This window comes from Molossus molossus, unplaced genomic scaffold (genome assembly GCF_014108415.1).
Source record: "Molossus molossus isolate mMolMol1 unplaced genomic scaffold, mMolMol1.p scaffold_m16_p_13, whole genome shotgun sequence".
Lineage (NCBI taxonomy): Eukaryota > Metazoa > Chordata > Mammalia > Chiroptera > Molossidae > Molossus > Molossus molossus.
In genome coordinates, this window is record NW_023425348.1 from 15,494,143 (window position 1) to 15,561,179 (window position 67,037).

The 67,037-nt window shown below is 38.3% G+C and overlaps 1 protein-coding gene and 1 pseudogene across 1 annotated transcript; one reads left to right on the forward strand and one right to left on the reverse strand.

Moving 5' to 3' along the window:
• The first annotated feature begins 10,387 nt into the window (after window positions 1-10,387).
• Window positions 10,388-11,402, forward strand: LOC118628222 (L-lactate dehydrogenase B chain-like). Its single transcript, XM_036259043.1, has one exon. The coding sequence runs from the start codon at window positions 10,398-10,400 to the stop codon at window positions 11,400-11,402; it is 1,005 nt and encodes a 334-aa protein (XP_036114936.1). The 5' UTR covers window positions 10,388-10,397.
• An 8,268-nt stretch (window positions 11,403-19,670) lies between these two features.
• On the reverse strand, window positions 19,671-25,753 carry LOC118627804 (annotated as a pseudogene).
• Between the last annotated feature and the right edge of the window lie 41,284 nt (window positions 25,754-67,037).

Sequence of the window (67,037 nt, forward strand, 5' to 3'; positions counted from 1 at the left end):
AGTCAAAATACATGAATCATAGAATTTCATGCCCTCATCATCCCCCAATTAAATGATTTATTCCTCCATTTACTCTGAGAAGGAGCAAGTAAGGATCAGGTAGAGAGGCTGGGAAGTTACTCTAGTCATGGAAGTCCCTGCATAGAGTAGTGAGGAATGTTAGTTCCCTCAAATTATGTTCATTATATAAAAATGTAAGAATATAGAAAAGAGAAAAAAAGGACCAATTGTCTATAATCTAACCACTATTTAACAATATTTTTTATTTATATCCTTATATATTCTCCTTTTCATATATATAACATATTATTAAATAGTCTTCTGTAACATTCCTTTACATGGCCACATGAATCTCCCTGGGATAATGACACTTCAAGTAATAGAAACACTCTACAAGATTTATAAGGATGTCTGAAGTGTTTAAACAGATCACTGAGCCCATCTGAAACCCAAAGTATCATATAAAGCAAGAACACCAGACACTTCTGTTCTTTCATGTCAGAATTCAATACATGTGAGGTCTAAATATCAAAATCTACCTGACAAAACCCCCAAACCCTGACTAAATCAAAGAACTGAGCAATGCATACTTATTACTCATCCCACTTTCAAACATTCAGTTCTGTCTCACCTCACCTCCTCAGCACAAGGGGCTTTCAGTGTTCCTACTGCACCTGAAGGATGAAAGAGGAAGGCGGTGGACTCTGAGGTTTGTACAAACACCCAAGACTCGGCTCCGAAGCTCAAAAGAAGTACACATTTCCTAGAGCATTATATGAAAGCAACACCTGGAAAATCTAGGTCAATAAACAAAAACTAAAACCATAAAACAGAATGCAGGTCTCCTTATGACTATAGATATAGGGAAAAAATCCTAAGAAAAAGGATACTAAATCAAAGATAGAAATATATTAAATGACTAAGTGAAATTTATTCTAGAAATGCAGAAATATTATATTAATGTAGTTTACATTAGTATTTCAAAGAAAGAATGCTGTATGATCAAAAGTTTTTGAATACAATTCAATGTCACGTTTTTTTAAAATAATTAAATTAAACTAGATTTAACACCTTAATTCTTAGGATTAGAAGGATTCTTTCCTTCATGTAGTAAGCAGTGTTTGTCCCAGACAGTACCAGTGCCATAATTAATAATTAATGAAATAAATACAAATCAAAGATACCTGGTATTACCTGTATTATTTAACAAGAAAGAAAAAGTAATGACTGTAACTCTCAGAAAAGAAAGAATTGACTATAGATGATGACTGTCTACTTAGACAAAATCCCAAGTAAATCCATTTAAAAACTAATAGAATTAAAAAGAGAATATATATAAGTGATGAGTATTTTGATTCATTTAACAATTAATTATGGAATGTCTAGAAAGTGTTAGGAAATATTCTAGACACTGTATGTACAGTGTTAACATAAAGATGTTCCTACCCTCAGAAATATTACATTGAATAGGCCAAGGAAAAAACACAATAAACAAATCAACAGAAATTTAGATGTGATAAGTGAATAAAAATAACAGAGTGGTAGATGGGAGGGGTGGAGGGTGGCATGGCTCCCATGAGATGATCAGGAAAGGCTCTGGTGAGGTGCCATTGGAGCTGAAACCTGAAAGCTAAGAAGTCAGACATGAAGAACTGGGAAAATAAATGTACAGATAACCTCAAAGTGGCTTAAATTTGAATAAAGTGTGGATAAAAAAATTGATTAATATGCTATTTATAAAATCTTTTGTATTTACATTATATCTTTATACAAGAAATAATCCACTGGGTTCCCTGTCCCAGCTAATGTGGCTCAGTGATTAAGGGTACTTAGTGTTTGTTCAACCTGCTATGTGTCAGGCCCTGGGCCAGGTGCTGGAAACACAGAGATACAAAGACAAACAAGGTCTCCGTCCTCATGAAGCTTGCGTTCCTGAGGGAAGAGGCAGACAATAACTAAGCAGATACATAAATAAAAGATTAACTAAGCATAATAAGTACTATGAAGAAAATTAATAGGGTGATGTGACAGAGAGCGATTTTGGAGAATAGAAGACAACTTTACATGGAGTGGGCAAGAGGACCACCCTAAAATGGGTCTCTACATTAAGTAGAGAGCCGAAGGGTGATGACTCAGCCTTGGTAAGAGCCAAGAAAAGGGCTTTCCAAGCAGAGACCAGTACAAACATGGCAGAGAAGACATTAACATACTCTGGGCTGATGTCTCTGGACCATGGTAAATATGGGGACTTGAAAGGGGGAGGAGGGACATAAAAGGAGATTGGAGAGATAGACCTGAGCCTGACAACATGTGGCAATTAGGTTAAGGCAAAGGAGTTTAGATTGCATCCTAAGGACATGGGCTTAGGAGTCAGGAGTCCTTGGTTCAAGCTCTGGCTGTACAATTTAGTAAATGTGTGACCTTGGATGGTTATATCACTTCCTTATCTGTGAAATAGGAGTTATAATAGTACTCACCTCATAAAGTTGTAGAATTAAATGTCATAATGTATGTGAAGTGCTTAGTACATAGTAAGTTCTAATGAAAATAATGTAGAAGTGAGAGAGAAAAAGGGGAGAGAGTAGAGAGGGAAAGGGAAAGAGAAACATACACACACAAAGAGAGAGAGAGAGAGAGAAACATCATTTGAGAGAGACACATTGATTGTTTGCCTCCCACACGAACCTAACCAGGACCAGGGATCAAACCTGCAACCCAGGTATGTGCCCTTGACCAGAATCAAACCCTCGACCCTCCGGTCTGAGGGCCGATGCTCTAACCACTGAGTGAAACAGGCCAAGGGGGAAAATAAATCTTTTTTGTTCATTGTTGGGGAATCTTCTCATCAATAAGAAAAAGCAGGATAAGTGAGAACACCTATAATGATGATGGGACTTTGATTACTACTGCCCACCTGAGAGACAGAATGTCATCACTGCTCTCAGTAGATTTAAAAAATTTTTCAATACCTCACTTCTTTAAAATCAAAGGCTTATATTTGTTTCCTCCCATAAAACTTGATTTTACTCTTTGAGTCCAGGAGACTGCTGTCTGGGTAACTTGGAAAGTACAAGAGAGGAGAGAAGAAACACTTCCGTATACATTTCCTATTATATTGCTTGGACCAGAGAGAAGAATGGAACAGAAAGAGTAAAGGAAAATTCTAATATGAAGACTGATCTTAGCTGCTTCCAAGCTTTGAAGAAATGTCCACTCTGAATGAAATGAGAAAGATTGAAAGCTACATTTTCCTTTCTCCAGCCATGGGTGCATAGGCCTTTGCAATCTGTAACTAAACCAGTATGGCTAATTAGCATATCATTTACATCAAATCAAATGATGGCTCAGGCTAAACTGGAAGGTTTATTTTCCTCTGTGTATTTAAAGAGAGTATATGAATATATTTGGACTTTTTTTCTCTTTTTGATGACAAAAAAAAACACAACTATTTTAAACTAGCAAAGTTGTCTCTTTAGGTGGGACTAGCACAGTATCAAGATTATACAGTTCTTCAAAACTTGTATTGTGAATTAAGCAGGCAAATTTTCGCTAAATAGAATTTGATAATTTTGTTTCTTATTTCTGAATTCATTACCAGGACCATTTGGTTGGAAGACTTTATTTTTTGTATCCTCACTGGAGGACTTTTTTTTTTTTTTTTTTTTGCATTTATCTTCAGATAGAGCAGGGGTTGGGGAGGAGAGAGAAACATTGATGTGAAAGAGACACATCGACTGGTTGCCACCCATACAACCCCAACTGGGGCCAAGGATAAACTGTAACCAAGGTACGTGCCCTTAGCCGAACCAAACCTGGGCCTCTCTAACCACTAAGCAAAACCGGCCAGGAATGGTTGGAAGACTTTAAAGCAGATCTAACTACTAATTATAGTGTCTTTAACTTTCATAATTATTTTGGATATATTCTAAGTAATTTTTGGTCCTTTATTGCCTTTACTAGTCATTTGTTCTGAGATGTGGGGCATGCATGGAATGGTACTTAAATCACACGCATTTCAGGATTTGAGCCATCACCTTTGCTATGATACCTGATTGTTTTCTCTGATTCTATTTGTTGTTTCACATAGTTAGAGGTTTACTGTTGCCATAGACAGAATGTTTGTGACCCTCTTGCACCCCCATCCCAATTCATATGTTGAAACAGCCCCCAGTGTGATGGTGTTAGGGTTAGGGTCTTGAGGATGGAGCCCTCATCAACAGGATTAGAGAAACAGAGAGCTCCTAGGTGTCTCTTCCTTGTGAGAACACAGAGGGAAGACCACAGTCTAGGATTCAGGAAGTGGCCCTCACCAGACACGGAATTTCCTGTCACCTTGATCTTGGACTTCCCAGCTTCCAGAACTGGGAGAAAAAAAATTCTATTGTTATCAGCCACCTAGTCTATAATATTTTGTTATAGCAGCCCAAAGCAGCTAAGACAATTGCTAAGTGACTAGTTGGATGAAAAGTACAATGTTATCAAGTGCCTTCAAACAGGATAAAGATACATAAGTTTCTAAATATGAGCAATTGAAAGAACTCAGAAAGTTGTTGCTGTGCATTGAGAAGCTAAATCCTCTAGCTAAGCCTGTGGATGAGAAAGAATTGTCTGCAATAGAGGGGCTCCTTTCGGTTAATAGAATAATCCTGCTGAAGGTAAAAATATGCATGTATACTTGTTGTCCCTGAGTTTAAATCTAATTTGAGTGTAATCAAACAAAAATAAACACTCTCTTGGAACAGAGTAATTTCTAAATCTTGCTAAATCCTATTGAATTAATTATTAAATAGATAAAAATATGCCAGTGCTTTAATTAACTATATTATAATACCAATAATCGCATGATGGTATGTATCATATTAGACATCCTTCTAGTCAAGGGGTTTACTAGATAGACAATTTTTTAAAAGTTAATAGCATACTTCCACTAATAGTCATATGGGAGAAAATGCACTTAACATATAAAAAAATGCAAACCAGAAATAGTATCCCCAAGACTGACTGAGAGTCATATAAATTTATGACTACATGAGGAGCAATCCAAGCTTATAAATAATTTATATAATAACAGATACCCTTCTACATGTAAGCCTTTTTTAAAAAAAAACTTAAAGTGCTCAAATTCAATCAATATTTATTCCTGAAAGATGCTTTCTCTAGGTATAAAACGTTTCTGTAATTTCAAATCTTTAATTATGATAAACAGCAAAGCTACAGAGACTTTGATACTTTTTGCCTTAAGTGTAAGTATTTGAATACAAAATAATAGACTCTTTACATCTCTTTCCTATTTGTTTTTAAGGCTGGTCCTACTGCAATGACATAGTAAACATTAATGTGCTTCCTCTCCTGGTTTATCAAATTGCTCATTGAAACACTACTACTTGCCCTGGACGGTTTTGCTCAGTGGTTACAGCATCAGCCTGTGGTCAAGAGAGACCCTGGTTCAGTTCCTGCTAAGGGAACCTACCTCAGTTGCAGTTTGTCCCTGGCCCTGGTTGGGTCGTGTGGGTGGCAACCACTTGATGTGTCCCTTTCACGTTGATGTTTCTCTCTTTCTCTCTCTCTTCCTCCCACTCTATCTGAACAAAATATCGAAAAATGTCCTCGGGTGAGGATAAAAAAAAAAAAAAAGAAAGAAAAGAAACACTACTCCTTGCATGCTAGATCCGTTTTCAATACATACATGCATCCAACCATCCACCCATTTACCTATTCTGGGTTATTTCATTTAGGGTTATTTTGTTCATTAATTTACTCAACAAACATTTTTTGAATACCTGCCAAGTGCCAACCACTGTTCTGTACCCCTCTATTTTAGTTCTTCTTTTTAGTCTAATTTCCTCCAAGTTCCTACCTTGGTCATTTCAAGCAATTATTTGCCTCCATCTCCTGCACCTCTCTTTTTGAAGAGTGTATTCTATATAGATCCATGTTACTTCTCAACTTTCCAGAAAGACCGGTTAGCTGGGCTAGGAGGTGTTTATTCTGTGGAACCCAATGATCATGGCCCTTGGACCCCCGCTTTACCATAACTGTCTGTAACACAAAGTGAGCTATAAGGGATCAGTAAAATATGAAAGCAAATAGAAACCCAATGCCCACTACAAATATTGTATAAATTGCATATAATTTCCCAGGCTGGTTTAAAAATTGTATTTCAATGGGTATGATTTCCTTTTGGGATACTAAAATATTTTGGAATTAGATAGAGGTGGTAGTTGTACAACACTGGAGGCATACTAAATGCCACTGGATTTTTCTAATTAAAATGATTAATTTTATGTTATGTAAATTTCAGTCCAATAAAATTTTTAGAAAATTATATTTCATTGCTTTTGTCTATGTTAATAAAATTGTAAACCTCCCCATCTTCACCCCAGTAGTCTAGAAAATAGTCTGTATTGGCATTGTTAACTCAAACTTCTTAAAATGTAAAGCTTAAGTTTAGTCCAGCAGGACAGCATTAGGTTAAAGAAGTTGCAAACATATAGCCACTCCACTCTCATTTATAGCCTGTTTGCTCCACACAATTCTGAATCTTGCAACAAATATGTTCTCTACCTGTGGATGGAGAGAGCAGTTCCTAATAACACCTAAATTCCATAAGGAGCAAGTCTTCCTTATGACTGACCTCGAGGAAAGAGAAGCTGTTTCTAAAAGAAGCAAGTTCAGATTTCAGAAATTCAAGGAAAAAAATGGCTGGAATTCTGGAATGATGTTGGGGAAGTGTAATGAGGCTATTATCCATAAGTAAATATACATTGGAGATGTATCTAGTGATCCAGGGAAGAACAGAAGAGGTTCTGATGTTACTTGATCTGCTTTAGGCTAATTTTTAGAGGTAGGGAGTTATTTTGGCTGTATTTAATTAGGGAAAGGCTGAAAGTCTTTGCTGATTAAAAATAACTTATTTTCCTTTCTTTCTTTTTTTTTTTTTTTGTGGTATGTGCCCCTAGCAGGAACCGAACCCAGGACTCTCTGGTCCTCAGACTGACGCTCAACCGCTGAGCCAAACTGGCCAGGGCTCCCTTTCTTTCAATTCATCTTTTCCTCATTACTCCCTCATCCATAGTGATTTTCATATTTATTATATAAATATTATTATTGAAAATTAGAACTCAAAAGAAATATTTTTTTACTGAGGAGGTCTGGACCTCAATGCCTTTTGTATAAGCAAGTGTCCTGCATCATAGATGATAAGATGGAACAGCAAAAGGAATGTCAAGATGATTTTTAAAGAAGAGGATACTGAAGGATGGTGGCCAGAAAACTGGGCTGGAAGTGAATGTGGAGGTCAAAGAGAATGCCAATAGCTGAGGGCCTGAGACCCTACGGTCAAAGGGGGGAAGGCAACACAGGAAGTGGCCACCACCTCTGTTCAAGGAGGAAATCCGGGACATGAGAACAAAATCAGTTTTTGGTTAAAGGAGGAAGAAATACTTAAAGTTTATAAATGTATAGAAAATGTTGTTCAAGTTAATAAGGGTTTCAGAGATAAAATAGTAAACCAATCAAAGAAATAAAGCTGAGTTGCATGGAGCTGAGCTGGACGACTAACTGGGAAGGGACTGGGAGTAAAGAAGAGGTCAATGGACAAGAAGGACATTCTCCAAGAGCTAGATGACAAGGATTGACATGGCGTTTCAGGCAGTAGAAAAAAAAATTCTGGGAGAAGAGCATCAAACCAATTATCCCCAAAGTTCCTGATGGAGCTAAAGTGTGACTGGGAAGCTCCTTAAAAAGGTGCTTCAAGGTAGAGAACCTTTCACTGCTAGTGAATTGTAGCTATTATTTCCCAAATAAATTGATCAAAAAAGTGACTCTGCTGCTTGGATCTTTCTCATCCTTCAAAGACTCAGTGTCTGAGCAGCACTAGCCCAAGGTTTCCAGTGAAAGTAATGGAAAACATCGGCCTTAGTAAATATAGAGGAGATGTTATTCTCCTAAAAATTCAAATGCATGATATATTACAGCAGTGGTTCACAACTGAGGCTGATTTCACCGCCTCTGGAGAACATTTGGCAAAGACAGTAGCCCTGGACTTCCGGTCAAGATGGCGGCGTAGGGAAACGCAGTATCGCGTTCTCCCACAACCACATCCAAGTTACAACAAAACTACAGAACAACCATCATCCAAAACCGCCTGAAATCAAGCTGAATGGAAGTCCTACAACTACGGAATTAAAAAAAAAAGCAGCTACATCCAGACCGGTAGGAGGGGCGGCGGCGAGGGGTGGCAGTGGCGGCGCAGCGGTGCGACGGGCTGGTCCCACACCCAAGTGTGGCGGATAAAAGTCAGGAGGCTCCCGCGGCTGGGAAGGTCCTTCCTGAGGACTGAGGGGTCCCCGTCCCACACCAAGTGCCCCGCTCAGGGTTCCAGTGCCAGGAAGAGAAGTCCCCATAACTTCTGGCTGGAAAAACCAGCGGAAACTGAGGCTCAGGGAAGCTGACCTGGCTGGAGCCACAGGCAGCTCCCTAAAGGGCCCACGCACGGACTTATCGGACTCTCTCCCTCTAAGCTTGGAGGGGAGACAGCTGGAGGGGGCACCAGAGACACACAGGGAAGAACTGAGCTGTTTGGCACTGGAGCGAGGGCTGGAGAGGGGGCTTCCTCGGGGACAAACGTGCTGTCAGAGGCCTTTGTTCCTTTGGTGAGCCCTTCCCTGGGGCGGCAGACAGTCGCCATATCTGGGACTCCAGCAACCTGGCTCACACTGGTAGCCCCGCCCTGCTGACTCCCTGAGGCCCCGCCCTGCCCCACCCAACTTTCAGGCCCACCCAAGCTGTTGCCACTTGCTTAACCATAGGATTGGCCTGTCTTGGATCCTGCTTCAGGTTTTTCCTAAATTCTTTCAAACGAGCAGCATCGGGTCTCAGCGAGCCCTATACCTCTCATTAAGTAATACACAGAAACAAACACAGGGAGGCAGCCAAAATGAGGATACAAAGAAACAGGTCCCAAATGAAAGAACAGAACAAAACCCCAAGAAAAGAACTAAGCGAAATGGAGCTAAGCAACCTAACAGATACTGAGTTCAAAATACTGCTTATAAGGATGCTCAATGAACTCAGTGAGGGCCTCAAGAGCATAAAAAAGGACCAGTCAGAAATGATCGCTGCACAGTTAGAAACGAAGGCGGCTTTAACTGAAATAAAGAATAATTTACATAGCTTCAATAATAGAGTACGTAAATCCAAGGAGCAAACCATCGATCTGGAATCTAAGGAAGCAAAAAACACCCAATCAGAACAGCAAAAAGAAAAAAGAATCCAAAAAAATGAGGATAGTGTAAGGAGCCTCTGGGACAACTTCAAGCGTGCCAACATTCGCATCTTGGGGGTGCCGGAAGGAGAAGAGAGAGAACAAGAAATCGAAAACCTATTTGAAACAATAATGGCAGAAAACTTTCCTAACTTGGTGAAGGAAACAGACATACAAGTCCAGGAAGCACAGAGAGTCCCAAACAAGATGAACCCCAAGAGGCCCACACCAAGACACATCATCATCAAAATGAAAAGGTTCAAGTCAAAGAGAGAATCTTAAAAGCAGCAAGAGAAAGGCAGCTAGTTACCTACAAGGGAGTTCCCATAAGGCTGTCAGTTGATTTCTCAAAAGAAACTTTGCAGGCCAGAAGGGAGTGGCAAGAAATATTCAGAGTGATGAAAACCAAGAACCTACAACCAAAATTACTCTATCCTGCAAAGCTGTCATTTAGAATCTATGGACATATAAAAACTTTCCCAGACAAGAAAAAGTTAAAGGAGTTCATCACTACCAAACCGTTATTATATGAAATGATGAAGGGTCTTTTTGAAGAAAAAGATAAAATGTATGAACAAACAAAATGACAATGAATACATATCTATCAACAATGGAATCTACAAACAAAATGAACCGGAAGAACAGGAACATTCTCATAGATACAGAGAACATTTTGTTGGTTGCCAGTTGGGAAGGGGGTTGGGGGAATGGGTGAAAAAGGTGAAGGGATTAAGAAGCACAAATTCATTGCTAGACTGACAAACCTCAAAGGGAAAGGGGTTGGGAAGAGATAAACCAAAGAACTTATATGCATAACCAATGGACACGGACAATAGTTTGGGAAAAGGTGGGAGGGGGGCGGGAGTGGGGAGGAGGGGGTCAATGGGGGAAAAATGTGGAACATCTGTAATACATTTTACATCCAACAATAAAGATGTGGAAAAATAAATAAATAAAAAATAAAGATGTTTTCCACAAAAAAAAAAAAAAAAAAGACAGTAGCCCTGTAAGAGAGAAGTCTTTGAAATCTCTGCTTAAGCACTTTCTTCTATGGTCAAAGATAAGTAGCAGACATTGTCTTCTTGGCACCACTCTTACTACACTCCGGAAAGCCTTCTCTCGCCTGTGCACAATGGCAACTCTTAAGGAAAAACTGACTGCACCGGTTGCAGAAGAAAAGGCAGGAATCCCAAACAACAAGATTACTGTCGTGGGTGTTGGACAAGTTGGCATGGCATGTGCCATCAGCATTCTGGGAAAGTCTCTGGCTGATGAGCTTGCTCTTGTGGAAATTTTGGAAGATAAACTCAAAGGAAAAATGATGGATCTGCAGCATGGGAGCTTATTTCTTCAGACACTTAAAATTGTGGCCGATAAAGATTACTCTGTGACCGCCAACTCTAAGATTGTGGTGGTAACTGCAGGAGTTCGCCAGCAAGAGGGGGAAAGTTTTCTCAACCTGGTGCAGAGGAATGTTAATGTCTTCAAATTCATTATTCCTCAGTTCATCAAGTACAGTCCTGATTGCATCATAATTATGGTTTCTAACCCAGTGGATATTCCCACGTATGTTACTTGGAAATTAAGTGGATTACCCAAGCACTGTGTAATTGGAAGTGGATGTAATCTGGATTCTGCTAGATTTTGCTATTTTATGTATGAAAAACTTGGTATTCATCCTAGCAGCTGCCATGGATGGATTTTGAGAGAACATGGCGATTCAAGTGTGACCGTGTGGAGTGGCGTGAATGTGGCCGGCGTTTCTCTGCAGGAACCGAATCCAGAAATGGGGATGGACAATGACAGTGAGAACTGGAAAGAAGTGCACAAGATGGTGGTTGAAAGTGCCTATGAAGTCATCAAGCTAAAAGGATACACCAACTGGGCTATTGGATTAAGTGTGGCTGATCTCATTGCATCCATGTTGAAAGATCTATCCAGGATTCATCCAGTGTCAACAATGGTGAAGGAGATGTATGGCATTGAGAATGAAGTCTTCCTGAGCCTTCCACGTATCTTGAATGCTCGGGGATTAACCAGTGTTATCAACCAGAAACTGAAGGATGATGAGGTTGCTCAACTCGAGAAGTGTGCAGATACCCTGTGGAACATCCAGAAGGACCTCAAAGACCTGTGACTTCAGGCTCCCAGGCGGTAGAGATTCAGAAACTACAGTGTGATTAACTACAAGCCTTTAGTTCCTACCCATGTACATGGGTCACAGTTTGCTTCTCTCAACCTAAATATGTGAATCTGGGCTCACAGAATCAAAACCCATGCTGGGGTTAATGCTTGCAGTATGAGTACTTGAACAAATAAAATTAACTATCGTAGTGTGGGGAAAAAAAAAAAATGTAGTAGCCCAGTTCTCAAAGCTGCTGGCAAGAAGCTGCAGAAAATCACAAGAGACTCCTTCCTTCTGCATTCAGCAAATGTTCTCATTCTTCATTGTCAAAACTGGGGAGAGGGGATGCTCCTGCCATCTAGTGTAGAGGCCAGAGATGCTGCTGAATATCCTACAATGCATAGGCCAGCCCCTTACAACAAAGAATTGTCTGGTCCCAAATGTCAATAGTGTTGAGGTTGAGAAACCTTGTATAGGAGTGATTTGCATTCAGAGAACCTTTGTTCTGAGACATGCTCCACTCAATGCTAATCCTGTATCCTCTGAAAAGCTTTCAAAGTTTCTCTGATGGATTAGAATAGACAAAGTTGCTTGCCATGACCATTGGGTGGTGGACATATGTGAAAATGAATTATCTTGAAAAGTGTAAAAAGAAATGCAAATATAATAATTTGCCATTGGAGGCAGTGACTGACAGTGACTAGCAGTACCTTCCCAGCCAATTCTGTGCAGTTGCCCCTTTGAAGACCCACCACACCTTCCTCCAGGAGTGCCGCAGCAGCCTTTGTGCTGGCCCCCGGCCTCCTGCACTCCAGGCTCTTTATTGTTCATTTTCAAAATGAAAACTGGACTTGCTTTCCTAAAATATTGATTCTAGTAAAGACTTCCCTGACCAGGAATCTGTAAGATATTGATAACACCTTCTACACAAATCCCCAAACTGCCTGCCCCATCATAATGTCCCATCTTCATCTGACCCTGTTGTCCCTCCAGATCACTCTAGTCAGTTGGTTTCCTTGAGGTCCAGGTCTCTGTTTAGACTCTTTCTCTGCTTTGTGCTCTCCCATCTCCTCCACTGTACTTATCTATGACTTGCCCATCCTAAAGCTTGGCTCAACTTCATTTGCTTTATAAAGTGCCTGCTCCAACCCACCTGCCCTACTTTTCTGAAAGTCTTTCACCTATTAATTAGTTCCACACAACTTAATACTAAATGATTCACTGTTTATTTATATATTTTTATTCATAGAGTTTATTCATATATTTTTAATTTGGACTCTCTAATGATGTTGTAAACATCTTGATATTAAGCCTTTTAAAGATAGAGTTTCATAATAAAACTTAGCTCAATACTCACTTTGCATAGGAAGACTTTCCCCACCTCTCCCCATATGATTCATCCCTGCCTGCTGACACCCTCCCTCAAGCCTCGGTCTGCACACACAGACCTTTATCATAGCACCTAGAATTAATACTTTACTGTACTTTTTGTTTACATACCTCTCTCCCCTTGCTAGATGGTAAAGTCTGTGAAGCAAGAGTCATATATTAATTATTTTTATTTTAAACTCGCACATTTGGCTCTAGATTCTATTTTTTTATACCACGTATTGATTCTTTTTTTTTTTTTATCCTCACCCGAGGACATTTTTCCATATTTTGTTCAGATAGAGGGAGAGGGGGAGAGAGAGAGAGAGAAACATCGATGTGAAAGCGACACATCGAGTGGTTGCCACCCACACGACCCAACCAGGGCTGGGGACAAACTGCAACCAAGGTACGTGCCCTTAGCGGGAACCGAACCCGGGTCTCTCCAGACCGCAGGCCGACGCTCTAACCGCTGAGCCAAACCGGCCAGGGCACGTATTGATTCTTAAATCTATAAACCATTGGGGGTATTTCCATTTACCCTCACAGACTACAAAAATCTTAAATGATGGGTTTTTCACTGTGGTCCTCTAAGAGTCATCAAATTGAGGCTCAAGAGAAATAGGAGAGATTAGGAGGTCTGAAAATAGAGATTCTCTGGAAATACTTTGAAATATGAATCTGAGAATGAACAGGCACTGTTCCAAACAATAGACTGGATACAACATAAATACAAAATATAATAATGAGATCATTACCATCCAACATAAGATTTTAGAAAAAGGGAGGAAGAGCCTCATTTCTGTTTGTTCCCTTTACCATCTGCTTATCACTCACATGCTGGAAGAGCTGGGAAAAACTGGAAAACTTCTAATTCTAGAATGCCCATTCAACATTAACATTGAGAATAAGAATTATTTTAAAAACTTGCTTAGACCTATATTTATTCAATGTCATGTGGTTTTTAGTGTGGGGAGAATATGAAGTCAAGTGGAAAAGATTCCATCATAATTTTTCCTCACTTAGTGTACAAAATACCCTCCAAACAAAACATTTTGCTCTATACATATCTAACAGAGTATCAAACAATTGGAAACCATGTCGTTGCTGGTACTTACATCTGGGCAGCTGGAAATGATGGTACGACTGGCATGGTGGCTCTCGAATGTGCTAATAATGGTCTGTTTTGTTTGGCTCTTCTAGTTTGCATATGTAATTGCCTAAATGCCAAGCAATTACCCACTTTCCTCACACTGTGATTTACACATGTGAGGAATCCCTCCCCTTCACTAATCTTTCATGCCTCCACCCACGGCAAGGTCACATGTATCTGCTAATTACCTTCTCTTAGATCAAATCTAGGGACATTTCTTTAGCCCTGGGACTCTGTCCTATTATTTTCCAGAGCTCTTCCCATGAACCAATATTTAAAATCTTGTCTTCATTAAAGAAAATTGTATCTGGCATTTCTAGCAAACCATATATTTCTAGCTTACTTCAGTACATCCTTATATTTTATCTCCTTTATAAACTAGTATTTCTGAAAGGATTATGTACAGATAAGAACAAACTGGGTTGCTTGTTTAAAATGCAAATTTCTGGCCCTTGCTGGTTGCTCAGTGGTTAGAGTGTCGGCCCTCAAACTGAAGGATCGCAGGTTCGACTCCCACTCAAGTGCACTTACCTGGGTTTCAGGTTCAACCCCCAGCCGCCATGTGGGAGGCAACCAATCTATGTGTCTCTCTTATATCAATGTTTCTCTTTCTCTTTCTGTCCCCCTTCCACTCTATCCAAAAAGCAATGAGAAAAAATATCCTCAGGTAAGGATTAACAACAACAACAACAAAAAATAAAGTAAATTTCTGGGTCCATTTAGACCAACTGAATCAGAATCACTGGTAGTAATCAAGTAAATGCATTTTTTATTTAGTATTTTTAAATTTAGTTTTAGTTGTAGTGAAATAAGTTTAACATAAAATTTATCATTGTAACCATTTTAAGCATACAGTCATTGGCATTAGTATATTCACATCTTTGCACAACCATTGCCATCATCTGTTTCCAGGACTCTTTAAAAAAAATTTTTTTTAAATTGATTTTAGAGAGAAAGGAAGGGAGAGGGAGAAAGAGATAGAAACATCAATGAAAGAGAACATTGATTGGCTGCCTCTTGCATGCCCCCCTCTGGGGATTTGGCCCACAACCTGGGCCTGTGCCCTGACCAGGAATTGAACCAGCCACTTCTTGGTGCATAGACTGATACTCAACCAGTGAGCCACACGGGCTGGGCTCCAGGACTCTTTCATTCTTCAAATCTGAAACCATATTCATTAAATAGTAACTCCTCTCTTCCCCTGCCACACTAACCTCAGCCCTGACAACCACCATTTTACTTTTTGTCTCTATGAATTTGACTACTCCATGTACCCCTTATAAGTGGAATCACATAGTATATGTTTTGTGGCAGGCTTATTTCACTAGCAGAATATCTTCAAAGTTTTTCCATGTTGTAGCATGTGTCAGAATTTCCTTCTTTTTAACGGCTGAATAATATTCCACTGAATGTGTTTAAAGAATCTGCATTTTAATAAGCACTGTAAGGTAATACTTATACACAATAAGGTTTGTAACCATAACCAGGTTTTTTTGTGTTCAAATTGTACTTTCCTAAAGTAAAGATTTGGAAGGCTCTGCTTGTCACCTTATAACACCATAGTGCAAAAGAAAGGTGCTTTTGTGATTATCAAATTCTCAAAATGGACATCAGGATAAGCTAATAAAACTCTGGGAATGGAATCTTCAAATACATCACCATTAAACTTGGCTCTTCTTAAATGTCCCTTTGCACATTGGTGGAGTTACATTTGCTGAGTCCATAAGGAGGAGTCCTCTATGCTTTTCTGCAGCTCCTTCCCAGCAGCTAGGAGAACTGGGCTGCTACCTATCTTTGATGGTTGAGGAAAGTTCTCAAGAAGAGATTGCAAAGACTTTTGTCTTAGAGGGCTGCTCTCTGTGGGCCAGTGTCATCCTTGATGTGTGTGTTTGAGAGAGAGAGAGAGAGAACCCAGATGAAGGCTGAAACATATAACCCCTGTCTCTGAGAATTAATCCTTCTTGAATTAGTCTTCCACACGCAGATTCCTTTTGGGCTCTTGGTATCTCACAACACTCCATGATTTTTTATTTGTTAACATTATTCTATGTAAGTGGTTCTTAACCAAGAATAGTTTTGCCTCCCAAGGGACAGTGCAGTGTCTAAAGACATTTTTGATCATCACAATGCAGGGGTGGGGATGGGGGATAAACGGGGTGCTTCTGGTATCTAGTGGGAACCAGTGATGCTGTTAAATATCCTTCAACACACAGGAGAGACACTCAAAGAAAGAATTATTCAGTCCAAAATGTCAGTAGCACAGGATTGAAAAACTTTGTCCTGTTTGATGTTGTCCGGCCTGATGTGAGCCTGGTCATTCCTCCTTGGCCCACCCCATACCCCACTAAGCTTTGCCGATTTTCCCTTAACATTTTCATCCCAAGCAGGTTTTTGAATTGACTAATTTGCTCTGGTCCAGCTTTATTGTGGGACCTGCCTGAACAATTAGGACAAGTTATAGAGCTTACAAGAGAGCATGAGGTTTCCTGAGCAGTTAGGGGGTAGAGGCTAAACCTTGCACTGTTGCTTTAATCCTCTGCAGAGAAGTCAGAGACATTTCTCTCCCTTTTCTTTCTGTTTTAGATTTACCTGATTTCAGACCTCTCATTGAAGAACTGAATAAAAGAACGAAGCTCAAACTGTCATCACAGCGTTGTTGGCTTTTGTTTTCTAAAAATCCCAGGTAATTCTTATGGCTATTTTTCATTTGTCCTTGAAGAAAATTTGGATATTTTCATTGATACACTCTTTGCCCTTTGCCTGAAGTGGCTTTATAAATGAAAACTGGAAATGGATCTTCAGGGCAAATGGTGGTGGTGGTGGATGAGAGATACCCAGGAGAACAGAGGAGTTGAAGAACAAAAGAGAAAAAGAGGGTGGTACTCTGGTGATTTTGCCATGATTTTATGAGACCACAAGATTTTTTGCTGTTTTGTTCTTTTCTTTGGAGGGAAGGAGTAAGAGACTGGAATGAATCTCTTATTTGGCAATACTTGCTTTAGACTTGTGAAGTCCATCAAGTGCAAAATGCCAGTTCTCAAATAAGACTACAATGCATAAGGATTTGAATAAGCTAATTCAGTATTATTGAGCATCCCAGGATCATGGTGAGAAGCCACAGATCAACAATGTTGCATTTTCTCATTTCTCTGTAATATAGTAGCTACCATTTGTTTATGTTACTACCTTATTAACCCTTTTCATGTATTTTTAAAAAATTAATCCTCACAGTAGTTCCATGAAGAGTATTATCCAAATCTCATAATTCTAAGATGCTCATTTTTTCACACTTAGCATCTTTGAAATGAGGATATATAGGATGGTGCACGATGTGTAGCTACTGTCAGAAAGACAGCAGTCATGACGACAATTGTCATTGCCTACTTGTAAGCAAACTTGGTTGTTACTCTGGTGCCAGGAAAGTGGCAGCATCAAGGCATAACTTGGGAAAGAATCCTAGAAGTGGAGGCATGTTTTAAGAAATAAGCATTACTAATGCTCTTGATGGCATAGAGATCAATATTGTGTAGAAAAATGGGGACATCAATGACTCTGAGTCAAGCAAGGGCTGGGGGGGGGGCGAAGGTGGGGAAAATGGGGAATATCTGTAATACCCCCTTTTTTTCCCCACAGGCATGCATCTCCTGAACTCTAAGGAACCCCAGGAGGCTTGCAACAATGCAGCAATGGGCAGCTGCAGCTTATCCCAGGCAAACCCTCTGAACCTGTCCCCAAGACTCCCTTTTCTCTGATTTGTTAGTGAGCCAAAGCAGACCAGCCAAGGCGTGTGTGTGTGTGTGTGTGTGTGTGTGTGTGTGTAATTTAGAGGGGGTCTCTCTATGTAAAATTTGAGAGATACATTAAGTAATTTGTTTTGCTAAGTTTTTCTTATCTATGCATCAGGGTGATATGATTATGATATGATTAAAATCTATCTAAATATATTTAAAGGAGCTCTTTAAGTAAGTATGAAATAAAAATTCTACATTATAAGAAAGCATAGTGTCAATTTAGGGGTGTCTTATATGTTAAAGAAAGATGAGTCCTACAATTTACAGAATATTAGGTTCAGTGAAATATGATATTCTTCTTTTCCTGGCAATAAAGAAAATGAGCCTTAAAGATATTGTTTCTTGCCTCAGGTCACACAACTAACAAAGGAACTAGGATGTGACCCTAGTTGTCTCTAATTCCAAAACATTTTCTTATTTCCCACTGCACTGTATTGCTCCTTTACTGAGTCTTTCTTATAAACCATAGGTTTATTGCCCAGCTGGTGTGGCTCAGTGGTTGAGCGTGACCCATGCACCAAAAGGTTACCGGTTCAATTCCCAATCATGTCATATACCCAGGTTGTGGGCCTCATCCCCAGTGGAGGGCATGCAGGAGGTGGCCAATCAATGTTTTTTCTCATCAATGTTTCTATCTCTCTCTCCTTTTCCCTTTCTTTCTCTCTAAAAATCAATAAAGAAACAAACAAACACCCCTGGCCGATTTGGCTCAGCGGTTAGAGCGTCAGCCTGCGTTCTGGAGAGACCCGGGTTCGGTTCCCGCTAAGGGCACGTGCCTTGGTTGCAGTTTGTCCCCAGCCCTGGTTGGGTTTTGTGGGTGGCAGCCACTCGATGTGTGTCCCTTTCACATTGATGTTTCTCTCTCTCTCTCCCTCCCACTCTATCTGAACAAAAATTGGAAAAATGTCCTTGGGTGAGGATAAAAAAACAAACAAACAAACAAACAAACAAACAAACAAACAAAATCATAGGCTTGTTTGTTTGTTTTAACTAACATTTCACAGGTCTAGAACCAGAACATTTACTTCTTTTTTATCTTTCTAAGATCTTTTACGATGTGATGCATGAACTCAGTGAATTTAATAATGACTTCTGACTTTGCAGAACCAAAAACTGACTTTTTGTTTCTATTTTTACAAGAGCTTGTCAAACATTTTTAAATTTAACAGAAGAATGAACATTTATTGAGCTCTAGTTGCACTAGGCATTGTGTTTGTGAAGTAGGTTTTATTATCTTCACTGTAAAGATGAGGAAACTGAGTATCACAGAAGTTAAGGAACTCATCTAAGGATGTACCAGGGACACATTGACATTGAAGTGGCAAAGCTGGTGGGACTTTGAGTTCTATTGACTATGAGTGTGGATATCTCTTCCCCCTATACAAAAAGCAATAAAATGTATAACTTTTCATTATTAGGTAGTATTGAAACAAAGTGACATTTTCCTGGAGAAGAATTAAATAATACAAACTTATTCCTTACATAAAATTCCTTTATATGGTAGTGTTTAGTATTAAATAGAAGTGCTGCTTCTTCTCAGGCCACCTCAGCCAGATGTAAAGTTATTCCAGCTACTAACTCCTTAGGTAATATGTATATATTAACGTTGCATTAGGTTCCTCAGCATCCCTGCTTCCATTGGCAACCACATAATTTCTCCTTGTTCTCCAATTAGATGCATTAGAGATGCCCAGAACAAGGAACTCTTAAAGGAACATGTTTAGAAATTCCGAATCACTGGTAATCCTTCAAAACTGTCATTCTCTGACGCTGACCGAGAAACAGGGTCAGTCAATCAAAACTCCACCTTCATCTTTTCCCAGGTTTCATATATTTATTCAGAAGGTGATTCAACAATAGAATGAAGTATTTTTAGCATTATGAAAGACAATGTTTTGAAATATTTCCCCCTGCAATTGTTTATTATTATTTTTATAATCCTAAAGAGATTGTCCCATCTAAAATTTTTCAAGCATTTAGGTATTTTGCATGATCAGTAATGAAGGCTGCGATAGAGTAGTAGCTATGATTAATAATCCTCTTGTAATCTAAAATCAACAGGGATTTTCTTTTCTTTACAGGCAGCTATGAGGTTGTCAGGTAGTAACTGTCCATCTGAAAGAAATTGGTCATCTTTTCCTTGATTAATTAGTTTGTCCAGCTGAGAACCTAGATAGGACTTTACAAGATGGGTAGCATCATAAGCCTTCCATTTACTTTGATCGGTTCTCAAATGTCCACTAAAGGCTTTTTTTTTTTTTTTTTTTTTGCCCCAAGGACAGAGCACTGAATTGCAAATTGGAGCAAATGCTGACTTGTTTTTATATTTTCCAGGATACTTTAAAGCAGAAATCGAGCTCCATGGCTTCCCACAGAGTGGACAAAAATAAACGTCCTTTGGGGGTCTACTAAAAAATTGTCATTTATGAATTGGGAAAACTCCTCCGTTACGTAAGAATACATTCTGTGCTTAGTTTTCCAAGGATCTTCATTGGCATTCACATAAAACCCAGCCCCAGTGGCAAAGTCCCATTTCTCACCTGCTCCTTTAATATTGCAGCCATGAGGGCTGGTATCTGGAGCAATGACAATAGGCCATGTTCTGAGGCATCCATGTTTCTGGGGATGTGTATACAATTGTTGTTTATTTGACAGCTGTTAAAGTCAACAGGTGGCATGAAGACAAGCAGCTCTGAATAAAGTGTGGACAATAGCATCAAAACAGTTTAAGAAATTTATATGAAGGACCTACCATAAGCCCAGCAAGTCAAAGTTGAGAAATGCATTAATTCATTCACCTCGTCATTTATACAGTGTATATACTGGACAACATTGTGTAGGAGACACTTTTCAGGAAGTCAAAATTGCTGAGGACGCTTGACTGGTAGAGAAAGTTTAGTCATGCCAAGGGCTGCATAAAGAGGTTAAAAAGGCTTAGGAAAGAGAAGTGGCCTTTTTGTTTCTTACCAAAAACCAGGAGAAAAGCTTTCTCAGTCATAGTGGCTTATTAATAAGGTTCTAAGATTTTTTTTATTTTCGCTACTAAGCGTCTCTTTTAATATTTTGATGATGCTTTATCGGTTATATTGCTTAAGAGATAAGAGATTTCATGGTCTCACAAGAGCAACTGTTATGCCAGTAATGTTAGAAAAGGCTTTCCTGTGGGAAAAAAGTGCATTCTCCAGTCCTCACTTCAAATAGCTATTCAAAATAACTTAGGATGTATTATTTGAGTGAGTATTTAACTTGGAAAAAATACAACTCCTAGGAATGCAAACAAAGACTTATGATATTGAAGAAAATGTATGTGATTCATTTTATTTCCTCCATAGTCATAAAAACTAGAATATATTTGTGCATAAAGTGTATTTAAATGAAAAACTAAAACAATCTGGGCCTTTTGTTTCTGTCTGTGTGTAAGGTGTGCTACCTATTATTTAACAGTGGAGTAAAACAACCTGGATATTCAAACTTAGAACATGACTCTTATGACTCATAATTGCTGCTTGACTTTAAATCCTATTGTCTAATGATTGCCTCGCTGGGGTTGTATGAATCATCACCTTGCCTTCTGCATGTTGATTGGAAGGAGACCTCCTGGTTTCTCCAAAGATTGTTTCCTTTTGGCTGTGGTCAACATCACTGTGACACTTGAATAGACTGATTCCATTCCAGGGCACTGAATTAGGGATAACATGATTCCATCCTATCCCTTAAATATTCCATGAGCTCTATGCAATGTAATGATAATTATCTTAGTCCCTGACCTTTATGACCTTTCAGCCTAGCAGAGGAATAGAAAATGTTCGAGTACAGCTGAGTAAGATGGGCAGGGTAGGGGGTTCATAAAATGCAGCTTCAATTGCTTCAATGTCAATCCTCTTAAGTTGACGTGAAGACTAACCTATACTAAAATATTCTCCCATTTTGGAATAGGAAATCATAAGATAGCTTCCAAGGCTTCTGTCTTTTCTTTAACATCAAAATTAATGTGTAAGGTAAGAAGAAGAATCATGAGGCTATTACCAAGAGCTATTATGGATTTTTGAACTCTAGGATCCAGTCTACAACCACCCACCCCCAAATGTTCTTGATCCCCAGTATTCTATTTCATAGGCAAGGCTTAGTGTGCTAACAGATTCTACTAAAACCATTACATGAGATAAGCCCTTCCTCTCCTTACCCAGTGTCCTCCCTCTAGACTCTCTGAGGGTATTGTTTGTTAATGGTGCATCATGTTTGAGGACAAAAGGAGCTAGAATGAAGAGGAAAGAAGGGGAAGGGAAGGAAGATGACTAAGTTCTAGTCCATGGATAACTTCAGTGGTTCATAAAAAGGTAGCAGCTTTCCCTGCTTACTGTGGCCTTGTTAGCTTAGGAGATGCACATCCTGTTTATGGATGTGAAAAGCTGAGTCACCTTGCAAAGGTGCAGATGAAGCAAGGCTTTTCTTCTGTATCCTTTCTGTGTTTTCTGTTAGCACCAGAGACATTCTAGATAGGTTAAAAGTGTCTTGGGATTGTATTTGATTAGTGAATAGTTAATAAATTTATGGCATAATTTTGGGAAATTTGGCAAAGAAGGAAAGTCAGTTGAAGCAAAAGCTATCTAAACCACTTAAGCAGGATTGCATGGATTGACCAGACAGAGACTCCTACAAACTCTACCTACCCCTTCTCTTTCCTCACCTCTGTACACTCCTGTGGCACAAGAAGGGTTTAACTTTTGCTCTTAGCCTGGCTGGTGTGGCTCAGTGGATTAGTGTTGTCCCAGGGAGTGAGAAGTGTCAATTCAGTTCCTGATCAGGCACATGCTTAGGTTGTGGGCTTGATTCCCCAGTGAGGGGTGTGCAGGAGGCAGTCGATTGACGTTTCTCTCTCATATTAATGTTTCTATCTCTCTTACTCTTCCTCTCTCTCTAAAAAATCAATAAAATATATTTTAAAAAATTGTTTTGCTTTTAGTCTACATAAATGTTAGAGTTGTACATAAAATATAAACTCACAAGAGAATAATTCTTAAAAATTCAGATGTGTTTGAATAGACAAAATAAGATGAGGGGAAGTGGTGTGTGTGTCTACATGATCATATTAGAATTTGTGATCGGTTTTTGAGGGGGAACTCTTGAAAATGTCTATGTGCAAAGATAGAATTTATGTAACACATCTGTTCATGTATGACAACATGCCTTTAAAGTATTTGCTGTTGATGATTCAGTTCAGTTCTTCCACCACTTCTCTCCATTCACACTGCTTGTAAACTTCACTCATTTACACAAGCCCTCACTTGATCTGAACCCATAATTCATGTATTACATTTGCTTCTTGTGTTTTTTTTTTTTGTTGTTGTTGTTATTGGTAATATAACCCAAGGATATTTTTCCATTGCCTTTTTAGAGAGAGTGGAACAGGGGGAGGAAGAAAGGGGGGCAGGGAAAAAGAGAGAGAGAGAGAGAGAGAGAGAAACATTGATGTGAAAGAAACACATCAATTTGTTGCCTCCCACTTAATACCCAAAAAGGGCTGGGTATAAAGCCTGCAACCCGGGTTTGTGCCCTTGACTGGTAATTGAACCCGAGATCCATCAGTGTACAAGCTGATGCTTTAACCACTGAACAACTGGCCAAGTCATGCTTCTTGGTTTTTTCCCCCCTCTCATTGGCCTACGACAATCACAGTAGTTCATGACTCCACTGCATCATATCATTTTCATACAACAAAATAAAATTCTCGATGGATCAACTTTTCTATGAAACCGAATTCTTTTTCTATGAAATGACCCTTAATTTTGGATTATCCCTTCAAGAACAATTTTTACTTTGGTAAAATATTTAAACATGAGTACTACTTTGTTTTGTTTTGTTTATCCTCACCAGAGGACATTTTTGCATTTATCTTCAGATAGAGCAAGAGGGACAGAGGGAGAAAGAGAGAGAAACATCGACATGAGAGAGACACATTGAGTGGCTGCCACCCACACGACCCCAACCAGGGCCAGGGACAAACTGCCACCGAGGCACGTGCCCTTAGCGGGAACTGAACCCGGGTCTCTCTGGACCGCAGGCCGATGCTCTAACCACTGAGCCAAACTGGCCAGGGCAAAATATGAGTACTACTTTGAACACACAACTCACCAGGCAGTGACCATGGGGGTAGAGATAATTTTCAGACTTAGAAATTAACTCTAATATTTAGGGACATGGATTTTATGCAGGGATACTGAAAGGAATGTGCCTTTGAAAGGACTAAAAAAAACTCCCCACTGTCCCAGGGAAATTCAAAGGAAACTTGTCAGTGTCTAAGAAATTAAAACCCCAAGTTTACTTCAGATATGGATTTGGAGTCTGAAAATACCAAGTTTATTCCATGTATGGGTTTGAAACTTCTGCGTGTTCCAGAAAAACTTGTCCTGTGACCACACCCTACTCCACATAAAAAAGTTCATGTAAAAGCTTGTCCCCATTGGTGGTACCACTCAGCAGCCTAGCTAAAGCAAAAAAAAAAAAAAAAAATTAAATAAACAAAGAAGCTATTTTTGAGAATACTTTTAAATTCAAGTCTGTATAGAAAGAAACACCCACTGAGATAAACCCAAATTCTAAAAATTATAAAACAAAGGAGAAAATTTACCATCAGTGAAAGTTATTGGATTCAATAAACAGCAGATTTATACATTCTCCAAACTTTCCTTCCCAAACTTTAGCTTATAGCACAGTAATACACACACACACACACACACACACACACACACACACACACATTTTTATTTAATAAAAGTAATTTAAGAGATAAGAACGACTACTAAGTCCTGGCTGGTTTGGCTCAGTGGTTAGAGCTTTAGCCTGTGGTCCCAAGAGAATAGGGTTCGGTTCCGGCTAAGGGCATGTATCTCGGTTGCAGTTTGTTCTCTGCCCTGGTTGGGTCGTGCGGGTGACAACCACTCGATGTGTCCCTTTTACGTCTATGTTTCTCTCTCTCTCTCTTCCTCTTTCTCCCTCCCACTCTATCTGAACAAAAAAATGAAAAAATATCCTCGGGTGAGGATAAAAAAAAAAAGAAAGACTACTAAGCATAGGAAAATGAGATACTATAAAAAGCAAGGTTAAAAATAGAACTTCTCAAAAGAAAAATTGAAAAATAAAATTGTAACTTAAAAACTTAATTTCCTGCTCTGGCAGGTGTGGCTCAGTTGGTTAAACATCATCCCATGCACCGAAAGTTTGCTTGTTCCATTCCTGGTCAGGGCACATACCCAAGTTTCAGGTTTAGTTCCTGGTTGGGGTGCATACAATCAATGTTTCTTTCTCTTCACCTTCTCCCTTCCTCTCTCTCTAAAATAAATAAATAAATAAATAAAACATATTTTGTTACAAAAAAACAAACAACAAAAATCTTAGTTTCCTAAATAGAGAATTCATGACCTGAAATATAGAACTAAAGAAACATACACTGAATATAAATCTCAAAGCATTTAAGAAATGGAAAAAATGGAAGAGAGTTTAAGAGACATGAAAGAAAAAAGGGAGATGCCCAGTGTGTCTATCAATAGGAGTTTTCAAAGGAGAGAATGGAGAGAGAAAGAAAGGCAGTATTTCAAAAGATAATGACTGAGAATTTTCTTGAATTAATGAAAGACATGAATGTTCAGGATCAATAGTTATATAACACCTAAAATAAAAATAAAATATTAAAGCAACAAGATATTTAAATTTTTTTCACTAAAAGAAAATATTAGTTAAAACAACAATGGATTTGAAAAGGACTTGTCAAATTCAGAATCAATGGAATAGAAATTTCAAAACTGCAGCTTAGAATTCTATCACTAACTAAATGATCATTCAACTGAAATGGTAAAATAAGGCAAAATAAATATATTTTAAGACATATCTGAGGAAATTTACCACTCACAGATTCTTAGTAAAAGAGCCACTAAAGGATTTACTCTAGGAAGAAGCAATTTGAATGGAGAAGAAAAAAACAAGGAGGAGAGAGGGTTGGGAAACCAATGAGAAGGAAGACACTGGTTTCTGATCTCTTGCCCCATTACCTCCATCTTCCTTCCATTCCAGAGGGTTTCTGCTTCCTTTCCTAGTCTTGAAAAAAGTCACCCTTTATCATATCTTTCTTATTTAATGGAATTTTCTTCTAGTTTGTACCTTTTTCCCTGGGGCACTATCCAGTTTAGCATAAATGGCAGGGTATTGGGAAACATGGTTAATAAGAAAAATAAAAAATAACTTGTTTAATATTTTCAAAATATTATTCCTATAGTGTTTATATTGTATTGTGGTTTTTTTTTTAATCATTGAAATGAAAATATAAAATTTTCAAACCTTGTATCCAAGGTCCCCAAGGGTTCCAGGCCATCAACTTGAAAGATCTGCTTGATAGATTTGCCTCCCCCCTTTTCCTATTTTGTTAATCCTTACCTGAGGATATTTTTCCATTGATTTTTTTTTTTTTTTTTTTAGATGGAGTAGAAGGGAGAAAGAGAGAGAGAGAGAGAGAGAGAGAGAGAAACATCAATGTGAAAGATGACACATCAATTAGTTGCTTCCCACACGACCCCAACCAGGGTCAGGGATCAAACCTGAAACCCAAGTATGTGCCTTTGACCGGGAGTCAAACCAGAGACCCTTTGGTCTGCAGGCTGAGGCTCTAACCACTGAGAAAACTTGTCAGAGCAATTTGCCCTCTTAACTCACTGTTGTTCTAGTTTTTTCTTAGGAACAGATTCATTTTCATTGCTCGTCCCAAGCAAACATGCCAATATATGTTAATTGTCTTGTCAAAATGTTGCATTTGAAATGGGGCTTGTGTATTAGACATATTCCCATAGCGTAATTGGCATTATTGTGAAAGGCCAAGAATCAACATGACTGTGTCTAGCATGTTTTCTGAGTGCAGGGTTTATATTGGCATGTAAATCTATGGAAAGCTCAGTTTCCAGGTCCTCCCTGTTCAATCATATTATAAACATAAATGTTCAAAGAGTAGTAAAGTTATCTAATGGCAAAATAGCAACTTTCACCCTTTAAGATTTGAACAGGTCTCATTTGACTGGTTCTTTCAGATTCATTTGAAATGTTTGAAAAGATCTCACCTGCTGAATCTCTGTTTTCATTAAGCAGGAAAGGACATAGATTGAAACTTAAATGACATTTAAGATTCTGTGGTTTCACAGTCTATGCTCTGTCCAATTCCTTCTTCTTTTAAGTTGCTTTTGTTTTGATACAGTGGGTGGGGAATTGACAATTCAACTTACCTACAGTGAGTAATGAAATACTTATGTCAGCACCCAGAACTGGAAACACTGCTCATCCAGATAAGCCTTAGAAGGTGAGCTACCTAATTGACAATACTTGAGTGTTCTGTAGAAGCTCCTCTCTAAGGCCCCATTTCACAATGCAGCCTAGATTTCTTGGCCTGATCTGATAAAACACATTTAACAAGATAAATGTCAGGGTTCTTATCTTGCAAAAAATGAAAACTATTAGGCACAGAGAAATTGGAGGCAGCAATAGCATCGATAGAGTAAATCATCATTTATTTTATAGGTCATCCGAAAGATCTTGACCTTTCTCCAGTTGCCCCGCTTAGTCAGTAGAATGAGGTCATGTACAGAAAGGACCAATTCACAAGGGTCTCCTGTGACATGCTGAGAAATTTGACCTTAACCCCTGAGATGGTTACAGGAATACATTAAGGGCTCTTCTTTCTTTTTAACTAAATAACTTGGTCTCTATAAAACAAAACATCTTGTCTTCATAAAAGTGACATAACTTACTATTTAAAATATTCAGCAATAGAATTTTTATTGAAAAGTAGGTTGAATACACTTCTTTATCTTTACTCTCTGCTAAAATGCCATCAAAATTATAGTAGAGATTTAACATGGCCGAAAATCCACAAAGACAAAGAAAACAGAAAAAAAAAAAAGATTGGGAAAGAAACTTCAGAGGCTAAAAAGCAAATGGACTAGTGTTTATTGACTTAGCAGAATCAAGAAAGCCAAAACCATAAAATGGGGGAGAGGGAGGCAAAAAACAAATTGCTTCACACTGCAGAACTGCAGAAAGGCTGGAATCGGAGGTACCAGGTACCCTAAAATCAGGATATAGGTGAGGTTAAAATAAGATAGTTGAAAGTATATGTAAGAAATAAATGAGACAATTATTAACTTTAGGAAAAAGAGCAAGTTATACCTGGAAGGTAATACTCATGGCTTAGCTGTGAATCATATTTACATGGACATTAATAATGCAAACATATAATATTAACCTAGGAAAGTTATTTGCATAGTTAAAAGGGTAGCAGCTTAAAAGATGTAAAGAACTCATACTACTCAACAACAACAAAACAAACAATCCAATTAAAAAATGGGCAGAGAACCTGAACAGATACTTCTCAAAAAAGAACATACACATGGCCAAGAGACATATAAAAAGATGCTCAACATCACTGCTTGTCAGAGAAATGTGAATTAAAACTAAAATCAGATATCACCTCATGCCTATTAGAAGAACTACTGTCAATAAATCCACAAATAACAAGTGTTGGCGAGGATGTGGAGAAAGGGAACCTTCAAGCACTGTTGGTGGGAATGCAGACTGGTGCCACCACTATGGAAAACAGTAAAAATTTCTTCAAAAAATAAAAAATGGAAATGCCTTCTGATCCAGTGATTTCAATTCTCAGGATTTATCCAAAGAAACTCAAAACACTAATTGGAAAGAATATATGCACTCCTATATTCAGTGCAACATTATTTACAATAGCCAAACTATGGAAGCAACCCAAGTGCCCATCAATAGACAAATGGATAAAAAAGCTGTGGAATATTACTCAGCCATGAAAAAGAATAAAATTTTACTATTTGCAACAGCATAAATGGACCTAGAATATTATGTTCAATTAAAGAAGTCAGTCTAAAACAAATACCATATGATTTCACTTATATATGGAATATAAAGAACAAAATAAACAAAATTGAAACAGAGAGAGAACTGGTGGTTGCCAGAGAGAAAGAGGAGTTGGGGGATTGGGTGAAAGGTGAAGAGACTAAGAAGCACAAATTGGTAGTTACAAAATAGTCATGGGGAAGTAAGTAAAGTATAGGAACTATAGTCAATAATATTGTGATAACTATATGTATGCAGTCAGTTGAGGTATTAGGAATATCGAGGAGAATATTATGTAAAGTATGTGATTGTCTAGCCACTAATCTGTACACCAAAACCAATACAAATAAAATGGAAAAAAACTTTTTAAAAGAATAAGGTATGACCTACTCACCTTTTAAATATTAAATTCTTTTTCATTAAATAGCTTAACACCTAAAAAGACAAGGTATGAGATTATACTTCCAGGAAGTTCTACCTCTTAATAAGTGCTCAATACATGCTAGTTATTTCTGGTATTATTGATATGAAATAATTTTAAATGTTAAACAATAAAGAAAAGTACAAAGAAACAGCAATGAACTAAAAATCCCAATATTGGGTGACCATTATTTTAAGCATCTTTCCAATTTTATATACAAATAGAGAGGTGCATTAAAGTATAGGTAAAGAGATAAAAATAATTTTATAAGAATATGATCATAATGTGCATATAGTTTATTTTATTTTATCTTTGTTGTTGAATGTATTACAGATGTTCCTCATTTTTCCCCCATTGACCCCCTCCTCCCCACTCCTGCACCTCTCCTGCCTTTTCCCACACTGTTGTCTGTGTCCATTGGTTATGCATATATGCATATAAGTTCTTTGGCTTATTTCTTCCCACCCCCCACACCCCCCTTCTTTTTGAGGTTTGTCAGTCTAGCAACCAATTTGATCTTCTTAATCCCTTCACCTTTTTCACCCATTCCTCCAACCCCACTTCCATCTGGCAACCAACAAAATGTTCTCTGTGTCTATGAGAATGTTTCTGTTCTGCCTGTTCATTTTGTTTATAGATTCCATTGTTGGAAGATATGTATTCATTGCCATTTTTTTTTGTTCATATATTTTATCTTTTTCTTCAAAAAGACCCTTCAACATTTCATATAATAACGGTTTGGTGATAACGAACTCCGTTAACTTTTTCTTGTCTGGGAAAGTCTTTATATGGCCATCGATTCTAAATGACAGCTTTGCAGGATAGAGTAATCTTGGTTGTAGGTTCTTGCTTTTCATCATTTTGAATATTTCTTGCCACTCCCTTCTGGCCTGCAAAGTTTCCTTTGAGAAATCAGCTGACAGTCTTATGGGAACTCCCTTGTTGGTAACTAACTGCTTTTCTCTTGCTGCTTTTAAGATTCTCCTTGTCTTGAACCTTTTGCATTTTAATGATGATGTGTCTTGGTGTGGGCCTCTTGGGGTTCATCTTGTTTGGGACTCTCTGTGCTTCCTGGACTTGTATGTCTGTTTCCTTTACCAAGTTAAGGAATTTTTCTGCCATTATTGTTTCTAATTGGTTTTCAATTTCTTTTTCTCTCTCTTCTCCTTCTGGCACCCCCAAGATGCGAATGTTGGCACGCTTGAAGTTGTCCCAGAGGCTCCTTACACTGTCCCATTTTTTTAAATTCTTTTTTCTTGCTGCTGTTTTGAGTGGGTGTTTTTGCTTTCTTAAATTCCAAATTGATGGCTTGCTTCTTTTTTTTTTTTTTTTATCCTCACCCGAGGACATTTTTTGATATTTTGATCAGACAAGAGTGGGAGGGAGAGAGAGAGAGAGAAACATCGACGTGAAAGGGACACATCGAGTGGTCGCCACCCACACTACCCAACCAGGGCCGGGGACAAATGGCAACCGAAGTACATGCCCTTAGCGGGAACCGAACCCGGGTCTCTCTGGACCGCAGGCCGACACTCTAACCGCTGAGCCAAACCGGCCAGGGCGATGTCTTGCTTCTCGGCTTTACCTACTCTACAATTGAATCTGTGTAAATTATTCTTTATTTCAGTTAGTGCCTCCTTCATTTCTGACTGGTCCTTTTTTATGCTCTTGAGGCTCTCACTAAGTTCACTGAGGTTCTCACTAAGTTCATTGAGTATCCTTATAAGCAGTATTTTGAACTCAGCATCTGTTAGGTTGTTTATCTCCATTTCACTTAGTTCTTTTCCTGGAGATTTTTTCTGTTCTTTCATTTGGGACCTGTTTATTTGTCTCCTCATTTTGGCTTCCTCCCTGTGTTTGTTTCTATGTATTACTTAATGGGAGGTATGGGGCTAGCTGAGATTCATTTGAAAGAATTTAGGAAAACCTGAAGCAGGATCCAAGATGGGCCAATTCTGTGGTTAAGGAACAGGCAACAGCTTGGGTGGGCCTGAAAGTTGGGTGGGGTGGGGTGGGGCCTCAGGGAATCACCAGGGCGGGGCAACCAGTATCAGCCAGGTTGCTGGAGTCCCAGATGTGGCGGCTAAGGAACAAAGGCCTCTGACAGCATGTTTGTCCTGGAGAAAGCCCCCTCTCCAGCCCTCTCTCCAATGCCAAACAGCTCAGTTCTTCCCTGTATGTCTCTGGTGCCCCTCGAGCTGCCTCCCCGCCAAGCTTAGAGGGAGTGAGTTCAGTATGTTAATGCATGGGCCCTTTAAGAGGAGGGGCTGAGGCTCCAGCCGCCTCAGCCTCCCTGAGCCTCAGTTCCTGCTGGTTTTTCAAGCCAGAAGTTATGGGGATTGTCTTCCTGGCACTGCAATCCTGAGCGGGGCACCTGGTGTGGGGCGGGGACCTCTCAGTCCACAGGGAAGACCTTCCTAGCCGAGGTGTCCTCCTGATTTTTATCCACCACACGTGGGTGTGGGAAGAGCCCGTCCGCCTCCGCCCCTCCTACCAGTCTCAATGTGGGTGCTGCTTTAATTCCGTAGTTGTAGGACTTCCACTCAGCTTGATTTCAGGTGGTTTTGAATGATGGTTGTTCTGTAGCTTAGTTGTAACTTTGTGGTGGTTGTGGGAGAGAGTGACATTTTGTTTACCTACGCCACCATCTTGACCAGAAGTCCATGCATATAATTTTTTAAACCATTTTAAAAAAACATACATTTTAGATTTTTAGAAAAGTTGCAAAGATAGGTCAGAGTTCCTGTATATCCCTTTTAATCAGGTTTTCCTCAAGTTAACATTTTACATGATCATGCTATATTTATTAAAACTAATAAGTTAATACTTGTATAACACTATTAATTAAACTCTGGCTTTATCAGGATTGCCCAGTTTTTCCACTGATGTGTTTTTTTCTGTCCAGGATCCCACACTGCATTCAATCACCATGTCTCCATAGCCTTCTTTAGTGACAGTTTCTTAATCTTTCTTTGTTTTTTATGTCTTTGACATTCAAAAGATCTCAGATATTTTGTAGAACATCCTCAATTTGATTTGTCTAATTTTTACTCATGATTAGACCAGAAAATATAAATTTGGGGGGAAGAATAGTACAGTGGTGAAGGGTTCTCCTTACTGCATCATAACAAGGTACATGTTACCAAAATGATGTACTATACCTGGGCCTCCAACCTTGATCACTTGGTAAAAGATGATGTTTTACAAATTATATGTTACTTTTCAAACAAAATGTATAAAACTTAATTTTATAAATTCAACAGAAGAAAATAAACAATGTCAAGACACCATTTAATTTCAGATGAGTTTTTTTTTTTTTTTTTTTTCATAGAGATAGTAACTTTAAAAGTTCATTAAAAAATTAAGAAAAGAGCCCTGGCCAGTTTTCTCAGTGGTTGGAGGGTCGGCCTGCAAACCAGAGAGTCCTGGTTTGGTTCTCACTAAGGTCACATACCTCAGTTGCAGTTTGTCCCCGGCTCCAGTTGGGGTCGTATGGGTGGCAAACACTCGATGTGTTTCACTCATGTCAGTGTTTCTCTTTCTCTCTCTTCCCCCCTTCTCTTCTACTCTATCTGGAGATAAATGCAAAAATGTCCTCAGGTAAGGATTTTTAAAAAGTTAAGAAAAGAGCTTGGCTGGTGTGGCTCAGTCGTTGAGCATTGACCCATGCACCAGGAAGTTGCTGGTTCAATTCCTATTCAGGCACATGCTCAGGTTGGGGGCATGCAGGAGGCTGGCCATTCGACGTTCTCTCTCATTGATGTTTCTATCTCGTTCTCCCTCTTCCTTCCTCTGTCTCATAAAAAAAAAAATTAAAACAGTTAAAAAATGATAAAATTCATAAATAATTTAGAGCAATTATTTTAAAAACTTCTATGAATATTTATTGAGGCTCTACTACGTTCCAAGCACCACTGTTAGCAATGAACAAAACAGACTAAGATTCCTACCCTCATGGAGTTTGAATTCTAGTTGTTGAGAAGGGGTCCAGTCAAAAATAAACAATAAACATAATAAATAAGTACATCATTTAGTGTGTTGCAAAGTGAAAAAGTAAGAAACACAATGGGAAAGTTGGAGTAGGTTATCAGATTCCTATTGTTAACGTTTATCTTAATCTTAGAATCTTGGAATTTTTAAAATCTACCTGTGTTATTATAGAAGGATGAAAATTAATCTTATGAGGCAAAATCAAACAACAAATAAATTGATATATTTGTTTGTTTTTATTTCATTTATTTGGGTGACATTGGTAAATAAAATTATAGTTTCAGGTGTACAATTCTATAATACATCATCTGCATTTGTATTGTGTGTTCACACCTCAAGTCCTTTATCCCCCCTTTACTGTTTTCTACCTTTCTCCACACTCCTTTCCTCCTGGTAATCACCATACTGTTGTCTGTGACTATGAGTTGGGTTTTTTTTTTTTTTGCTTAATCCCTTCACATTTTTTACCCAGTCCTCTAACTCCTCTGTTCTCTGACAGCTGTCAGTTTGTTCTCTATATCTATGAGTCTGTTTTTATTTTGTTTGTTAGTTAATTTTGTTCATTAGATTTCACATATAAGTGAAATCATATGATCCTTGTATTTCTCTGACTGGCTTATTTCACTTACCATAATACTCTCCAGGTCTATCTATAATGTCACAAAAGGTAAGATTTACTTCTTTTTTATGGCCAAGTAGTATTGCATTGTGTAAATGTAACATGGCCTTTTTATCCACTCATCTACTGATGGGCATGTGGGCTGCTTTCAAATCTTGGCTATTGTAAATAATGCTGCAATAAACATAGGGGTGCATGTTTTCTTTCGAATTAGTGTTTTGGGTTTCTTTGGATATATTCTCAGAAGTGGAATCTCTGGGTCATAGGCAGTTTTATTTTTAATTTTTTAGGGTAACTCCTTACTGCTTTCCACAGTGGCTGCATCAATCTGCATTCCCACCAGCAGTGTACAGGGTTCCCTTTTCTTCATGTCTTTGCCAGCACTTGCTTGTTGATTTATCGATAATGGCCATTCTGACAGATGTGAAGTGATATCTCATTGTGTGTTTTTTTTTTTTTTTTAACTAATCTTTATTGTTGAATGTATTACAGATGTCCCCCCTCTTTTTCCCCATTGACCCCCTCTTCCCCAACCACGACCCCCTCCAGCCTTCCCCACACTATTGTTGGTGTCCATTGGTTATGCATATATGCATAGAAGTTCTTTGGTGTATCTCATCCTGCCCTCCTTCCCCTCTTTCCCTTTGAGGTTTATCAGTCTAACAACCAATTTGTACTTCTTAATTCCTTCATCTTTTTCACACATCTCCCTAGCCCCCACTCATCTGGCAAGCGACAAAAACTTATCTGTACCTATAAGTCTGTTCCTTTTCTGCTTGCTCATTTTGTTTGTAGATTCAATTGTTGATAGATATGTATTAATTGCCACAAATTTTTGTTCTCCTTCAAGAAGACTCTTCAGCATTTCATATAATACTGGTTTGGTGGTGATAAATTTCTTTAGTTTTTTCTTGTCTGGGAACCTCTTGACATGTCTATCAATTCTAAATGATAACTTTGCAGGATAGAGTAATCTTGGTTGTAGGTCGTTGCTTTTCATCACCTTGAATATCTCTTGCCACTCCTTTCTGGCCTGCAAAGTTTCTTTTGAGAAATCAGCTGACAGTCTTATGGGAACTGCTTTGTAGGTAATTAACTATGATGTGATTGTTGGCAACTTGATGTTCTCCCAGAGGCTCCTTACACTATCCTCAATTTTTAAGATTCTTTTTTCTTTTTGCTGTTCTAATTGGGGTTTTTTTGCTTTCTTATATTCCAAATCAATGGTTTGCTTCTTGGCTTTACCTACTCTACTACTGATTCCCTGTAAATTATTTTTTATTTCAGTTAGTACATTCTTAATTTCTGACTGGTCCTTTTTGATGTGGTTGATGTTCTCACTGAGTTCCTTGGAGGTCTCCTTAAGTTCCTTGAAGGTCTCACTAAGTTCCTTGAGCAACCGTATAATCAGTGTTTTGAACTCTGCATCTGATTGATTGTTTATTTCCATTTTGTTTAATTCTTTTCCTGGAGTTTTGTTCTTTTCATTTGGGACACATTTCTTTGTCTCCTCATTTTGACTGCTTCCCTGTGATTGTTTCTATGTATTAGGTAGAGCTACTATGTCTCCTAGGCTTTGTAGGGTGACCTATTGTTGTAGGTGTCCTGTAGGATACAGTGGCACAGCCTCCCTGATCACCCCAGATGGGCCCTCGAGGTACAGCCCTAGTGTGAACTCTACACCCTTCTGTTGTAATTGAGTCTTGATTGCTGTTGGCACTACAATGGGAGGAATTTATTTAGGCTGATCAGCAGCAAGGATTGACTGTGCCCACTGACCACTGGGCCTCTGACTACCTTGGAGGATCAGCTGTGTAGGGGCCCACCACACAGAGCAAGACTTACTTCATCAGGGCTCTGGTACCCACTGAGTCCGCTTGTGGGGGTGGTTGGGTGGTGGTGTTTCTGTAAGGTAGCCAGGTGCCGCCGGTGGGAGGTGGGAAGAAACCAGAGAGCCAAACAGCCGAATAAGCAGAAATCAGGCTTTACTGGGTACACCCCGGGCGGGTTCACAGACTCGGGGGGTCGAGTCCGAGAAGCCGCGCCCGATGCTGGGGTTTGTGATTTTTATATCTGCGCCTGTGGCAGAGGGAACTTGTTGTTAGGTTAGGTCCTGAGGGGCTACGCATGGGGGCCCCTGGAATGTGAGTCTATTGTCCCGGAGCGAACAGTTCCTGGACTAGGACAGGAGAATGGGACAGGAGTTGATCTATGAGTTTGGGGCAAACAGTTCCTGAAACAGGGAGGGAGTTTAGGTTGGGTAAGCGAGGTAACGGCTGAGCAGTTTGCCTGGTGCCAGTTCCCAGGCTCTCGGACAGTTTCGATGTGGTCTGAAGCTGTCCACTGGGTGTGCTGGCTCTGGGGCAAGGTCAGCCTCTGTGTTCTTTCTGGGGCCACTGGCATAAGCTACAAAGTGATCTGCAGATAGCAGCTTCTTGTGCTGGGCTTGGAGGTGCCCAGGAAAAGCCAAGTTGTGAACCAAGACTGGCTGCTTCTAGTGCCAGGTCCAGGGCCACTTAATGAGAGGTATGGGGCTTGCTGAGACCAGATACTGTTTGTTTGAGAGATTTTAGGAAACTCTAAAGAAGGATCTAAGACAGGCAAATCCTAGGGTAAAGCCTTTGGAAACAGCTTGGGTGGGATGGGGCCTCAGGGAATCATTAGGGTGGGGCAAACAGTGTGAGCCAGGTTGCTAGAGTCTTAGATATAGCAGCCATCTGCCGCCCCAGGGAAGAGCTCACCAAAGGAACATCAGCCTCCACTAGCACATCCGTCCAGGAGAAAGCCGCCTCTCCAACCCTCATCCTGAGGCCAAACAGCTCAGTTTTTCCTTGTATGTCTCTGGCACTCCTCAAGCTGCCTCCCTCTGAGCTCAGAAGGAGCAAGTCCAAGTAACTTAGTGCGTGGGCCCTTTAAGAGGAACTGCCTAGGGTTCCCTCAGCCACAGCCTCCCTCAGCCTCAGTTTCTGCTGGTTTTTCCAGCCAGTAGTTATGGGGACTTCTCTTCCTGGCACTGGAGCCCTGAGCTAGGCACCTGGTGTGAAACAGGGACCCCTCACTCCTCAGAAAGGACCTTCCCAGCCAAGGCATCCTCCTGATTTTTATCCGCCACATGTGGGTGTGGGACCAGCCCAGCCCGTATGCCCCTCTGCCCCTCCTACCAGTCTCATTGTGGCTGTTTCTTTAATTTCATAGTTGTAGGACTTCCATTCAGCTCGATTTAAGGTGGTTCTGAATGATGGTTCTGCTGTAGTTTAGTTGTAACTTTGATGTGGTTGTAGAAGGAGGTGAAACCGCATTTACCTACACCGCCATCTTGACCGGAAGTCCCCTTTTTGTGGTTTTAATTTGTATTTCTCTGATGATTAGTGACATTAAGCATCTTTTCATATGTCTGTTGGCCATCTGTATGTCCCCTTTGGAGAAGTGTCTATTCAACTTCTCTTCCCTATTATTATTATTTTAATCCTCACCCAATAATATTTTTTTATTGATTTTTTTAGAGACAGAGGAAGGGAGAGGGAGAGAGAAAGAAATATTGATGTGAGAGAGAAACATCTATCAGTGGTCTCCTGTATACACCCTGATCAGGGATCAAACCCTCAACCTGGGAAAGTGCCCTGACCAAGAATAGAACCTGTGACCTTTTGGTATATGGGACAATGCTCCAACCAACTGAGCCACACCTGCCAAGGCCTCTGCCCATTTTTAAATTGGATTGTTAGTTTTTCTGGTGTTGAGTCGTATAAGTTTTTTATAAATTTTGGATATTAACCCTTTATCAGATATATCATTGGCAAATATGTTGTCCCATTCGGTGGTTTTTTTCATTTTGTTGGTGGCTTCCTTTGCTGGCAAAAAAATATTTCAGTTTGATGTAGTCCCATTTATTTATTTATTTTTCATTTGTTTCCCTTGCCTGAAAAAACTTATCAGAAAAAAATATTGCTATAAGAAATGACTGAGATTTTACTGCCTATGTTTTCTTCTAGGATTATTATGGTTTTGAGTCTAACAGTTGTCTTTAATCTATTTTGAGTTTACTCTTGTGTATGATGTAATAAGGCAGTCTAGTTTTTTTACACATATCTGTCCAATTTTCCTAACACTATTTATTGAATAGACTATCTTTACCCCATTTTATGTTCTTGCCTCCTTTGTCAAATATTAATTGACCATAAAGACGTGGGTTGATTTCTGGGCTCTCTTCTGTTCCATTGATCTATATAGGTCTGATTTTATACCAGCACCATGCTGTTTTGATTACTATGGCCTTTAGTATAGTTTGATATCGGGTAGCAAGACTCCTCCAACTTTGTTCTTCTTTCTCAAGATTGCTGTGGCTATTTGGTTCTTTTGTGGTTCCATATCAATTTTTGGAATATTTGTTCTAGTTCTGTGAAATACCCCATTGGCATCTTGATAAGAATGGTGTTAAATCAATACATTGCTTTGGGTAGAATGGTCATTTTAAGAATGTTAATTCTTTCTATCCATGAACACAGTATAGGCTTCCACTGAGTCATAACTTCAGTTTCTTTCTTCAGTGTCATAATTTTCTGAGTGCAGGTCTTTTACATCCTTGGTTAATTTTATTTCTAGGTTTTTTTTCTTTAAAAAAAATCTTTTTAAATTCTCTTTATTGATTTTTAGAGAGAGGAAGGAAGAGGAAGAGAGAGATAGAAATGCCAGTGAGAGTGAATATTGGCCGCCTCCCGCATGCCCCCCACTGGAAATTTGGCTCACAACCTGGGCATGTGCCCTGACCAGGAATTGAACCAGTGACCTCTTGGTACATGGGGTTGATGCTCACCACTGAGCCACACCAGCCAGGCTAGGTTTTCTTTTCTTTACTTTTTTTTTTTTATCCTCACCTGAGGACATTGTTCCATTTTTTGTTCAGATAGAGTAGGAAAGAGAGAGAGAGAAACATCAACGTGAAAGGAACACATCAAGTGGCTGCCACCCACACGACCAACCAGGGCCGGGGACAAACTGCAACCGAGGTACATGCCCTTAGTGGCCCGAACCTGGGTCTCTCTGAACCGCAGGCTGATGCTCTATCCTCTGAGCCAACCGGGCAATTGTAAATGGTAACATTTTCTTTTTTTCTTTTTCTTTTTTAAATGTGTATTTATTTATTTTTGTTACAGATGTTTCTCCTTTTCCCCCCATTGACACCCTCTTCCCAATCCCATCCACCCCCAACCTCCAACATTATTGTCTATGTCCTTGTTTACGCATACATGCATATAAGTTCGGTAGTTTATGTCTTCCCTCTCTCTGCTCCACCTCTTCTGAGGTGAAGTCTGCACCCCACATCCATGTCTTTGAGTCTATATTTTTTTTCAATTTATATTAATTTATTTTTGTTACAAATGTTACTCCTTTTTTCTCCTAGACACACTCCTCTGCATCCCACCCCCGACCCACAACCCCCCAGCATTGTTGTTTATGTCCATTGGTTATGCATACATGCATATATTGTTCTTCAGTTTATCTCATCCATCCCACCTGCGCCCCCCTTCTGAGGTTTGTCAGTCTGAACCATATTCCATTCTATGTCTCTGGGTCTATTTCGTTCATCAGCTCACCTTGTTCATTATATTCCACAAATAAGTGAGATCATGTGGTATTTGTCTTTCTCTGATTGTCTTATTTCTATCAGCATAATACTCTTGAAGGCACTCCATATCTTCTAAAAGGATAAGAGATCTTTCTTTCTTACAGCTGCATAGTATACTATTGTATATATGTTTTTTTATCCACTCTTCTATTGATGGACACTTGGGCTGTTTTCAGATCTTAGCAATTGTAATAGTACTGCTATGAACTTGGGGTACATATATTCTTTCTGTTTGGTGTTTCAAGCTTCTTAGGATATATTCCTAGAAGTGGGATCACTGGGTCAAATGGCAGATCAATTTTTAATTTTTTGAGGAAACACCATATTGTTTTACACAATGGCATTCCCACCAGCAGTGTACTAGAGTCCCCTTTTCTCTATACCCTCGCCAGCACTTAGTGTTTGATGATATTGACAGCAGCCATTCTGGCAGGTGTGAGGTGATACCTCATAGTCGTTTTAATTTGCATCTCTCTGGTGATTAGGGATGTTGAGCATTTTTTGTATGTCTCTTGGCCATTTGTGTGTCCTGTTTGGAGAGGTGTCTATTTAGGTCCTCTGCCCATTTTGTGATTGGGTTCTTTGTCTTTCTTTTGTTGAGTTGTATGAGCACTTTATATATTTTGGAAATTAGCTCCTTATCTGATGTATCATTGGCAATTATGGTCTCCCATACAGTGGGTTCCCTTTCCATTTTGATGGTTGTTTCTTTTGCTGTGCAGAAACTTTTTAGTTTGGTGTAGTCCCATGTGTTCACTTTCCCCCTTTGTTTCTTTTGCCTTAGGTGACGTATCAGTGAAAATTCTGCTGTGTAAGATGTCTGAAATTTTCTGCCTACATTTTTGTCTAGGATTTTTATGGATTCAAGAGTCATATTTAAGTCTTTTATCCATTTTGAGTTTATTCTTGTGTATGGTGTAAGTTGTCAGTCTAGTTTCATTTTTTTGCATGTCACTGTCCAATTTTCACAACACCATTTATCGAAGAGGCTATCTTTATTCCATTGTATGCTCTTGCCACCTTTATCAAATATTAATTGAGCATAATGTCTTGGGTCAATTTCTGGGTTCTCTGTTCTGTTCCATTAATCTATGTGCCTGTTCTTGGGCCAGTACCAAGCTGTTTTGATTACAGTGGCTTTGTAATATTACCTGATATCTGGTATTGTGATCCCACCTACTTTGTCCTTCTTTATCAAGATCTCATTGGGTATTTGAGACCTTTTTTGGTTCTATATTAACTTTTCAAGCATTTGTTCTAGTTCTGTGAAATATGCCATTGGTATTTTGATCAGGATTGCATTGAATCTATAGACTGCTTTGGGTAGTATGGACATTTTAATGATGTTAATTCTTCCAACCCACGAACAAGGTATGTGCTTCCACTTTTTTGTGTTTTCCTCTATTTCTTTTTTCAATGTCTTGTAGTTTTCTGCAAATAAGTCTTTTACTTCTTCCGTTAAGTTTATTCTTACATATCTTAATTTTTTTGCCACAATGGTAAATTGAATTGTTTTTTAGTTTCTCTTTCTGTGAGTTCATTATTGGTATATATGAATGCCGTCAATTTCTTGATGTTAATTTTGTATCCTGCTACCTTGCCAAATTTGTTTATTAAACCTAGTAGATTTTTGATAGAGTCTTTAGGATTTTCTATGTATAATATTATGTCATCTGCAAATAATGACAGTTTCACTTCCTCCTTTCCATTTGGATCCCTTTTATTTTTTTTTCCTATCTGATTACTGTACTTCCAGTACTATGTTAAATAAAAATGGCAAAAGTGAGCATCCCTGTCTTGTTCCTGTTCTTAATGGAAATGCTTTTAGTTTTTGCATATTATGTATGATGTTGGCTACAGGTTTTTTATATATGGCCTTTATTATGTTAAGATATGATCCCTCTATTCCCACATTGCTGAGAGTTTATATCAGAAATGGGTGCTGGATTTTGTCGAATGCTTTTTTAGAGACTATTGATATTATCATATAGTTTTTATCTTTCATTTTGCTTATGTGGTATATCACATTTCTTGATTTGCAAATATTGTACCATCCTTGCATTCTGAGATGAATCCCACTTGGTCATGGTGAATAATATTCTTAATGTATTGCTGGATCTGATTTGATAATATTTTGTTAAAGACTTTGGCATCTGTGTTCATCTGGGATATTGGCCTGTAGTTTTCTTTCTTTGCAGTGTCTTTTTCAGATTTTGGAATTAGAATTATGCTGGCCTCATAAAACAAGTTTGGAAGTCTTCTTTCTTCTTGAATTTTTTGGAATAGTTTGAGGACAATGGGTATAAGTTCTTTGAAGATTTGGTAAAATTTCTCGATGAAGCCATGCAGGCCTGGGCTTTTGTTTGCTGGGAGAATCTTGTTTACGTCTTCAATTTTCTTAGTTGTTATTGGTCTGTTCAAGTTTTCTATCTCTTTCAGGTTCATTTTAGGGAGACTCTGTGTTTCTAGAAATTTGTCCATTTCGCTTAGATTGTCCAATTTGTTGCTGTATAATTGTTCATAGTATTTGTTAATGATCCTTTGTATTTCTGTGGTGTCAGTTATTACTTCTCCTCTTTCATTTCTGATTCTGTGTACTTGGGTTCTCTCTCTTTGTTTTTTGGTGAATCTAGCTAAGGGTCCATCAGTCTTGGGGTTTTTTTGTTTGTTTGTTTGTTTATCAAAGAACCAGCTCTTTGTTTCATTGATCTTTTGAATTGTATTTTGTTTGTTTGTTTGGTCTGTATGTCATTTATTTCTGCTTTGATCTTTACTATTTCTTTCTTTCTACTTGCTCTGGGTTTTCTTTTGTTTGCTTTCTAGTTCTTTAATTTGCAAGGTTAGATAGTCAATTAGAAAGTTTTTTTGTTTCTTGAGGTAGGCCTGTAGTGCTATGAATGTCCCTCTCAGGACTGCTTTTGCTGTGTCCCATAGATTTTGTGTTGTTGTGTGTTCATTTTCATTGGTTTTCAGGAAGTTTTTAATTTCTTCCTTGATCTCCTCAATAACCCATTCATTGTTTCATACATGCTAGTTAGCTTCCATGTGTTCAAATGTTTTTGCATGTTTTTCTTGTAATTGATTTTTAGTTTCATGCCTTTGTGATCAGAGAAGATGCTTGAAATGATTTCAATCTTCTTCAACTTGTAGAGACTTAGTTTGTGCCCTAACATGTGGTCTATTTTGGAGAATGTCCCATGTGCACTTGAGAAGAATGTGAATTCTTGGGGTGTAATTCTCTGTAGATATCTATTAAACCCATTTGATCTAGTGTGTCATTTAGAGTCTCTCTTTCCTTGCTAATTTTTTGTCTAGAGAATCTATCCAGTGATGTCAGAGGGGTGTTGAAGTCCCCTGCTATAATTGTATTGCTGCCAGTTTCTCCTCTAGTGTCCTCCAGAAGAGTTTTAATATATTTTGGTGCTCCTATTTTGGGTGCATATATGTTTACCAAGGTTATATCTTCCAGTTGGATAGATTCTTTCAATATTATGTAGTGGCCTTCTTTGTCTCTAATTATGGCCTTCAATTTGAAATCTATTTTATCAGATATGAGTATTGCTATTCCAGCTTTTTTTTCCTTTCTATTTTCTTGGAAGATTTTTTTCCGTCCCTTCACTTTCAACCTATGTGAGTCTTTTGTTGTTAGGTGGGGCTCTTGTAAACAATGTATATATGAGTCATGCTTTCTTATCCAATCAGGAAATCTGTGTCTTTGATTGAAGCATTCAAACCATTTACATTTAAGGTTATTATTGATCTGTACTTATTTATTGCCATTTTTATTTAATGTGGTTATATATTATTTTCCTATTTCTTCTACTCATTCAGCAGTCCTTTTAACATTTCTTGCAGTGCTGGTTTGGTGCTAATATAGTCCCTTAGCCTTTTTTTTTGTCGTCTGAGAAGCTCTTTATTTCACCTTGTATTTTAAATGATACCTTTGCTGGATAGAGTAGTCTTAGATTCAGATCCTGTTTTTCATGATCTTGATTACTTCATGCCATTCCCTTCTGTCCTGTAGTGTTTCTGTTGAGAAGTTATCTGATAGCCTCATGGGGGTTTTTTTGTAGGTAACCTGTTGCTTATCTCTTGCTGCCTTTAGAATTTTCTCTTTGTCTTTAATTTTTGCATTTTAATTACTGTGTGTCTTGGTGTGGGCCTGTTTGGGTTCTTCTTACTTGGGGTTTTCTGTGCTTGTTGAACTTGAACGCCTTCTTCCTTCACCAAGTTAGGAAAGTTTTCTGTCACTATTTCTTCAAATATATTCTTTAACCTTTGCTCATTTTCTTCTTCTGGAACTCCTATGATGCAAATATTATTATGGTTCCAGTTGTCCCACATTTCTCTTAAGCTGTCTTACTGTTTTTTGATTTTTTTTTGTTTTGTTTTTGATTTTCTGATTTGTTGATTTTTCTACTCTGTTTTTTAATTCACTGATCTGGTCCTCAGCTTCCTCTATTCTGCTGTTTATTTCTTCCAATATGTTCTTTATTTTTGCTATATTATTCTTCTTTTCCACTTGTTTGGTTTTCACTGTTTCTACATCTTTACTCTTGGTGTTGAGCTCCTTATTCATACTGTTGAAATTCCTCAAGATCATCATTCTGAACTCTATCTCTGATAACTTGCTTAACTGCATTTTATTTATCTCATCTTTAGTAGAGTTCCCTTGTTTTTTCATTTGGTATTTGTTTCTTTGTTTTACCATTTTGGCTATCTCAGTGGGTTTTGGAGCCTGCCAAATTTTCTCTGTGAGTGTTGGTGTTCTGCTGTTTGTGGCTCTCTCTACTGGGTCTGGATGAGTGTGGCAGGGCCCACGTTAAACACCGTCAAGTCTGTGCAAGCCCAGGAAATGTTCAATTATTTTCTAGCTTTTTGCCTAGAGGCTATTAGTCTCAGTTACTTGATGAGTCTTGGGTTGTAGCCCTCAACTGAATTAAAAACTCCCTAAGGTGTTCAGCGTAAAAGGATTTCCAGATGGTGGGGCAGTTGCTGGTTGTTAATAAGCCTCAATTTGCATTTCTCTGGCACTGCTGGGTGGGGTTAACACTCCAAGGGAGGGGCTGCCACTTCTCCCCAGGGCTCTGGGAAGGGGTTTCCTTCAAAAGATGTCCCTTGTCCTGTGAGGGCACAACTCAGCAAAAACTATCAGTGCCCTGCTAATCTCACGTCTCCCCACACTGTTTCAGTCCAGTCTGACCTCTTTCTGCCAGAGCCCAAGGTGAGTGGCTGTAGCTAATTTAATGCTCTGTCCTGGCCCTCTGTGCTGTGGAACCGGCTTGGGATTTTAACCTAGAGGGAGCTGCTCACAGCTAAAACAGCTGCTGTCTGTGGGCTTCCAGCCCACCCTCTCATGCCTCTGCAGACCTACCAGGCTCAACTCAGTGTCCTTTTTGTCCTTCCCTGATTATACGGGTCTACTCCAGCTGCTTTTCTGTTGCTTTTTCCTGATGATTTTTCTTTATTTTAGTTGTAATTCCAGTTTGGTCCTGGTAGATGATCTGTGTAGCTTCTATTCACTCCACCGCCATTTTGGAATCTTTCAATGGGAATGTTTTCTTTGTTTCCCATTCTGTTAGTTCATTATTGGTGTATAAAATGCAACTGAGTTTTGGATTTTTTTTTGTATTCTGCTACTTTATTTAATTTATTTATCAATTCTAGTAGTGTTTGGTGGAATCTTTAGGGTTCCATATATACAGTACCATGTCATTTGATAAATTGTTATATTTGCATACCTCTTTTGAAAATAAATTTTTAAACATGAGTTTTTCCCCTAAGTTCTTGGAGGCAGAACATATTTTTCCAAGTAAAGGAAAGTGATAACAGACCTATAGACCCTCTTCTTTTCCTTGTCTTTCTATCATTTTCATCTTGCAAATCATCAATATCAGATCAATTCAGCCCTCCTCTTCCTTGTATCTAAAATAGGGAACTTTGCTTTTGTAAATAATGTCATGGTTAATATATAAAACACAGGCATGAATTGACCTTTGATCTTTTTTGGTTTGTATACTCCCTTCCAATTTTACTTTATATCAAGTAAACAATGCTTTTTGCATTTCTGGAGCTTCAAGTTTGCATATCCTATCATATAGTGTTTACCAATGTGTGCTCTTTGTATCAGACCTATGACATGCTTGGGCAAAGATGGTTCTGAGACCAAGTAGGGTTCAAGTTGTCAGGTGTTTGTCAGGTGGTAAACATAGATGACTCTTTCAGCTCTCCCTCCCAGGAAATGTTGGCTTACACTTCCCCTCAGGTCTCACTGGCTGTAACTCTCTCCATTTCCTTCCTATGAATCAGGCACCCGACCTACTCCCACACACCTCTGCTATGGCATCATATTGGAGTTTATTAGAAGATCTGTTAGCTCTCAACTTAGTATCCAGGCCACCTACAGGCCTCACTATTCCCTCGTAGAACTAAGAAATACCATATTTTATGTCAAATTCAATTTTTCCTACAGGAAGTAGAAAATGTTTATAAGTTTTTAAATTATAATTTTTTCAGTCTCCAGAAGGCATTCCATTACATAAGTAATCACATTATAAATAGATCTTCAGTTGTTAAGACTGAAAGGACTTAGTTGATGTGGTCATACATTGTTAAAAAATCATCTAAATAGAAATCTAGCTACATATTTTAAGAGCTTTAAAAATATTCACATCGCCCTGGCCGGTTTGGCTCAGCGGTTAGAGCGTCAGCCTGCGGTCCTGAGAGACCCGGGTTCAGTTCCCGCTAAGGGCGCGTACCTCCGTTGCTGTTTGTCCAGGCCCTGGTCGGTCGTGCGGGTGGCAGCCACTTGATGTGTCCCTTTCACATCGATGTTTCTCTCTCTCTCTCTGTTCCTCCCTCTCCCTCCCACTCTACCTAAAACAAAAAATGGAAAAATGTCCTCGGGTGAGGATAAAAAAAAAAAATTCATATCAATTTGTGCAATGATATCTTTTAGGAAACTTTCATAAGGATATAAGGCAAAATGAAGACATAGTTTAATATATAAACCAGTTTACTGTGATGTTACTTTTTTTCTTTATTGATTTTAGAGTGAGAAGAAGGGAGAGGGAGAGAGATGGAAACATTGATGACAGAGAACATCGATTGGCCACCTCCTGCATGTCCCACAGTGGGGATTGGTCCACAACCTGGGCATGTGCCCTGATTGGGAATCGAACTGGCTACCTCCTGGTGCATGGCTTGATGCTCAACCACTGAGCCACACTGTCTGGACTGATGTTACTTTTAATATAATAAAATCAGAAATAATCTAAATGTACTTGGTTAAGTCATTTTTCATAAATCCATATAATATAATTTATGTAGCTATTCAGATGAAAAATCAGAATACAAAACCCACACACTTTATAAAACTCAATGTTTTGTTAATGCATAACAAAAAATTAAAGAAATTTGTCAAAATTATAGTAGTAGTTAAGCTATCATTAAGGACTAATAAAATTATGGATACTTTGTTTCCTTCTTCATTCCTTTCTGGACTTTTTCATATTTCTATGTTCTTTTCATAATCAGAAAAAATAAAATAATCTACAAAATATAAAACCGAAGAATATTACATAATTACAGTTGCTGCAGCTCAGATGCACACAGACTGGTTATCTTGTCAATAACTAATCATTGTCCTCAGATCCCACTCACAGGTTAGCAGGTAAACCAATTCACTAAATGTCTGTTCAAATGTATTCCAATTCTATAATTAATCAATCCTTTAAACTCTCATGTGGGTAAAAAGGCAAAGTCTTTCAAAAAAGCTTTGTTACAATCCTTTCCCTCTCTAAAATTGTAGGTAAGGCTTATGTGACCTTGTTGTAGAGAGTAAAGATTTTAGGCTTGATGTCTCTGCCCAGTCCTGCCTGCCTTCTAGGCTGGAGTCCATGGTTGGTATACCCATGGTTTACTCTTTAGACTGGGCCTTCTCCTGAGGACCAGTGGTTTTTCCCCTTTGCTTATTTGACATTGTCTCAGTACTTACCAACTGGAGACTTCTGGGTTTCCAGGCCCCTGACTCCACCTATCTCTAGCATTGTTGTAAGATCACCTGTCCAATTATAGAGGACCCCATGACAGGTCCACTGGTCACCCAAGAACTGAAGGAGGCTCAAATGTGTCAATTAGATTTACCTCTATCCATATACCTCTTCTTTATCATATTGGATTGTCCCAAGTTGACAAGAAATGCTCTGTACAGATATTTCCCAGAAACAAGACAGGGTGGCAGAAGATGGAGCTCATTCTGTCAGGATTATTCGGAGAAACAAAACTAACAGGATAAATAGAGATACACTGAAAGAGATTTTCTATGAGAGATTAGCTTATGCAATTATGGAGGCTAAGCAGTTCGTCTGCAAGCTGGAGGCCCAGGAAAACCCACTGGTGTAGTTCCAGTCCAAACCTGAAGGCTTGAGAACTAGGGGGAAGATGGTCCCAGTCTGAGTCCAAAAGCCTGAGCACCAACAATGATGATGTCCAAGGACAGCAGAAGATGAATGTCCCAGCTGAAGCGGAGTAAATTTGCCCTTTCTCTGACTTTTAGTTCTACTTGGCTCTCAACAGATTAAATGATGCCCACTTGCACTGATGAGAGTTATCTTTTTTGCTCAATATACTGACTCAAGTCCCAATCTCTTCCAGAAACACTCTTACAGACACACCAAAAACAATGTTTTACCAGTTCTCTGGGCATCCCTCAGCCCAGTCAATTAATCATTGCAGGTTGATCTAAAGTTTAACATTGAAAGAAGGAAAATTTTGGCACACATACATCTTTCTTACTTATTTAATTTCATTATGAAAAGGTTACATATGATGCTAAATGCTTTGAAATTTGTTGCAATTAGATTTTCGACTAGTATGTATTCAATATCTGAAAGCATTCTCTCTGTACTTGAAAGGAATGAGTATTGTTAAATTGCTGTGTGAAATGTTTTATACATATGTTTAGGTTAAACTTCTTAATTGTATTGTTCAAATCTATGTACTTATTAATCTTGTTTCTATTTGATATATAAATTACTGAGAGAGTTATGTTAAAAATCTCCCATTTTGCTCATGGATTTGTCAAATTTTTGCTTCATATATTTTGAGACTGTTGAGACTAGGTACTACAAGTTTATAATCGTCACATTTTCTGAGAACTGGCCATTGAAATGGCCATTAAAATGGAAGCTGATAGTCACCAAATTTCCCGTTTTGCTTATGTGTTTAGCCAAGTATGAGACTCCCAAGAGTGGATAAAAACTAGCTTTCATCAGTGTTGCATTCCATTTTACTTAAAGGAAAATACTTTGTGATATTTTGCATATTATTAAAATTTCCAAGTTGTATTTAATTTGAAGTTATTTAGGACAATGATTTTTAGTGGGTATTTTCATCATAATTGTAAGGAATCGGGGGCGCCGCCGAATAAAACAGAGAAGAGACTGGAGAACCAATCAGCCGAATAAACAGGGATCAGGCTTTATTGGGTGCACTCCGGGCGGGTTCACAGACTCCGGGGGTCGAGTCCTAGAAGCCGCGCTCAATGTAGGGGCTTGTGTCTTTTATATCTGCCTGTTGCAGCTGGAATTTGTCTCTTAAGAGAGTTTGGCCCTGCGGGGGCTATGCATGGAGCCTATGGAATATGAATAGATAAGATGGGAGTTAATCTATAGGCTAGAGGCAGGCCGTTCAGGGTGGGAGACAAGGCTGAGCAAGGAGACAATGGTCGAGCACTTTGCCTGGTGCCAGTTCCCCAGGCCATCGGACAATAATGACACTAAGCAAAAACAGATTCTGATGCTGTTGAGAATGGTTGTACAGGATATATGCACCCAGTTGTCAACCAGTCTACCACTTTGCATTAGCTTTGCAAGTAGGACATTTTGGGTGTTTGAACAATATCATAGAAACATGAGATGACACACCATTCATTGAGTAAATGAGTCTCAACTGAGTTTAGACTTAGTTATGAATGTAATAATAAATGTAGGTTAAGCCAAAAGACTCTTCTCTTCACTTACTGATTTTTACATAGATTTAGGGAAACCAGAATAGATTCCTAATCCTGATTATTATCTCTGCTGATTAAAATACCGGTATTAAACTAACAAAAATGCAATAGAATTCCACAAAACATCTAAATACTTCTTTACATTGAATAAGTAACTGCTTTATGCTGAAATTATAAGAAATCTTCAATGAACACATTTACTGTACTCCTACTCTGTTTTGTATCGAGAGATACTAAGAGATATAAAACAGGTAGTTGGTGAAGAAGCTTAGAATAATGTTTGAAAAGAATGAGAAATACAAAGAAAGAAAATGGACTCTATAAGACCTTATTAGGATGCCAAACAATTGTCAAGGTAATTCTTCCATTCATTAAACAAATATTGATTGAGTGTAGGAATTCAGTACTGGGCGTATTGAGGGAAGACTCCTTTGTAGTGTATTGTAGACAGAAGAATATATGGGGAGAATCTAGTTCACAGAATCAAGGAAGTAGAAAATGAAAAACCCATTAAATTACAAACCATTACAAGAATACCCAAGGGATATTTTGATTCCTGTGCTTGATGTTAGAGAGCACCATAGTCACCTAAATGGTAAATATTATGAATATGGTGCTTGGAAACCTGAGTTGAATGTTTATAGGCATGCACTGCATACTTTGTTAACAATTAAATATGCATAGCTGTATAATGACTCCCAGTGGTGAATATCTGTTTAAAAACCAAATGCCTCTGAAGCCATTTCCTCCTTTGCTACCGTATTGTTTTCTTTAATGACTGCAGAGTTGTTCATCATCTTAAGTCATTAAATTCAAGATGTAATTTCACCCTAAGATGAAGTACAAATAGAATTTCAAACACCGCATTAACTGCTACCTGCTTGGGGTTTTTTATTCCACACCAATTGTTGTTGCTGATAAAATTTTGAAATTGTTTTCTGTTTCCAGATCAGGATGATAGATGCTGACTTCCAAACAAATTGGCTTGTTTCTAACATGAATGATTCGTGTTTGTGTTGAAAGAGTCATTACCAGCTAGATGGTCTGGCAGAAGCACTGCACATATATATGGACAAAAAATGCTTTCAATTTACTCCCTTTTTGTTGTTGTTGTTGTTAATGTATCAGCAGGGTTACTGGACACAAGATCAACATATACAAATCAAAAGAGAAAAATACTCTTCATAACAGAATAAACCTTGTGCAGTATCTTACAATGAGGTATATAGAGTGCTATAATTAAAACATTTTTAAAAAGTAATTTTGTGTTTATCACAGATATCAGAATTTTATCACAAAATTATAGCATCAATATTCAGAAGATAGGATAGTAGCATTAACAGCAACAGCAGTGACAGCAACTAACAGTAAATATTACTGTGATAGAAACACATGCTAAGAGGCTTTAAGCATTATCTTCTTTAATCCTCACAAATGCTCCAAGTATTAGAACCCTCATCTCATGTTACATATGAGGAAAACTGAGGGTTAGAGTGGAAAAGTCACTCTTTCAATTACATGGCCAATATAAACTCAGATTTGCCTTATCTTATAATGAGATATATAGAGTGCAGCGATTAAAACAGTGGACTCTGGAGCTAGATTAGGCATGGGTTGGACTGCAGCTCTGCCATTTAACAGTCTGGTTTTGTTAATTGTTGGCTTTCTAAGTTGGGCATATTAGCATGGTTCCAACCATAAACGTTTGTATTTAGGCTGAGGTCGTTCTTACTAAGGCTTTACCAGTTAAAGTGATCTTGGGTAGGTTACATTGTCTTTTGTTGTTTTATCCTTAAGTTCATCTCTTGCTTCCTAACTTTGAGAAGCTCTTTTTTGAGTTTCTTAGGTTCTCTCTCTCCCAGGATCAATATGTCTAGCTATCTAGAATTATTTTTTGTTTGTCTTTCCAAATAAAGCATTTCTGGTTCATCTTCAACATCTTAAGTTTCATCACATATTAATAGAGATTCCAATACAAAGTTACCTGTTTTACTTTCAATATGATCAATCATATTTCTCTTTGGAGTAGGATGAGATTTATTCTTAGCTGTTGACTCTCTTTTTCTTCCTCATATTCCAGGTCTTTGACCCCTTCTGTGTCCACTGGCCTTCAAGTATATGCACTATTTGTTTAATTCACTTGTTGCGTGAATTAAACAGGAGTTTCAAAAACCACATGTTGAGGAAACACCTCTGAATTTTGGAAAATATCCTTTTGAAAAATATTCTAGATATGTGGACTTATTTTTTTCCATTATAGACACACTTCAAACAGAATCTATATCCACCTTGTGTTCCTTCATAAGACTCTAGGAATGTCTCCAGGAATATCTTGTCCTGGGCTCTCTGAATAAGAATGCAGCTCAAGGCATCACTTTCATGTCCATTATCAAGATAACTTGATGCCACTTCATTTGAGCTGTTATGACAGTTCTTAGATGTCATTCTCTCTCAAGGTAATTTTTGAAGAATTGGCACTCCTCAACCTTGATTCCACCATTAGAACTTTGAGGTAAGCCTCTACAGTGCAAGCAGGATTTTAAATGGTGTTTGGATTATCAAGGGTGAGCATTTCTCCTGTTCTAGAAGAGCAGCTAATAAAAATCAAGAATGAGTCCTTATCTTCCAACTGCACTGAATACAGGAGGAAAGCCAACAGTGCCATGCTTGGCCAATGGCCCGACGAAGTTCAAGTCCAGTCAGTTTCCTTAGAGAAGAATCAATCTTTGATTTTAATGTCTTTAGTACCTTACACTTGAAAACATAGACTATGCCAATATCAAGACTTTATGCAGTTTTATGAACTTCAGTCTTAGAGGTAAAAGAAGTATCACTCAGGTAAATGGTTTGACCATAACAAAAGGGAACTTAGAGAATTTGGGGAATGATAACCTTTCACTGTAAGCCATGGAAATAATGACAATAAAATAGAAAATCATGGAGCAGCCACTATGGAACACAGTAAGTATAAGAATGGGATGGTGCTGAGTAACCAGGAAGTGCAGGTTTATTGAGGGAAATACCTGCCAGGCTGCCTCCAAGTAGAGCGCAGCAGCCAGTTTGTACAGACTAAGGGTTTTTTAACTTAGGGAGGAGTAGCGGTCGTCCTTGATTGGTCGGGGCTGGGGTCTTTCCGAGAGTTGTTCTCCTATAGTGGCTGTTTAGGTTTGCGTGGGGGTTTCAGGATACTGTTCCTCCTGGCCAGAGTGATAAGCTTTGGTTTCCTGGAATAAGGGGCTTGGGTCAAGGTTAAACCATAAGAGGCTGGGGGTAGTAATATGGAAGTTAAAGTTAACAGTAAGAAGATTACTCAAAAATTTAAAAATAGACCATATGGTCTAGCATTTACACTTTTAGGTGTTTATTCAAAGGAAACAAACGCACTACCTCAAAAGATACATGCATCATTGCAGCGTTATTTACAATAGGTAAGACATGGAAGGAACCTAAGCATCCATCAATGAATGAATGGATAAAGAAAAATACAATGGAATATTATTCAGCCATAAGAAGAAGGAAATCCTGACATTTGTGGCAACATGGATGGAACTTGAGGGCATTATGCTAAGTGAAATCAGTCAGACAGAGAAAGATAAATGCCATATATCTCGCTTATATGTGGAACCTAAAACAAAATTTAAGAAAACCAAACACAAAAATATCCATCAAGCTCATGGATACAGAGAACAGATTGGTGGTTGTCAGGGGCAAGGTGGGGGAGTTGAGTGAGATGGGTGAAAGTTGTCAAAAAGCATAAACTTCCAGTTGTAAGACAGTAGTATGTCTTGGGGATATAATATACAACATGGTGACTATAGTTAATAATATATTGTATATTTGAAAGTTGCTAAGAAAGTAGATTTTAAAAGTTCTCATCACAGGGAAAAAAATGTGTAACTGTGTAGTGATGGATGTTAACTAGACTTACTGTGGATATACACATATCAAATCACTGTCTTGTACACCTGAAAATAATATAATGCTATATATCAACTATATCCCAATTTTAAAAAATCTAGCAAGTAAACTTTAAAAATAAAAACAAAAGCATTCATGGATGAATGGATATTGTGAGGACTTTGTTAGGTTCTTTTGGGGGAGGACAAACTCTTTGTTTGAAAGAAAGCATTTAAAGACATATGTATGGGCACTTGACAGTATCAGACCCATGATTTCTAATTCTAAGCTTTTAAACAGTTGAAGTCAGGGACACTGGCAGGCAGTCAGATTCTAAAATAAGATTTGTGTAACTAATGATAGGTTCTATTTGTTTGTATTGCAGATGACTAGCAAAAAACACTGATCAATGCAGACATGCAAACTTATGCTAGTACACATCTTTACATTTAGAATGAGTCCTTTTTCTATGTAGATTAAAAGCATTTCATCTCAGTGGTTCAATTAAAGCATTATTACCTTGAGGTATTTAGGATAATTTACTGATGCATGTGCAAATTCTGATAAAAATGTTTAAAGTAGGTTTTAAATTTTAGAACAGTTTTAGATTTAGAGAATTATTGTGAAGATAGCACAAACAATTCTTATATATCTCACACTCAGTTTCTCTTATTGATATCTTTGGTATGTTTCTCACAACTAATGAAAAAATATTGATACCTTAGTATGTACTTTATTCAGGTTTTCTCAATCAATATCTAATTTTTTTTTTTTTTCTGTTGCAAGATCTTATCTAGGATACCAGGTTACAATTAGTTGTCATGTCTCCTTAAGTTCTTCTTGGCTGTAACAGTGTCTCAGACTTTTCTTGGTTTTGGTGGTCTGACAGTTTTGAGGAGCACTGATCAAATATTTTGTAGGCTATTCCTCATTTGGGGTTTACTAATGCTTTTCTCATGATTGGACTGAGGCAATGTGTTTTGGAGAGGAAAAACATAGGAGTCAAGTGTCCTTCTCATTATCTTATATCAAGGGTACCTACTCTCAGTGCAACTTACTACTGTTGCTGTCAACTTTTTTTGTTCTTGTTGCTGTTGATCTTGACCACCTGGATGAAATGGTGTTTATCAGGTTTCTTCACTGTAGAGTTGTTCTTTTTTTTTTTTTTTTTAAACTCCTTTTCTATACTGTACATTTTGAAAGAAAGTCAATAAGCACAGCCTAGACTTAAGGGGTGGAGAGTTACATTCTATCTCCTTGAAGACAAGTATCTGCATAAATTATTTAAAATTCTTCTGCATGGGACATTTTTTTAGTCACCCCTCCCTATTTACTTTATTTAGTCAATCATTTATTTACATCTGAATGTATTCATGCATATTTATTTTATACTTTGGGTTACTATCCAATACTGCCTTATTTATTGTATTACTCAACTTTTTCCAGCGTTGGCTACTGGTAGCTCTTTCAGTTGGCTCCTGTATTCTTTTGATATATCCCATCATTGTGGGGTTTTGTTTTATTTTGTTTTGTATTTTGAGCACTTGCTTACTTTCTGATCTTACAAAATACCCCAGGCTCATCTTATCTATTTCTTGTCTCATTCTTAGAATAAGCCCTTTCTCTAAGGAGCTTTGGTTACTTTTATTGGAACTGATATTTAAAAAGAAGTGTGGTGCTAGATATGCTGTTGGGAGTATCACTGCTTCTAGGGCTTCTCAGCTGACTGAGCAGAGATGTATATGCAAACACTGACCCATGTATATGCACACATCTATAAGTATTTCTATATGTATCTACCTGTGTCTGTATTTAAAAGATCATAAATTCATACTGATATCTCTAATACTAACCCATTACCATTGGATCATTCCAGCACCTCCCCTGGCTTATCTATAACCTCTCACCATACAGTACAAATGCACTTAATTGTTTAGTTTCAGTTTACATGTATAATGGTATCAGAATTGTTAACCTATACCCCATGGGGGACAACTTTGTCAACTAGAGTTGTGTTTATGTACAGTTCCTTTTACCTTTTGGCTTGCAGACTCCACTCATTTCCAAAGTTACTGTAGTCAGCACCTTTTCTTCCTACCCCTTCAATGAGGTTCTTTTATACATTTCTAATACATTTAGGTCATTTAGATTTTCTTGTCACATTGTGCATTCCATCTTGGATCCCTCTACTTCCTAAATTTAAAAAAAATTGCATACTTTTGAGGTTTGCATACTCTTTGTGCTATAAAGTTTTATGGGTTTTGATACATAGGGTATCCCAAAAAAATGTATACACAAAAAAAGGGAAATTATAAAGCCTGTGTTCATTAAAATACATTTCATTTTCAAAATGTAATAGAATTGACAGACACCCTGTATAGTTTTTAGAGGACATCCTGTATATTTAATGTATTCACCTTTATGATATCATGTAGAATAGTTCTACCACACTAAAAAACTATTAGATTTTCCTGTGCTCTACCTATCAATTCTTGCCACATCCCCATCCCAAACCTTGGGCAACCAATGAGCTATTTGCTGTTTCTATAGTTTTGTCTTTTACAAAATTTAATATTATTAGGATGTAGCTTTTTCAGACTGCCTTCTTTCATTTAAGATTCATCCATATCTTATGGATGGCTCATTTCTTTTAATCACTGAGCAGTATTCCATTGTATGAATGCACCACAGTTTTTTTTAAATCTGTTCACCTATTAAAAGATATCTTGATTGCGTCCAGTTTTTGGCCACTATGAAAAAACTATTTGTATGCAGGTATTTGTGTGGACATGTTTTCAAAAATAGCTGTAGCTATTGGTGCTAGAGGCTTCCAATTCCTCTAGTGTTCATGGTTTTGTATCTACTCTTGACCTTGGACTTTCCTAAGTTACCCTCTTTAGAGAGAGCCCATGTCTTGCAGTTTATTTATGTATTTATTTTTCATTTATAATCCACTACTATTATACTGGAGACTTGCTGGAGTGATAGTAAGGTATGGGGAAGGGGAATGACCTTCTAATTCAGTCTGAATCTTTTATTAGACCCATATCTCTGGCCTGTGACTTTCATAACCATTTCTTCTTATATAGCCTTTCCCTCACTGTCAGTGAGACAGGAAGACTAGAAGAGCGGGAGTGAGACAAGTGCCCTTCCTTCTTCACCCTGGGACAAGGCTCTGGTGCAGTTTGTTTTCCTTGGAGAGTAGGCCTGTGTTAATGAGATGGCTTTGGGAGTATTTCACAATGATTACTTTCCTCCTCACCCTGTCCAGAGTCACAAGGGCATCTTCCCCAGATTTTCACCTTGAAAACTTGGTGGATTGGGTCATCCTTAGTAAAACTGTACTTTCCACTCTCATGCTAAACTGCAATCAGCCTTCAGCAATGCATCAGAATTCCCATCTAACTGTTCCTATCGTGTATGGCTCCAGCAGATTTTGCTCCTGGTAGGCAAAACTCAGCTGTGATTCTTTGAATTTACCTGTTTCTCCAGATTTCAGAGTGGCAGGTCTCCCTGCAAACTCAGTTTTCTGATGGGTCTAGGAAAAGTAATTGATTTTTGCTTTGTCCACATTTTTCATGTTGTAAGGATGGGAGAGACAGTGTGTGAGCTCCTTACATGTCACAGCTCTGGCAATCTCCTGACAAAGATTTCTTGTTCGCTCTGTGCAAGATGTGGAAATATATGGAAAGGGCACATTTGTAGTGGACAATTAGATTCAAGGTCTTCTTTTGAGGAGCGGGAGAGAATTCTACCCTACTTTAGTTCTTCTGGCTGGACTAGTTATAAAATAATAAAATTGACATTAATAGAAAAAAACCCCCAAATTTGTGTACATGAGAGAATCATAATATGATGCTCAGATCATAAAATGAAGCTCAAAGGAGTGATCCAACTAGATACCTTTTTAAACTTTTTAGACAAATAAACAATAAATTTGTGAGTTGTTGACAGGACAGAGAAAATGTTTGTTAGAAGGGAATCTAAGCAGGTGTGGGTATTTGTTAATGAGAAATCCAAACAAAATTTGGACTTCAGTAGTAAATTATTAATGGTGTTGTAAGGTTTATCTGCGCTTCTTTGACTGGATTTTTTAATCCTCACCTGAGGACATTTTTCCATATTTTGTTCAGATAGAGTGGGAGGGAGGGAGGGAGGGAGGGAGAGAGAGAGAGAGAGAGAGAGAGAGAGAGAGAGAGAGGAATACAGGCATAAAATAAAAATGGCAACTAATAACTATCTATCAATAATAACCTTTTTTTTTTTTTTTTAATCCTCACCTGAGGACATTTTTTCATATTTTGTTCAGATAGAGTGGGAGGGGGAGGGGAGGAGAGAGAGAGAGAGAGAGAGAGAGAGAGAGAGAGAAATAACTATCTATCAATAATAACCTTTTTTTTTTTTTTTAATCCTCACCTGAGGACATTTTTCCATATTTTGTTCAGATAGAGTGGGAGGGGGGGAGAGAGAGAGAGAGAGAAAGAGACATCGACATGAAAAGGACACATCGAGTGGTTGCTACCTGCACGACCCAACCAGGGCCAGGGACAAACTGCAAATGACGTATGGGCCCTTAGCAGGAACCAAACCCGGGTCTCTCTGAACCCCAGGCCGAGGCTCTAACCACTGTACAAAACCAGCCAGGGCATCAACTGGATTTTATAACTTGAGATAGTGTCTCTCAATCCTTCAGGAGAGGGGAGGGCATCTATCATGAAGATTTACTTTCTGCTTTTAGGGGGACAGAGGAGAGTCAGAGAGCTCTTCCTGCTTTTGCTGCTTTTCAGGTGATTTTAGTAAAAGTAATCAATATGCCATTGTGGGATATCTCGGGGCAGCCTGCACTGGGTGCCAACAATCTCAGATAACTGAACTCAGTCTCATGTTAAAATAATAATATTGTCCCCAGTTGAAGATAAATTATTATTTATGAAGTCCTCTATTCTTCCTAGAACAAGATAGATGAAAGGTGTTTAGTGATAAATAGATGGAAATTATAAATGTCTTACAGTGTTTCAAACTGGGATACAATAACAGTGCTATCATTTGCTTAGGTTAGTGACCTTAGGCATATAATTTACTCTTCCTTAGCCTCCGTTTTTCTCATCTGGAAATGGGTTGTGTAAAGTTTACAGATAATGTATGTAATGAATGTAGCAATGCATAACAATTACTAGATGCTCAGTAAATGTTAGTAATCACTTGCTTTTCATTGAAAAAACATGGAGAAAGAATTTAAAAGTGTTGCAGAGAATTTGAGGAGGACTAATTGTGAATCATGTCCTAAAAGCTCAATGTTGTAAGGCAGATAAACTAACCGGTAAACCAACTACTTGATCGATATAAAAACCCAGGCCAAATTTGGTTTTACCTCAAGGGAAAGATATCACGTGATCCCAGGCTGCCACCTGCTGGCCTATGATGAACTAAAAAGAACTATCTGGAAGTTCTGATTCCTCACTAAGTGAAAACAGTGGTAGAAGTTTAGTTTATCTCAGCCAAATGATAAGAGCCAGAGTTTTCAAATATGGTTTTTCTAGTAGACCTTTTTATCAGAATCCTTATGTGTGAGAGCACAGTAATTTTTATTGATAATGTTAGTTAGTGGAGATGGCTTTGTTAGGCTTAGTATTATCTATGGCTCAAATGGGAATTAAAGGCATATGAAAGCTCTATTCACTAATTGACCAGTATTTTCTTTTCCTGTGCTAATCTTTTATAGTTTAACTATGGTTTAACTTTAGTGCATTAAACTATAACTTATTTAAAGTATGTAATCAATTACAATCACTTTCAATTATTATGATTAATTATAATTTAACCAGAGGTTCCTAAAAGGCAATCTGCAGACCAGTTGATCTGGCTGATTACATCAGAATTGTTTAGTCTTTGTTTCATACTTGCAGAATCAGAATATTTTGGGGTAAAGCTAAGGACGTACTATTTTAAAATAACTTCCCAGAGACTTTGGAAGATGGCAGCGGGCAGAACTGGAGCAAGGGTGAGTGTGTGAGAGAGTGAGCAAGTGTGAGAGAGAGTATGAGTGAATGCAAGTGTGGATGACCAACCTTGAGCAGTGCAGAGATGCTGGGCAGAAGGTTCCTGTGCTGTGGATAGAAGCAGTCGGCTACCATGGTAAGCGGCCCGACAGCAAGCTTCTCCCTAAGAGGCCCTGCCATTTTGGAAGATCCCTGGTCTTCTCTGGGAGGAGGAAGTGGGGACCAGCTAGAGCTGAGCGACCTGAGTCCACCAGAGCATCTTGCACCATTGTTCCAGTGGACCCCGCTGTGTCAACGTGGGATCAATGCATAGTAGCGGTGCTATTGAGGTGCCTGCTACAGTAGCCGAAACTGGCCGGGAGCCAAGCACCATCCCCCACAGTAGAAGCCTGATGGAGCCCAGCACCTTCCACTACAGCTCCAGTGACTGGGCGGGACTGGAGCCCAATCCCCAACAGCAGTGGAGGCTCAGGGAGGCTCAGGAGCTTAGACACACCCCCAGCAGCACTAGTGTCAGCTTGGGAGCCTGGCACCTCCCCCGACAGCAACAGGATGGGGCAGAAGGGGACCCCCATCCCCAACAGGCAGTAGCAGCTCAGATCAGCAGCTGAGACCCATCCCCAGTGGCATCAGCAGAGGCTGATTAGGAGCAGTGCCCCAGCCCAAGCAGCAGCAAGACTCAGGGAGCTGAGACTTGCATGACAGACCAATACCAGCTACCAGGTGTCAATCCTCCAGGACCCACAGAAGGCAAGAGGTGCCATACAGCAAAATAGTCTAGGAGGCACAGCAGCATTATTTGATACATGCCAACTTGCCTGCACACTCCAACATCCTTCACCTGGCCTAGAGCTACCAGATTGCTAAAATGGTGAGACAAAGAAACAACACCCAAATAAAAGAAAAAGAGAAATCACCAGAAAAGGAACTACACGAAATGGAAGAAGGCAATTTGTCAGATAAAGAATTCAAAGGAATAATTTTAAGGGTGCTCAAACAATTTGGTGAGAACTACAAGCAACTTAATAAGAATTATGAAGAGCTTACTGGGAACTACTTCAGCTTAAAAAAGGAGGTAGAAGCTATGCATAAAAATCAAGGGGAAATAAAAAAAATGACATAGCTTTTATGAAAAATACCTTAGAAGGGTTCAATAGTAGATTAAAAGAAGCTGAAGACCGAATCAGCAACTTAAAAGACAAGGTAGAAAAAAACACCCAAATAGAGCAGCAAATGGGGAAAAAAATTTAAAAGTAGGAGGAGAGTTTAAGGGAGCTGTGGGACAATACAAAATGTAACAATATTTGCATTATAGGGGTAGCGGAAAGAGAAGAACCAGAGAAAGGAATAGAGAACCTATTTGAAAAAATGACAGAAAACTTCCCTAAACTGGTGAAGGAAAAAGTCACACAAGTACAGGAAACACAGAGAGTCCCAAGTAAGATGAACCCCAAAAGACCCACAGCTAGACACATCTTGTTGTTTTTTTTTTTTATCCTCACCCGAGGACATTTTTCCATTTTTTGTTCAGATAGAGTGGGAGGGAGAGAGAGAGAGAGAAACATCGACGTGAAGGGACACATCGAGTGGCTGCCACCCGCACGACCAACCAGGGCCGGGGACAAACTGCAACCGAGGTACGTGCCCTTAGCGGGAACCGAACCCGGGTCTCTCTGTACCGCAGGCCGACGCTCCAACCGCTGAGCCAAACCGGCCAGGGCTAGACACATCTTAATAAAAATGGCAAACATTAATGACAAAGAAAGACTCTTAAAGGAAGCAAGAGAGAGACAGAAAGTTACCTACAAGGGAGGTCTCATTAGACTGTCAGCTGATTTCTCAATAGAAATGCTGCAGGCCAGAGGGAGAGACATGAAGTGTACAAAGTAATGCAAGGCAAGGGTCTGAATCCAAGACTACTCTATCCAGCAAGGCTATTGTTCAAAATGGAAGGAGAAAAAAAGAGCTTCACGTATTAAAAAAAAAAAATCTAAAGGAATTTACCACCACCAAACTAGCACTGCAAGAAATGGTGAAGGGACTGTTGTAAGAAGAAGAAACAGTGAGAGAGAGAGAGAGAAAGAGAGAGAGAGAGAGAGAGAGAGAGAGAGAGGAACACAGGCATAAAATAAAAATGGCAACTAATAACTATCTATCTATCAATAATAACCTTTTTTTTTTTTTTAATCCTCACCCGAGGACATTTTTCGATATTTTGTTCAGATAGAGTGAGAGGGAGAGAGAGAGAGAGAAACATCGATGTGAAGGGACACATTGAGTGGTTGCCACCGGCACGACCAACCAGGGCTGGGGACAAACTGCAACGGAGGTACGTGCCCTTAGCGGGAACCGAACCCAGGTCTCTCTGTACCGCAGGCCCACGCTCCAACCGCTGAGCCAAACCGTCCAGGGCTCAATAATAACCTTAAATGTAAATGGCTTAAGTGCTCTAATCAAAAGACATGGGGTAGCTGATTGGATAAGAAAACACGACCCATATATATGCCGTCTACAAGAGACCCACCTTACAACAAAACACTCACAAGGGATGAAAGTGAAAAGATGGAAAAAATTTTCCAACCAAGTGAAGATTAAAAAAAAAGATAGTGTAGCAATACTCATATCTGACAAGATAGACTTCAAAACGAGGGCCATAATAAGAGACAAAGAAGGTCACAATATAATATTAAAAAGAGCAATCCAACAAGAGGATATAACCCTGGTAAACATATACGCACCAAATACGGGAGCACCAAAATGTCCTAAAAGACTTCTGGAGGACTTCAAGTAAGAAATCAATAGCAAAACAATCATAGTGGGTGACTTTAACACCCCACTGACACCACTGAATAGATCTTCTAGAAAAAAAATTAAGAAAGACAGAGTCCTTAAATGACAAACTAGATCAGTTGGATTTAATTGATATTTATAGAACATTTCACCCCAAAGCTGCAGAATATATATTCTTGTTAAGTGCACATGGGACATTCTCAAAGATAGACCATATATTAGGACACAAAGTAAGTCTCCACAAATTTAAAAAGATTGAAATCATATCAAGCATTTTCTCAGATCACAATGGCATGAAACTAGAAATCAATTACATCAAAAAACACACAAAAACATTCAAACACTTGGAGGCTAAATAGCATATTATTAAACAACAAATGGGTTACCAAAGAGATAAAGAAAGAAATTAAAAAATTCCTGGAAATCAATGAAAACGAACACACAACAACACAAAAACTATGAGACACAGCGAAAGCAGTCCTGAGAGGGAAGTTCATAGCACTACAGGCCTACCTCAAGAAAGAAGAAAAATTTCTAATTGACTTTCTAACCCTACAACTTAAAGAACTAGAAAGTAAACAAAAAGAAAAACCCAGAGCAAGTAGAAGAAAAGAAATAGTAAAGGTCAGAGAAGAAATAAATGACATAGAGACTAAAAAAGACAATTCAAAAGGATAATGAAACAAAAAGCTGGTTCTTTGAAAAGATAAACTAGATTGATGGAACTTTAGCCAGACTCACCAAGAAACAAAAAGAGAGGACCCAAATAAACAAAATCAGAAATGAAAGAGGAGAAGTAACAACTGACACCACAGAAATACAAAGGATCATTGAAACATACCACGAACAATTATATGCCAACAAATAGGATAATCTAGGCAAAATGGACAAATTTCTAGAAACACATAGTCTCCCAAAACTGAACCGGGAAGAGATAGAAAACTTCAACAGACCAATAACAACGAAGGAAATTGAAAATGTAATCAAGAATCTTCAAGCTAACAAAAGCCCGAGCATGGATGGCTTCATAAGGGAGTTTTAACAAACATTCAAAGAAGATCTTCTCAAGATCTTCTCCTCAAACTATTCCAAAAAATCCAAGAGAATGGAACACTTCCAAATTCATTTTATGAGGCCAGTAAAATCCTAATTCCAAAACCGGATGAAGATACTATAAAGAAAAAAAACTACAGGCCAATATCCCCAATGAACACAGATGCCAACATTGTTAACAAAATATTAGCAGATCAGATCCAGCAATACATCAAAAAAAATTATTCATCATGACCAAGTGGGATTCATCTTTGGGATTTAAGGATGGTACAATATTCACAAATCAATAAATGTGATGCACCACATAAGCAAAATGAAAGATAAAAACCATATGATCTTAGCAATAGACACTGAAAAAGTATTCGACAAAATCCAGCACCCATTTCTGATAAAAATGCTCAGCAATGCGGGAATAGAGGGATCACATCTTAACATAATAAAGGCCACATATGAAAAACCTACAGCCAATATCATACTCATTGGGCAAAGACTAAAAGCATTTCTCTTAAAAACAGGAGCAAGACAAGTGCCCACTTTCGCCACTCTTATTTGACATAGTAGTGGAAGTCTTAGCCACAGCAATTAGACATGAAGAAAAAATAAAAGGGATCCAAACTGGAAAAAAGAAAGTGACACTGTCATTATTTGCAGATGACATGATATTGTACATAGAAAACCCTAAAGACTCCATAAAATATCTACTAGACTTAATAAAGGCATTTGGCAAAGTAGCAAGATACAAAATTAATATCAAGAAATTGAAGCATTCTTATACACCAACAATAAAATCACAGAAAGATAAACTAATAAAACAATCCCATTTACCACTGTGGCAAAAAAATTAAGATACCTAGGAATAAACTTAATCAAAGAAGTAAAGGATGTCTTCACAGAAAACCACAGGTCATTGAAAAAAAGAAATAGAGGAAGATATAAAAAAGTGGAAGCATATACCATGTTCATTAACTGGAAGAATTAATATAATTAAAATGTCCATACTACCCAAAGCCATCTATAGATTCAATGCAATCGCCATCAAAATACCAATGATATACTTCACAGAACTAGAATAAATACTCCAAAAGTTTATATGAAACCAAAAAAGCTCCCGAATAACCACAGCAATCTTGAAAAAGAAGAACAAAGTAGGAGGGATCACAATATCGAACATCAGATTATACTACAAAGCCACTGTAATCAAACAGACTGGTACTGGCACAAAAACAAGCAAATAGATCAATGGAACAGAAAAGAGAACCCAGAAATATGCTCAATTAATATTTGATAAAGGTGGCAAGAGCATACAGTGGAGTGAAGAGAGCCTCTTCAATAAATGGTGTTGGGAAAATTAGACAGCTACATGCAAAAAAAAAAATGAAGCTAGACCACCAACTTACACCATACACAAGAATAAACTCAAAATGGATGAAAGACTTAAATGTGACTCATAAATCCATAAAAATCCTAGAAGAAAATGTAGACAACAAAATTTCAGACATCTCATGCAGCAGAATTTTCACTGGTACAACACCTAAGGCAAAGAAAATAAAGGAAAAAAATTAACACATGGGACTACATAAAACTAAAAAGTTTCTGCACAGCAAAAGAAACAGCCCTCAAAATGGAAAGGAAACCCACTATATGGAAAACCATAATTGCCAATAATACATCAGATAAGGGGCTAATTTCCAAAAATATATAGAATACTCATACATCTCAACTGTAGGAAGACAAAGAACCCAACCAAAAAATGGGCAGAGTACCTAAAATAGACACCTTTCCATACAGGACATACAAATGGCCAAGAGACCTATGAAAAAATGCTCAACATCACTAATCATCAGAAAGATGCAAATTAAAACAACAATGAGGTATCACCTCACACCTGTCAGAATGGCTGCCATCAACAAATCATCAAACAAGTGCTGGCGAGGATGTGAAGAAAAGGGGACTCTAGTACACTGCTGGTGGTAATGCAGACTGGTGCAGTCACTACGGAAAACACTATGGTGTTACCCAAAAAATTAAAAATTGAACTGCCATTTGACCTAGTGATCCCACTTCTAGGAATATACCCTAAGAAGCCTGAAACACCACAGAAAGAATATATGCACCCCTATGTTCATAGCAGCACTATTTACAATGGCTAAGATTTGGAAACAGCCCAAGTGTCCATCAGTAGATGAGTGGATTAAAAAAAGCTGTGGTACATGTACACAATGGAATACTATGCAGTTGTAAGAAAGAAACGTCTCTTATCCTTTGAGACGACATGGAGGGAGCTAGTGAGTATTATCCTAAGCAAAACGAGCCAAGGAGAGAAAGACAAATATCACATGATATCACTTATTTGTGGAATATAATGAACAAAACAAACTGATGAACAAAATAGATCCAGAGACATAGAAGTAGGGTACAGACTGACAAACCTCAGAAGAAGGGGCCGGGGGGAAAGGAAGAGATAAACCACAGAACTTACCAATGGACATAGACAATAAAGCTGGGGATAGGGCAGGGTGAGGAATGGGGAGGAGGGTGTCAATGAGGGAAAAAGGAGAAACATCTGTAACAAAAATAAATTAATAAAAATAATTTAAGAAAAAAAAAAGAAAAATTCCCTATGTGATTCTTATGCAGCTAACTTGTCATACTAGATTATAAACTTCTTGAGGCAAGGACAATTTCTTATTTATTTTCATAGTCTTGAAGCTTAACAATATCCAGCACACTATAGGCACTCCCCACCACCCAAATTAGATAAATGAATGAACAAAGGCATACAGAGACAAACTGGTTGATTTATGACTTCTGGCAGTAGCTAGCAACACAACAGTTGTGGCAGGCTAAACCTCTTGGCCTTCTAGTTTCTGTGTACTATCCATCTAGGTAAATATTGTTTGTTGTTCTTCAAAATTTCAGAGAGGTTACACTTTGGGATCAAGGTGGCTGCATGTTAACTCTGATACGTTTTAGAGGGTATGAGTAAAAGAAGCTGGAACCAACTTAAGCAGCCACCTCTAAAATTTCAGAGAAGTATTGTATCCAAAGGATTACTTCAGAATGATTATATCAATAAGTTATAAAGAGACAAAAAGGTATTTCATTACTTGAATAAACATATGCTTTGTTGTATAATTAATTTCCTTTCCAATAACAAGTCAACATATAGTTGAATTGACTTACCAAAAATTATTTTCTATTTTTGTAAGACACGAGGACTTGGATGAGTTACCCTGTAGATTCTTTAGGCTAAATTATTCAGATTTTGTGGGACTGTCTTGAAATTTAATAGCATTTAATTTTAGTAACAATATAAAGATGCAGGTATAGTATTAAGTGCAGAAAAAGCTTTAAAAAGCTATTATTAAAGAGGTCCTTTGTGTGGCTGGAAAAAAATTGACCTGTAATAGTTAACTATAAAATATAACTTAGTAAGCCCTGGTCGGATGGCTCAGTTGGTTGGAGCATTGTCCTGTGCAGCAAAATGTTGCAGGTTTGATTTCCAGTCAGGGTACATACTTAGGTTGCAGGTTTGATCCCCAGTTGGGACACATGTTTCTTTCACATAGATGTTTTTCTCTCTCTCTCCCTTTCTCTCTCTCTAAAAATCAATAAAAACATATCCTCGGGTGGGGATGAAAAAAAATATATATATAACTTAGTAAAACTGTTAGATTTGCTTGAGAAAAAGGAAAAAAATTCCTCTGATCCTCCAGTAAAAAAAAGTAATATCATATAAAAATAATTTTTAAATTTCTAGATAATTATGTAAGAGCACTTGTTTTCTTGTTCTTATGAAATGTCATTAAGGCAACAATAATTATTCTTAAAATATAACAGTTTTTTTTGTATAGTTTCAAATTTTTACAAATTCTGAGATAAAATGCTAAGATATTATTTAACTTCTTACTAGACATTTGAAAAACAATTAAAAAATTAATAGAATCAGAAAACAAAAAAACATGAAGCCATTATTGAGGGAAATGAAATAATATTATTTGGATCATTGAATACATTTTTTTTCTGGAA

What these genes read in the sequence shown, in the direction of transcription:
- LOC118628222 (XM_036259043.1), top strand. Translation starts at nt 10,398, where the DNA reads ATGGCAACTCTTAAGGAAAAACTGACTGCACCGGTTGCAGAAGAAAAG.